General features: G+C 34.0%; 1 protein-coding gene across 5 annotated transcripts; it reads right to left on the bottom strand.

The window, feature by feature from the left end:
• Positions 1-17,200: 17,200 nt before the first annotated feature.
• LOC131030883 (uncharacterized) lies at positions 17,201-30,714 on the bottom strand. Of its 5 annotated transcripts, XM_057961836.2 has the most exons (6): positions 29,365-29,489; positions 29,087-29,167; positions 27,194-27,626; positions 21,241-21,321; positions 20,161-21,014; positions 17,201-17,842 (listed from the first exon to the last, which is right to left on the bottom strand). In XM_057961836.2, exons 3-5 carry the CDS (start codon positions 27,489-27,491, stop codon positions 20,221-20,223), a joined length of 1,173 nt encoding a protein of 390 aa, XP_057817819.2. In that variant the 5' UTR covers positions 27,492-27,626; positions 29,087-29,167; positions 29,365-29,489; the 3' UTR covers positions 17,201-17,842; positions 20,161-20,220. The 5 variants fall into 5 exon arrangements, with proteins under 5 accessions (XP_057817819.2, XP_057817816.2, XP_057817817.2 ...); XM_057961833.2 differs by lacking the exons at positions 29,087-29,167; positions 29,365-29,489 and adding an exon at positions 30,493-30,713; XM_057961834.2 differs by lacking the exons at positions 29,087-29,167; positions 29,365-29,489 and adding an exon at positions 30,085-30,394.
• Between the last annotated feature and the right edge of the window lie 41,375 nt (positions 30,715-72,089).

The following is a 72,089-nucleotide window of genomic DNA, read 5'->3' on the forward strand; positions in this document are numbered from 1 at the left end:
AAAATTTGAAACTTTTTATGGATTCCTTTCAAGACCATTCTTCTCACATTGAACAAAAGGCACAACAAGAGGCATTGAAAAATATAAATGATAGAGAATGGTATAATTTGCTAACAGTTGTGCTAATGTAGACAAAAAGTTGCAAGAGAATATGAAGATCTTTCAGGAATGTATAGATGAAGTTACTGCATTATATCATTTACGTCTAAGATGGCAAAATTGCAGCAAAAGCATAAAGGATCATATTGACTATATTGAGTTAAAGATCACACAAATGACTGACATATAGGATCTATCAAAAGATAAGGATGTACCAATAAGATTTAAAATTAAAAATTTGCACTCATAGTTATCACTACTTCAAGACCAAAGAGAAAGAATCAAGAAATTGTTGAATCAACTAAGGGAAGCAGTTAAACTAGGCATTACATCATTATTTGGATTGCTAGATGAAGTAGAGAAGATTGATTAGAAGAAGACATCTAGTAGTGTGGTTGAAGGACTAGACCTATACATTCAATTTGAATATCAGAACCACATCCTATCATTAGCAAAAGCACATTGGGATATAAATCTAGCTCAACTTAAGACAATCGACAAAAGCATCTTATCCTCTAAGTGAGTTGCAAACAATTTTTGATAAGACAATTTTGTGATTATGTATATATGTGGAGGATGAGTGTGGATTTAACAAAATTTTGTTGTGTTTTTGGTCAATATGTAAATCAAAGGATCAAGTTTTTTCTTGATTAAATTACTGCTACATCTCAAGGGAAGTGTTGTAATTTTTTCATATAGTTAAAGGGAGTGCATGCATAATTTTGGTTGTCATAAGTAGGAGACATTATGCCCTTTTCCACTGATGTCAAAGGGGGGGAGAAGACTTGTAGATAAGTGTGTATTGCCATCAATGACAAAGGGGGAGATTGTTGGCAATATGTGGAATATGTTGTCATTGATGTTAACTTGCCATTGATGTTAACCTATCATATTTGTATAGAGATGGATTGATGTAGTTGAAGAAGCACAAAAACGGTTTAGGACCAACATGTTTGAGAGATTTGTTTTAAAACTAAAGAAGATATGGGATCAAAATGTTTTAGAACAAGCAAGATAGTCCACAAGACCAAGTAGAGATGACAGTACATGGTTAAGCTAGTTGCACATTGTTTATGTTTTGTATGAGGGGTGCAATCACATTGATTGGTTCCCGCATGTTTTAAGTAGTTAGATGAATATTATCTAGGTCACTATTTATACTTGTATTTAGGAAAATTTGTCTAAGGCATAAATAGTACATATCCTTATGTCAAAGTCTTTGTATTTTGGTTCACATTATAGTATTTGGCCTTGTGTTTCTAGAGTTAAGTTTTTTAGTAACCATGGAAATTATTCCTAGATTTTCATGTCGTAAGATCTTCTACAATACAAGTTAGGATTGATTACTCTCCAAATTGCACTAAAATAGAGTTAAGTATCTCAAAAGTTTAGCAGAATGCTCAGCATTCCACCAAAGTGATAGATATGGTTATGTGGATTTGGGGATTTGATAAGATATGTAAAAGGGTTCACCTATTCAAGTGTCAAATGATTAGGTATACCACAATGCAATATACCAAGTATTCAAATGTTTTAGTTATTGTTTTCATCAGTTCAATATCTTTCTCTACTCATGCCAACACATAATGATTAGATCCTTTAGCATAAGGTTGTAGGGATATTGTGCATTAACTACAATGTTCATATCTTGATTTGCATGGTGTTCATGGTCTCTCCCTGATGGCACATAGGTGTACAACTGGTAATTTTGGTGAAGTTGTTAGATTGACAATCCGGTTTCCTTCATTTGTGATTTGATCCTAACCTATTCAATTTTCTTTGGAGGATGCGTTGTAATGTTTTTGGGCTCAATTATGCTTTGGGTTGATCTACAAATCACTATATTAAGTGATGCATGTGTTTGAAACTGACTTCTGTGGTATCACATGTTTCATCTAAAGGTCATCTTGGAGTTGACCTAATTTTTTCTTTGAGATGTTATAGAGGATATATATAAAATAAAAAATCATTTTGTGAGGTGTGACAATTCAATCAAATGGAGTAAGAGTGTGAAAAAGGGACTACAACATTCACATATGACATATGCATTTTTATAGTGTTTCGAGTTTATGTTTTTCATTGCAATCTATATGTATCCCGCTCTAAGATAATGAGTCTCTTCGACAGGTCTTTGTATCATGCTCAATAAGTCCATCAGGGAGAAAAATGCTTCCTTAAGTAGACAACCTAAACAATATTGTAATATTTGTTCATATATTGTGAGATATCTTTCACTGTGGTTTTCCCTCATTAGGTTTTCCATGTAAACACATCGGTATCCTTGTGTGGAATGATGTGGTGTATACTTTTTCTTTCAGATTGTTCAGGCAAGTCCCATTTGATGTTTGATTTGCAAATGAAATTGTTTATGTTTTAAGTAAATACCAATTCAACCCCCTCCTAGTATTCTAGTGTGTTAAACAAAATGCCCTGATGTCTAGAGTGTGTGATTCTAGTGTGTTAAACAAAATGCCCTGATGTCTAGAGTGTGTGATGTATCAAACAATCTTGTAATATTTGGCAAGTACTCATCCCACACTATGGAAACTAGAGGGGAACAATCAACTTGTTGGATTAATTGATCTCTAAAGAAATAGGAGGTGGAGGAGAGGTGCATTAGATGTCTCACGAACCAGGATGGATGATAGAAGCACACATAGGTTCGAGTGTAATCTACTCTAGATGCATGAGAGGTAGGACTAGTAATGGAACAACATGCTTGATGGGATAAAAAAGAGAGAACTCATATAACGATGATGCATGATCAACACTACCAACTATATTAATCTATCTACTATATAGATCTCTACTGAACACTAAATCTAGGGTGAACTCAACTATCTCGCCTACCCCACTATGGATAAACTAATATATAGAAAGGAGGTTTAAAGATAATGAAAGGATGTAAATGGCATTTGCAGATGAGGAAAAATGTTTGAGATCTCATTGAATTAAGATTCAGATTTATTCCAGCATCCTCAATAGAGTACCTGCAAGAACAAACACATGCAACACTAAAACAAACCAAACATGCAAAAGAACAAGAATTTCAACTCTATTGCACTCCTATCAATCAAGACTTCATGCTCAAATTTTAGATGCTCTCAATAAAAGCATTTGCACAAAGAGCTATGATTGAATGAAGATTCAAAGAATGATTTGAAGCTATGAAAGATGAATGCAAGATAAGAAAAGATGCAAGAATGATTAAGAAAAACAATAATGTGGGAAAGAGAGATGCAAAATTCAAGATATTGATTAACTTGCCAGCTTGGAAATGAGGAGGAGCAAAGTATTTATAAATGTCCTCAGTTGGGATCCATGTTGTAAGATGAATGTGGGATAAAAGGTTTGTTGTGGGAATGTAAATGTTTATCCCATATTGATTAGGTGGATGTAATAGATGGATATGAAGAATGATGAATAGGGAATGGAATGGGTATGCAAGAGATTTAGAAAATGGTTTAATAATATAATATATTAATGGATTAAATGAATTAGTGGAGAATAATTCAATATATTGATTTTAATGAATAATGAGGAAATATAATAATATGGATATTATAATGGTAAATAAGATTATTAAACAATGGATCCACTTCATGATGTAGGAAAAATTAAGTTTAATTAAGAGGACATTTTAATGAATTTTTTTTATGTGTCTACATTGCCTATCCCACTATGGATAAACTAATATATAGAAAGGAGGTTTAAAGATAATGAAAGGATGTAAATGGAATCATATAATGTGCCATCATCGACCTCTATGGAATCACTCCTGGTGACATTGATGTAAGTGTTATTACCCATCGAAATGTGTGGTAAAGTGCAAGTCTCATATGAAGAGAACATACCCATGGATGATGCCATATGATGAGAGGCTCCTGAATCAAGAAGCCACTTGCTGGGCTATAATTGTGTTGATGTAAATAGAGCACTAAATTTCATATTGTCTTCAGTACATGCCATGTAAGCTGGCTCGAAATATGTAAGTTCTAAAGTAGTGGAAGAGGATGCATTAGATGAAGGTGACTAAATATGATTCTTCTAAAGAAGATTTGTCAGCTCATCTATCTACTTGGCATAACAATGATGCTCATCATGTCTTTTCTTGGTCGAATAAGTACACTTAGCATTGTTCTTCCTAGATGAAGACCTCTTGGAAGAGGGGGAAAAATATGAATTCAATACATGGTTTTTGTAGTTGACCGATTGGATTATGAATCTTTGTGCTTTCACTTCTTTTGTTTTCCTGTAGATGATCGAGCAACCAAAGCATTTAATTTGGAATTAGAAAGTGAATCAAGGTGTGTCAACTTGGTTTGTTTCCATGTTAGGCATTCACAAAACAACATCCATGGTGGAGTAAAATGTGGAAGCAAAGACCTAAAAGGGATCTTGAAGCTTTAACAAAAGTAGAAAGATGCACTCGTTGTCAATCTTGTCCTTGCCACAACCCTATAAAAGTGATATGATGTATTTGAATTTCTCCAAAAAGTCCTAAATGAAGGAGAAGGAATCAAGAACCAAAAATTTCAATATGATTCAAGTTCAAGTGCACGGAACTCATTAATACCCCCAAAAAGCTCCTAAAATTTGAGCCACAGAGCAAAAGGAATGGTGTAGGAATCAAGATGAAACAAGAAACTGTCTTAAATATGCACGCCAATCAAACCCATTTTCGATCCATATGGTCCCTACATTGAAGCGTCTCAAATGGATTAGTCAAGTTTGGTCGGTTCTCATCTATATGGGATGATAAACCTTATGACTGAAGCAATTCAGTCATCTTGGTCTTCCATCTATGATAGTTATGGACCTATAAATTTCACAATAGAGAGTTACTCCACTGGAATTAGTGTTCAGATAAGGTAAGGGCTAAGGAAATATATGGTAGATCTATATAGAGCTAAAAACTAGCTTTCCAACACCTACTTGTTTGCAAAAGATGAAGCCTAGAACATGTGCAAGATATGGCCCTAAAGGAGAAAAAATAAAGATCTAATGTCAAAGACTTGTAGAAAAAGTTGAAGCAAGATCTGGAAAAGGAATAACACTACTAGATCATGCTCAGAAGGATCTCTTCAATGTTATCTCATTTGTCCAATTTTGAAATTGTATGTAAAAATTATGACAAAAGGTAAAATGGGCTAAATTTAGCTAGCAGACATGACCCTTTTGATTTGATTTCTAGAAAATATACTCATTGTAGACACCTAAAAAATGTCTCATTAATTCTACACTAATTATTTGTCTATTTAATTAAGTAATTCTTTAATTATTTGATTAAATTAAATATTTCTTCTGATCGCCACATTCAACATTTCTAATTATCGAATTCCTATCATTTCATCATTTAATCCTATCTCAATTATTAATTAAATATCAATTATTTAATTAATTGCGACATTTTCTTTAGTTAAATAATCTTTAATATTTAATTAATTAATTTTTCTATGATTAAATAATTTCATTTAAATTATTTAATTAATTAATTTAATTCTTCCAAATCCCCAAACTAAAATTCCAAATAATTCCATCTAATTTCATTTCATTTTCCCCAAATTCGAATTCCACTTAATTCCAATTAATTTCATTTCTTCCAAATTCATATTTCACCAAATTTGAATTTCAGTATTCAAAAGTCCAAATTCAAATCCAAATTGAAAATGAAAATCAAATTCAATTTCAAAATCCTACAACACATGCTAAAATCAAAAGTGATTGATCAAATCAATTATCTAATTAGTTAACTCAGTTAACTCCTCAATCTCCCATTTTCACTCAAAATCAACTTTTTATGACTAATCAATCATTTCAGTCTTCTAACCCATCTAATCAATCATTTCAATCTTCTAATCCATCAATTCAGTCATCTAATCAATCAATTTAGTCAACTGACTAGTCTATTCAGTTCACTAGCCAATCTATTGAGTTCACTCTCCAATCTATTGAGTTCACTCTCCAATCAATTCAGTTGACTCCTCAATCTAATGAGTTCACTCTCCAATCAATTCAGTTGACTCCTCAATCTAATGAGTTAACGGATCAATCAATTTTAGTTGTCTATCAATCAACACTTGAGTTCAAATTCACACCCCTTCTGTGTTGAAAATCTATAAATTCAACCTCGTCTCATCATTTTCAATCTAGCATCTAGCATTCAACATTTAGAATCCAGAATAGAGAATCACAATCTTCAAAGTTATTGTCCATCTTATGTAGGAAATCAAGTGCAATACCTAAGAGCCACCAATCAACCAACAATAATGGAGAAGAACAATGGAAGCTCAAGTGGAGAATAGGGAGTTTTAATTTGGTTTAGTCTTTCTATTTCTATCATTTATTTCATTGCACTGTGTTTAAAATTAGCTTAATTAGTTAAGGATTTTTTGTGATTCGTCCTTTCAGTCTAATTAGCGTAGATTTGATGATTTCAAACATGAGAACACTCATTACATGCGAAATTCGATAAATACCTAGATGGTATTTTGGGGCTATTGTAGTGTCATAAATTGCACTCGTTTAATTATTGAGTCCAATTTCACACTCTTCTAACACTCATTTTGGTTTTCCCATTCCTCTATGTATCTAGGAACCTTTTCTTGTATTGAATTAATCCTCAATTCAAGAATATGAGTCCTATCTTACTTTAATACATCAACACTTTCCTATTTGGGCCCTTATTTTAATTGTCCTTTATCTTATATTATTTTAAGCTTATATGGGTTCTATCTCATTTTAAAGCTCAATGCACCTTTTCCCCCACTGAAATATTTTCATTTTTCATGTATAAATTACAAATTTGATATCAGGGCCCTAATATCTCACAATGCATAAAATTCAAGATTATTTTGTCGAGACACTGGGGTACTCCAATGTCTAACGATTTTTGGCTAAAATTTTGGGAGGATAATATGACAACTTTGAAATTTCCAAATCTATCCTCAAAGTTGAAAAATGACTATTTTAAGTCAGCCAAAAGGTGAATTTACCTTGAGAACCCTTTATAAGACATCACTCCTCATTTGATTTCTTCATCTCATTATCATCTACAAGTTTCATTCCAAGAGCAATTATTATTCTTCAAGAGCAATCTAACTCTATGGAACAACAAGCTACAACAAGGCATCTTCAATTACGTTTTCATGATTGATTTTGTAGACACCTAAAAATGGTCAACACTTGCGGAATCATACTTTAACATTTGCGCATTGCCTCATTTTAGGTTTTTGCGTCGCATTAACATTTCTCCTATGGCACGCACTTGGTTTTTATCATTTGTGAACATCGAGTCATTCTTCTACATTCTGCATTTGTCTCGCTCTCAAATTTGGTCTTGTCGACAACACTATCCAATCATGATTTTGATCAATTTTATCCTATCACATCAATATGCGTGCTAATTTGTCATCATTTTGGACATTGTCAATCCTAATTAGGGTTTTGTCCTCTTATCAATCTTGTCGATTTATCATCAATCCTTCAATCTTGTCGTTTAACGATCGATTTGTCATCGGTCGTTGTCATGTTCGATCTTGTCATGTTTGCGATCGATTTGTCATTGATCATGGTCATTTTTAATCTTGTCGTCTTGCAATCTATTTTTGTCATCGATCCTTGTCTGCTTGTCAATTATTGTCATTTCGCGATCGATTTGTCATCGATCATTGTCTATCCCAATTATGTCAATTTGGATCAATTTGTCATTGTTCCTCATCAATTGGCATATTTATCAATCAAATCATTTAATCAGAATCATGATCGATATCAATTATCTTCAATCAAGACCTAATTGTCATTCTCGCATTACTAATTCATCTTCTAGGGTTTTGTGATTTAATCATTTAACCTTGTGTGTCATTTCTTCCTCTAGGATTAAATAATTTATTTATTTATCCTAAGTCTTCTTGTCACAATTAAATGTTCATTTAATTGGCTAATTATTCCTCTTTGTGAATTAATTAATAAATGAAAGATTATTAATTAATTTACCTAATTTCTAATTTTCATCAATTTCCTAATTCCTAATTTCTTATTTCCTATTTTTCTAATTTTCTAATTCTTAAGTTCAATTTCCTCCTATTTCTCTCCTAAATTCATGGGAATGACATAGAAATTTGTCATAATTTGTCATAATTGACAATTAATCAATTCTTGACATAGAAATTTGTCATAAATTGTCATAAATTCTTGACATAGAAATTGTCATAAATTGTCATAAATCCTTGCATAGCAATTTGTCATAGACATGTCATAATTTTGCTATTCTTGATTTGAATTTCCATTCAAATCACTATCATGCTAATTTGTTCATCTCTCCAATTCTTCTATAAATTGGATGAATTTCTTCAATCAATCCCCTAATAATTGATAATCAGACTATCGAATTTATGCTTCTAGTACTCTTGATCAATAATCAATGTCAATCTTGCTTTCAATTGTGTATGTGCACTTGTAGGTGAGATCCACAACCAAACCATTTGAAGAGGAAAGAAGAACAATGGAGCCGCATGAAGGGAACATCTGGTTTGCATAATCTTTTTACATGTTTTGTCTTCATGTCTCTATTGAGTGTGCTTAGGATAGATTGTTGCAATGAATGCTTTTGTGATTGAGCTAATGATTAGTATGTTTTTATATGTTTGTGATGATTTCCTATTTCCTATGCTACAAATTTTATGATGATTTATCATGTTATTGCATCACACATGGAGGACTTATCCTAAGAGAATTGCATGATCAATTAAAATCATTTCAATTAAGCATTTCCATTCAAGAATTTTAATTCATATTTCCATTTCTTTCCTAATCATCATTGTCATAGGGTTGAGCCCAACCTAGTATATAGCCCAGCACCATTTTTTTCTCTCTCATTTTGTGAAAATCTAGGTTCATAAATAAGTTTTAGGTTTAGGCTAAGGATATATAAGCATACTACAGATAGAAACAGAGACAACAAGACCGAATTTAGCATAAAAGAGGAGAACTAGGACACCTAGCACCATAGTTCAAGTGTTTTGACCCATAGATTGATTAGAGTGGAGTTTGGGAGCTCCTAAGTTCAATTGGATTGCTATTTTGCACTTGGACAATTGTCTAGACTAAGGCACCTAGCTATAGTGTTCAGTCAATTTTAGCCTAGATTTTTGTCTTAGGTTCCTCTCTACATTCCCTTTCTAATTTTGTACATGTTAGTTGATTTCCAAATCTGCATTTGTCTATTTATGCTATTTATTATTAATTTTACACTATTTAGCCTAGTTCTTTGCATTTAACATTTCCAATCAATCAAAACACAAAAGAGAACAATTAATTATAGTGCCTAACTCACCCAAGGGTTTGTGTTGAGCCTTTTGGTTGTTCTCCAATGTAATTGATCGAATTGGATTTAATTCCTAGTTTGCAAGTTAGACTAGGGAGTCTCATTTTCCCTACATTATAGCTATGAACAAAACTGAGAAATATTTTTTCTTAAAAATTCGTAGAATTTTTTTTATGGCCAAACCTTTTTTTGGATTTTTTATATTTCTCACAAAAATTGATGAGTTTTGGCAAGTTGAAAGTTATCCAGATGGTTTTTCATGCCTGTGAAGAAAACCCAAATATTGTTTTTTCTCCAAGATTAGCTAATTTTTATCCTCAAGGTTGGATCTCTCAAATTTTAGATAGAAACTTAGGATATTTGGAGATCTAATACCAAGTTTAGTTAATTGTTCAATTCCAAAAGCCCATAAATCATTTGCAAACACAACACTTATCACAAATGGTGATCAAGAAAGAATTAATTTGTTCAACAACCTGAGAATTATTTATTAATGTACAAAATATTATTATACAATTAAATAAATGGATTAATCCTTACAAAAAGGATGAATGAAACCCTAGATGCAAACCCTAAAGAAAGATTAAATTAGCTAGTGCCAAGTATCACAATCATAATGAATGAGACAACTTGAGCTATTATTAACCTAATCTAATAAAAGGAAAAAAAACCTAAGTGTAGCTTAAGTAAATAAAGTAATAAGGACCTGATTATAGAATTAATTAGGTAATATCATAATTACTCAAGCTAGATGTACACAAAAAAGTTATAATTAGTCAGATTAAATGGTTTTTCTAAAACAAGGGCTAAAGTAAACATAAATGAATATGGACCTTTTGTTTCTACAAACATGTTAACGCCACATAGAAAATCATGTGAAAATAGTTGCCTCCATGAAATTTTGTTTTGTTCGGAGTTTCATGTTATATAAGGAGGGAATATGTCAAAACCCCATTATATCCATCACAAAGGTAAAGGGTTATAAGATAATCTTTATTAAGGCAGAATTAATTCCATATGTGCAAGCATAATATAATTATAATGTTTAGAATTATGACTTTATTTAGTTTTACTAATTATGTCATTTAGTCTTGACATAAAATCTTTTAAATCATTTCAATCCCTTAAGGTTTGTTAGGGTTTGAGTGACAAATCTAGGTTTCCTTCCTTGCTATGCTCTTTTGATATAATATTATGATTGGATTAAGGGTTTTCCAATCCAAATATTTCAAGAGTTATTGTGATGCATTGCAAGTCATATGGAGTTGTTTCCTGGGCTAGGGCTTAATGGTCCTAACTGTCTAACTCAGTTTGATTTGCAAAGGAGATATGTGTTTAGGGGGCTTGTGTGTTGGTTGTGGTTAGGTTAAGGGAGTGGGATTGCCTATTTCTTTTTTGTTTGTGGTTTTGCCTAGATTGTTCAGTTTTTTGTTCTTCGAAATTTTCTCAATAAGGAGTGTGGAGTTTCTTTTGCCATGAGAAGATCTAAGCTTGTTCCAATTTAGATTTGGGGGAGGGGTGCCTCCATTAGATGGTTTTTGTGTAGGTTTTTTAGGGATTTTTGCTTTGCATGTGGTAGGTTTGGACCTTTTTTCCAGCATGTTGTATTGTGAAGCTATAGGAAAATCATATTTGATGTCTTCCTATCAAGTTATGGCTATGAATCACATGAATAATATTAGGAATAGTGAGGGATTTTCAATGAATGGAGGCTTCAAAGTTCAAAAAGTGAATAGCTTCTTAGAGAGGAGTCAAGATTGATTAGTCTTGGTTATGCAGGTAGACTAAGTAGTTGAATATGTGAACTACTTCAACAGTCATGCATTATATGCAAATTTATGGGGATCCGAGTTTCTCTCTTGTTTTCAGAGTCATAGGCTTGTCAAGCGTGGAACCCTAAGGATGATATGAAGATTATGGTGGCAGCTAACAACTACTTCATGGTTGTATTTTATTGCCTAATAGATAGAAATAAGGCTTTTGAGGGAGGGCCCTACTTTTACAACCAGGTTGGCCTTGCCATGTGGGTTTCAACTTAAGGGAGGAGCTTCCTTCTAGTTTTCTTGTCTAGGTGTGGCTCTTGCATCTCGTACTAGAGTTTTGGAGGAATGACATTTTACACATGATCTCTCTTTTACATGGGAAGCCAGTCGATACATCACAACAAACTTTGGACAAGAAGGTAATTTCTTTTCCTCGAGTTTGTGTTGAAAATGATTTAAATAAACCGTTGCCAAAGACTGTAGAAATTTGTGTTGGGTCCTCCTTTTAGAATCAACAGTTGGATCATGAATATCTCCCTTTTTGTTGCCAAATACTACAACAAAAATGCCCTAACGTCAACCATGCTTTGGATTTGAGTAATGCCCCTTCTCATCCTCTTTGTAAGGGTGATAAAGGGAAAGCTCCTATGACAAAGGAGGTTCTAGACAAGGAGGGTTTTATTCCAATTAAGGCTCAAAATAAGGGTAGGGGTCAGAAGAGAACCATCAACGACAAACAAGGCAAAGGGATCTTTAACAAATTTGATGGTTTAGATGATTTGGCCCAAGAGAAATGGATTTGAATATAAATGCAGTTGGTTCATGACCCCCTAGAAGATGTTCCTTCAAATTCCCCGGTGCTTAATAACTCCATACTTTCTTAGATTGGAGGCCAAGATGTTCAAATGGACACAATATTGCCACATCCAACTCCAAGGGAGTTGGTGGTTAGTGAGGGTGTAGAAGAGAAAGATGTTCCAATTTTGGTTGGTCTTAGATCTATTATGGAAAAGGGTGTTGCAATCACTAGTAAAAGTAGAGGATCTTCACTGATTTTGGATTTGCAATAGAAGGCCCTCAAAAAGGGTGCTCTAGAGAAGCCTTCAAAAGTAGGTCATAAGAAAGATCAAGAAAAGTTAAAATTGATTGGTGAGACATTAGTGGAATTTGGGTTGGTGAAGATCATTGACTCCCACCTCTCTCCCAAAAATGATTGTTCTATCGTAGAATGTAAGGGGTTTAAATAACAAACCTAGACAAAAGGCTTTTGAGAGTTGATTCGTGTTCTCTCTCCTATTGTGGTTTTAATCAAAGAGACTAAGTTGTCAGTGGAAAGTATGTCAAACATAGCCTTTGAGATTTGGGCTAGAGGTCAATGTCAGTGTGTGGGGGCTCAAGGTGGTTTTGGTGGAATTGCTTGCTTCTGGGATTCTAGATTGGTGAGGTTTAAATCATTGGTCGATCAAATTCTCTACAAAATTATTCAGTTTCACTAAAAAGCCCTCTTTTAATTTAAATTTTAACTCATGCGGCTTAGAGACTCTTTTGTTCAAGTTCTTATGTCAGAATAATAGCACAAGGGGAAGCCTACTTTTGGTACGACAATGTACTCCCTTGCTAAGAGATTGCAATTTGTCAAATTTATGCTAAAAAGATGGACTATGTAGTGTTTTGGAGTTGTTTTCTTGGCAAAAAAAAATTCTCAGGATTGCTTAGATTGCATATCTCACCAAATTAGAAATCATGGTTTACCTAAGGACTACTTGAAATTGGAAACTAAATCTGTTAATGAATTGGAAGAGTGGGAGTTATGTGAGGACATATTCTGGAAGCAAAATTCATGTATTGATTGACTCCAGGAAGGGGAACGGCACTGCTTTTTCCACAACTCTATTAAATATAGACAACACAAGAATCTCATTTTCGTTCTCAAGTCTTGTGAAGTGAATCAATTTCTTCTTTTCATGAGATTTCATATGAGATAGTTTGGTTCTACTCCTCCCTATTTGTTGAGGACTCCCCCCTTGTCTAGTGTAGAGGAAAATCTCATATTGGATAGTATTTATTTGCTGGTGTCAAATGAGAAGAATGACTAGTTGCTCAGATGTATTTCTATTGCCAAATTGGAAGAGATTGCATTTAAGATGAAGAAGGAGAAATCCCCAGGTATTGATGGGTTTCCTTATGAATTTTATCAAAAAATTTGGGAGATAATTAGGTTTGATCTTCTAAAAGTTGTGCAAGAATCTCAAAGGAACAAACAAATGTTAATAGCCATTAATGCTACTTTTCTTGCTCTCATTTTGAAAAGAGGGGCTAATGTTTTGAATCTCTTTAGACCAATAAATCTCTTTAGACCAATAGCCTTGTAAAATGTGGTCTAGAAAATTATCACTAAGTTGATTGTTGAATGCCTCAAGTTGTGGCTTAGTAATTTAATTTCTAAAGAGAAAAGTGACTTTATTTTTGGTAGACAAATTTTGGATGGAATTGTTGTGGTGGCTGAAGCTATTCATTCCATGGCTACCTCTAAAGATAAGGCAATGTTCATCAAGCTTGATATAGCCAAAGCCTATGATCAGGTTATTCTGGGTGCTTTTGGGTTTGGCGATGATTGGATCGAGTGGGTCATGAGTTGTGTTACTTCTTCTTCCTTCTTGGTTCTTATCAATAACATGCACTTTAAAAATTTTGGTGCTTCTACAAGCCTCCAACAGAAAGACCCACTCTCCCCCTACATGCTTATCCTAATGGTTGAAGGTCTAGGGAGACTTATCAAATCTCGAGTAAGGAAAACCTTGATTTAGGGATGAAGTTGGGATAACAACATATCTCCTCACTCTCACTCACAACTTCTTGATGATACAACTTTGATGGGGTTAGCTAGAGTTGAAGAGGTAGTTGACATTAGAAAGGCTCTAGATATTTATTTGACAACTTTGGGGCAAAAGATCAATGAAGACTAGTCCTCTATTTTTTTCTTTAATATTACAGAGCTTATCTAGGACAAAATTGCTAGAATTTTAATATTTCAAATTGGCTCTCTTCCTTTTGTATACCTTGGTATTCCCCTTATTGTGGGTTCAGTGCCTAGAAGATTCTGGCATGATGTTTTAGAAATTTTTTGCAAGAAGTTTAATGATTGGACTTGTAGGTGGTTATTGATTGTTGGGAGAGTGACTCATTTGTAGTCAATGGTTCATATTTTCCCCATTTATGTATGTTTTGTGCTGACAGCTCCTTCAAGCTTCATTATAGAACTTGAGACCCTCTCTTGACAATTTTTATGGACTGGTAACTTGCATTCAAAGAAGTGGAGTTTGGTTAGATGGACTTCAGTCGGTAGGCCAAATTAGGAAGGTGTTCTTGGTCTTCAGCAGGCAAGTCTTATTGGGCAAGCTTTGGTAGTCAAGCTTTATTGGAGGTGGTGCACTAACTAGAGTTAGGATTGGGCCATGATCCTTCTATTTATTTGAGAGGGGTAGAGAGTTTTGATGTCCCTCATTCCAACCTCTTAGGTAAGGGTTTTGTTATCTGGGGAACTCTTAAAAGGGGAGCAAAGTTAATTAAACAAGACTTATTTTGGATTTGTAATAGAAGCTCAGAGGCTCTATTTTGGTTCGAAGCTTGGGATGGGCATCCTCCTATTATGTCTATGATCCCTCACTTGTAATCTCTATGTAATAGTTTTGTTGAGGCTGGTTGGTGTAGGTTGGAGGATTTCAAATCTTCCCAAGATCTTGGTTTAGTGAAGGTGTTCAAATGGAAAGATCCCATTGAGTGGTCGCTTTGGGGGCTTGACATAGGATTGTCAAGAGCTTGCTAATATTTTGGCAAGTAAAGTCTGCAATTCTTTATTGGGGGAGATGTTCTTGCCTAGGGTCCAAACCTAAGAGAAAATTCTTAGTTGCCTCAAGATATCAAGAATTGGATAGATATATCACAGGATTGGTGCTCCTTGGTGGAACAAGGTTTGGAACACGTTTACTTAGCCTAAATACAATTTTTTTTATGGCTGGTTGTGCAAAATAAATGTCTCACTTGGGAGAACTTAAGAAGAGAGGGTTTCAGGGTCTTTCAATTTGTGTTATGTGCAATAACATTAAGGAATGTTCTTCACATTTATTCTTTCAGTGTTCCTTTGCTAGGAAAATTTGGCATTTTTGGTGGGGGACTTGGAATCAAACCTATATCCATGCATCCTCTTTAGTTGAATTCCAGAGTCTTCTAGGGAACCCTCTAGCTAGGACTTCTTTTCTTCATAATGCTTGGACTATTGGGCCCATTTTGATCATTTGGCAAATATGGTTGGAAAGAAACTGTAAGATATTTCTAGATAAGAAGATGTAGGCTCGTCAACTTTGGTTAAGGTTTATTAGTGCCCTCCAAGAAACCTTAGTGGCAAAATGTGATTTGTCTATTTTTGTGGATCCAAGAGATGTGGGTATAGTTTAGTCTTTGGGTTGGGTTGATTATGAAATAAGTGTCTCCTTGCCTAGATGGGTAAGGCATGCTAAAAGGAAGATTCAACGGGATGGTTGTTGGTCACCCCCTCCTCATGTAGTTTTAAAAAATTAATACATACGAGTCTTCTAGAGGAATCCTAGACACACTGAGATTGGGGGTGTTGGTAGGGATAGTTCAGGGAGTGTTTTGTTGTTTTCTTCTTATAAAGGCCATCAAACTAATAACAATATGGAATTTTTTTCTATTCTTAGTGCTCTAAAAATGGGTTGTTCCCTCAATTGGAGAAAGTTCATTTGTAAATCCGATTCACAGGTAGTGTTTAATATGTTGAATAAGCGGCAGTAGGATGGCCTGAGTTGGCAACTAGCTCTGGTGGGGATTTAGATCTGTAGTCTTTGTGTTCTTTAGACTGCCACCTTTTGTTACATTCCCCGGGAGTGGAACAAGGTAAATGATTGCTTCGCAAAATGGGCTTTTGAGCAGATGGGGATATGGAGTGTTGAGGATTGGGGAAATTTATCCATTGAGTATTTTTGGGTGTTAGATCTTGTTATGGAAGACATGAGATGCTATTTGGAAATTTCAGGAGAACTTTGAATGGTTGGGTGTAATCTTCTTATGCTTGTGGCATTGGGTGGGTGTGTTGTTCTTTTCTTCCTTGTTCTGATTTCCTTTGATTAATAAACATTTACCCCTCTTTCAAAGAAAATAAAAGGGTTTTCCAATCCATTTGTTCAATTCTACTATTGAGTATACTAAAAAACAACTTTGTACAAAAGACATTTTTGAGAGAAAGAATGCAGACTAATCCAAAGGGTTGTGAATAATGTTAACATGTCAAATTCATTATAGAGTAAACCGGGTTAGAATACCTCCAAAGTAGGTATAGCAGAGATGTAGCTAGGTTGAGTATCATGTTCCAATGACTCCTATTTTACGAAAATCAAGAAAAAGGTATATACATTCATGTCTCTCTAATAATAGAAATTCATCATTAATCACATCCATATTTGCATTCCATCTAAACAATATTTATAAATTTTAAGAACATTTCCCAAGCTTACACCTCAGATTGGTTCTCTACAATTAATTGTTTCAGCTAGGACAAATATTCACTATATGTCTCTTATTCTTTTCTAGAAATTCCTATTAAAATAAAGGGGTTCCATTAGGAAATTGGCCATTGCATTCTAATGCAGCAGGATTTCCGGCAATGGTGTGCAAACAATTGCATCTTTACAAAACTAAGTTGTGACAGCGAATAAGCCATTTAAATAAAACCATCTCAACATAGCAAAGCACAATAGAAGCATGGAAAATCTTGTAGCCAAGCATAACCAAATCTAGTGAAGTGTGAATTAGAAAAACAATTTACTGGTCATCTCCTGGATTAGACTTCTGAACCAAAAGAAAACAAGGAGCTACTGTTTTATGGTACATTAATGCACACTATATTCCTACAAGAATCCACTTACAATGATATTGCCACCAAAAGGCAATACATTGTTTATCAATTCCTATATGTCTATAATGGTTTGCAAGGGAAAAATATAATTCAACTAAGGTATCGGGAGGACAAATTAGATAGAATCTTTCTGGTAAACATAGTTCTTAGTAATTACAATACTATATTTCACACAACACTAAACAAACTGCTAAATCTACTAGTAATTCCAGATAGTTTACATTTCAATTATACTAGTTATCTAAATGCAGTCTAAAAGTGATGTCTGCCAGACATCCTGCACTTTGAGAAGCAGAGCTCCTGTTCGCATTTGGCGATTGCAGTGGATTTTGCAGCTTGCAATGTGATTGCACCAAATAGCATTTTCATCTTGTATGCTTCCATCAACTTATTTCTTTCATGTATCTCTTAGGTTGTTTAGAATGAACCGCCTATAGACAACAAATACTAATTTCCGAATAACAGTGCCCTCATCTCCCTATCTCATAATTTATGCATTGTTTCTACTTCACAATTTTCATTACCTAAAAGTAACAAGTAACTCTACAATAATTGTCTTCCATAGACACTTACACCTAAATTTTTCTATCCAAAAGAAGCCCTTGGTAAGTGCTCTAATGGTGTACAATACAGAACTATTAACAATCTTATTCCTTCTTAAGGAAAGTACTACTCCATCTGGTTTCATATTCTCCATCAGCTGCATCTGACATGCCGAAAATGCTGTGCAAGAAAAAACAAAACTGTAAGTAGATATAAAATGTATGAGGAGAATGAATGATTCGATCTGCACCAATATGGATATGTCAATAAGTAACAGAACCTAACTCATAGTTCCAGTTCTTATCATCAGACCATGTGGCTTGAAAATAAAATACATTCAGGGCTTGGAAATATGTAAACAAGTATATTGTGTGCAAAACAACTAAATGCAGTAAGAATTAATCACTGGAGAAAAGACTACTCATAGCAATAATAGCAAATGCCATGATATCAATCACTTTCCTATAAATCTCAATAGCAAAGAAGTAATGGAATATACTAATTACACTTTCTATGTAGAGCAAGAAAATAATGGTGTTCAAACTTTAACATCTGAAACAACCACGAAAGCCCTTCTCAAAGGCTCTAACCCAGATAATTCAGACTTAGCTTCTATTTATTACAAATTATTATGATCAAGCCTTAAACTCCAATTTGGTCAAGGCAAGTTAAGGAGGCTTTATAATGGAAAAATAGATCAATCATTCAAGCCGGAACCAGAGGATATTGCCAACAATGAAGCTGATTCTGTAACTTCTATAGAAGGACCTGAATAGAGACGCATACAATTAAGGATCCAAGTCAAGAGGGATTTTCTTCTAGTAACTGGCACTATCTTGAATAGGTTAGCAAGAAACAATTTCTCAAAAAATTATATTTTCACAATTAATTGTCTTTCTCAAAACTCCAACTACAAATTTATAATACAAAAGACTGGAAAGAGTTGGTGGAGGCTAAAAATGTCTAATTTTATATGGCAAAAAAATAAGAGATAAAAATCAGTAAATTTGCATTTTTTTGCTGCTTCAACAAACTGGCCTTTGTAATTTAAACTCCTCTTCTCCATGTCTGATCTGCAACTGTTCCATATCTGTTTGTTCAAGCTGCAGACCAAAAGCAACTGTTTAGGTTCATCTTGGGATACATTTTTCGTATCTGGATTCAACCAAGAAACAGATCATGGGCAAGCTGTTAGCAGTACCTCATATTTTAAGAAGATTAGTGCAACTATGATATATGAGGCCAACATAAATTGAGCTAAAGAAAACCTGATAATAATAAAATGAAGAGATTTTCAAAATTGGGAATAGATGGAAGTAGTGTTGGATCCAGTCAAAATGCATGAGAGGCAGATTAATAGCACACAGTGGAAGGAAGGACACATAGGATGGTAATCAGACGGAGAAAAGGGGAAAGGAACAATACTAAGTGTTTGTGAGAAGAGGAAGGATGTCTCCATTCCGGTCTTTGAGATGAGAGAGGAAGGTTTCCTTTCCTTGTTTATTGCAAAAAAAGATTACCTGGAGGTTCGGGCACTGCAAATTGTGAATATCAAATGCAATTCTGAATAAGAATGAACATGTCAAAATTGAGGGCTGAGAGATTGGTGGACTCCAGTAGCGTTGCTACCCTACAGCTGGATCTGTCCTTTGTGACAATCAATCTTTCATGTGCATTTCTTACAGAAATAAAGTACTTGCTAGAGGTTGGTGCACCAAGGAGGAAGTAATGAATTAAAATACATAAAGATGACACAAGAGGTCATGGAATAGGACATGTTAACCTTTCTGTCTGAATAGTTTGCCTTTTATATATATATATATATATATATATAAACCTTTTTAAGCTGCAGGCTGAAAAGTAAACAATGTATGGTTTATAAATTTATAATTAACTTTATTTATATGCACTGAAGCACATTTACTGTATTGCTTATCTCACTTACTTCCACTATCATATTTGACATGTTAACAATCAGAGCTTGGCCTAACTTGAACTAAATTGTTTGTTTCCCAAAGGAGTTAGAAGAAAACGAAGTTGGGAGTACAATAGAAGTATTGGGCCAAATGAGATATAAATGAAGATCTTAATGTAAGGATGAATGTGTATAGAAGACATCTGAGTGACTTGGATAAGGCCAGGTAAAAATTGGAAAACACTGAATATTCACTTTCCTGTCTGCCTCATGAAGCACATACAAGAAAATAGTTCCAATCCCTAGATATTCTAAAAACTATATATGATAATTGGTTGGTTTCTGCCTAGTGGGTTAAATTATCTGCTTTGATTTTGTAAGAAAAGATCAAGTAGAGCTCATGAAACATTGAGCTACTTTCAAGAGTAGGTGAATTATCTTTTCTAGACTTTCGCACTAATCACGAAATCACATTAAATGCTTTTTTATTTTTTATCCAAAGTCTGACCATGATCCATTCTATAAGAACACCACTTCCCAAAGCTTGGATTTGTATGGAAATCAACAAAAAATGAATACTCACAGGGAATCAGCATGTAGCTTCTAGCTGTGGTTCACTGCTTGGAAGTGAGGTAGAAAACTGCTATTTATTTTCTTTGGAGATGTGATTTGGGCTTGGGGATCTTCTTTTTCCATTAACAGAACCGTTTGGTGTCATAAGTGGTAGACAGCACTTCATCATCTGCTTCTCATCCAGATCATGTTCATTAGCTTCCTCACTATTTACATCTTTTACAGTATCAGGGTACCCTCCTGGACCCTTTGAACCTTCATATTTTACAACAGTTGCTCCAATGCCATTATCCTCTGCTGTAGCACCCCAATTCAGTTGTGGCTCTTTCGATCTAACAAGATCCATGCCTGCAATATTATCTTCACTTGATAATGTCTCCATAAATAACTCTTTCAATTTTTTTTTCTTCTCAATTGGCATGTTCCTATCTTTGCTCTCATCAGGGATGATTCCATCTTTGATTTCAACAGGGACCATTCCATCTTCTTTCTCAAAAGAGACCAGTCTATCGCCATTCTCAACAGGGATCATTTTATCTTCATTTTCAAGAGAAACCATTCTATTGTCATTCTCCCCATGGACCATTTTATTGTCATTCTCAAAAGGGACCATTTTATCTTCATTCTCAAAAGGGACCATTTTATTGTCATTCTCAAAAGGGACCATTTTATCTTCATTCTCAAAAGGGACCATTTTATCTTCATTCTCAAGAGAGATCATTCTATCGTAACTCTCATCAGAGACTATTCTATCTTTGTTTTCAACCGGCATCATTCTATCCTTGAGAGATGCAATACTGGGACGAGGTGTCCCTTGGACACTATTTGGAAGGCTCATGGTGTTGCCTGCTGAAGGCAAAAAGTCTGCATTGGACAAAATAAAGAATCAAATAAACACTGAATTAATATGCCATCATTTTCACCTGATTTAAGAGACAAAGAACCGAAAGACATAAATGTCACAAAACTATTTTTGCAATGTGTCTTAATGAAATTTAAATATCACTCAATAAGGACCATATTCATAAAATATTCAAGTGAATCAATTTGCCACATCAAACAAGGGCCATGGCAATAAACCCCATCTTACCTCCATTGATGCTAAAAAAGTCTTCGTCACAGTCAGATTCCCAGACTGCTACAGAATCAAAATATGCCTCATCCTTGCTTCCTATTGTTCATGAAAACCAATATTGCAGAATCAGTGGTATTGTTTAAGCATGTCAATCAATTTCCCTGTTTGTAGATTACCCACATAAAAAGTGCAGGAAGTAGAGAGAAAATGCTATAGAATGATTTGAACAAGCTTTAAAAATACATTTCAATGTTTATCATATGAATTTTATCCCTAAATAATGAAGATAAAATGTGAAGTCCATGATATATATGAAAGAGATCAAATTTAAAAGAAACCCATGACTACAAATGTTCACCAAAAAGTAAAAAATGTAGCCTGTTAACTATAATTGATGATCCCCACCACATTAAGCTATAGGAGTCTGTTTGTTAAACTATTCACATTTTTTTCAAAAACTATTAGGATTTCCACTTTGGGATCTTAGAAGTGTGTTTTGTACCTCTCAACTAAGATTTTATGGAACCTCGGTCCTCTAGCAGATCGTGGGAATTTTTCCTGGTTTTTATTCTCAATCTATACAGATAAAAGAATTTTTTTTATTATTAAATGTATGATCTACAGATGGAATGGGACAAAGGTCATGTTTGCTAATTGCAATTATGAATTGTAAATTATATTCATCAAAGAAGCCAAGATCTGAGGAGTTCTGGCTATTTATTTCCAAATTTTCAGGGTCAACCATTTGGGTATAAGGCACATTAGAGACTCACCATGAAATTATCTCATGCTACCACTGGACACAAGCCAAAGGACTTAAAAAGCAAATAAATCAGCGCCAGAATAGATTGCATTAAGATTGAGATCCCACAGCTTTACATGAACAATCTACTTATGGAAATGACCTAATCTACAGCTAGAAGGGTCAAAACTTAAAATTCATGCATGCAGGTAATTTTGAAGCAAAAGTCTAGAAGTAGTTGGGGAAACATTTGAAGACAAATAGTGAAGGTAATATTGTGGAAGGATGGCAACTTTGGAATCGTAATAACAAACTATCAACATATTAAAATATTTTCAAAATGTGTTCATGCAGTTTTGCCACGCTGCTTTTTATGAGACTTCTAAAATTTCTCAATCCTTGCTGCTGGAAATTAAGTAGTTTGGCAGGCAGCATTATATTATAATCATTTTGAAAAAGTCATAGGCTCCTCCCTGCAGATACGAAAAAACACTCAACTTTAAGAAAGAAGCTAGAACTAATAAATCAGCTGTTTGTTACAAGCAAAGAAATGGGTTTTAAATCTTAGTCATCAATCATAATCAGTTTGAAGAGATGACAGATTGTCTTCTTCCCTAGGAAAGTTATGATGAGCATCTGGGAAGGAACTCCCCGTTGTGTCTTAGAGAAATATTGTACATTATCCCATGGAACTGGTTATGCATCACATATGGGATCGTATCATTTATGCATTAACAAACTAAGAACCCCCTTACCCACCTTTAAGAAGCCTGATGAGACCCTTAACTAACTAAACTGTTATTATTGTGCATATGCGTTGAGCGAAAACAACGAAAAAATTCTTGAAAAGAGCATTGCATAGATCAGGGCATGATTTGGAAAATAAAAGCAATATATCAACTTCCTAAGTTCATGACATGAGTGGGTTCTTGAGGAAACAAAACTTCCAAGTTGAATGGTGTTTTTACTTGAAATTTTGCCCTGATTAAATAGCATGGATATAGATGGGCAAAGGCTAAGAAGGCAAGAAACTGGGGCACACCTTTTATTTGAAAAAGAATGATTAAAACTGCCAAACTGGATGTAGGAGTAACCAACAAAAAGTAATAAGAAAATGATTTGCAGATTGGATAGAATTATGATCCCAAATGAACAAGTAAGAACAGTGATAGACAGTAGAGTTCTGAACTCACTTCCTTGCTAGTACTTCCCAGCTACAATCTCAATCCTCTCTGATTGCAGTCAGAGTCAAGGAAGGAATTAGACGATACAAAAGTAGAGGAAGAAAACATTTGGAATGTACAAGGAAGACATAGAGAATTCAATAAAACAAAGACATGAAGTTCAAACATATGTGTGCACCCACAATTGAAAGTGACCACAATTTCCTATAGCTTGGTGTCCAAAGTTCCATTACATTTATTGGAAGGTAATAAGGTAGTATTTTTTTGGGTGAATGGGATTGAATATGAAATACTGAAAAACTGTGAAAAGTAGAAAAAAGACCTAAGATGAGAAGTTTTGTATCGAAATGAATAGTACAACTACAACTCACAAAACTCAAAATGTTAAGGAAAATGAATATTGCAAGTCAACTGTTTATGCATGTTGTGGATGTACTACATTTCTGTTATCAAGCTATTATTTTAAAGGTTCGGATTTAGTGTATCTTGGCTAGAGGTACTTTATAGCAAGAAATACAACTTTCTATGATAAGTAAATTTTATTGCATTTGAATGGTATAATTGAACATAGAAGTCAAACCACCTATTTGTAGCCAATCTAAGTCTAAATATGAGTTCATATAAAAAATTGATGCATGGAAAGCCTGTAAGAGTAGACGTAAGGGTACTACTAGCACCCGTTAATACTATAGAGTACCATGACATTTTTTCCTGTCATGGAACAAGGAGTACCCAACTAAAACTCAGAAAGCTATAGAAATCAGTCTGATGGGTCCATTATATCTTATGTCGCAGAATCATCTTTCAACATCAATGGAATATTAAAAGAAGGCAAATCCTTCTTGATGATCAGGTAATAAATTATTGTTTTATTTATAACTTATAGGCCTAAGGAGAAATTCTATCTCACTTCTTCCCATTTTCTACTATAGCCATCAGGAGTAATAGAAGTCAAACTGTGATTTGGAGGGCCCATCTGCCTCGTCTAGGAGGAAGGAGAAGGGAAAGCAAGTGTAAGTCCCCTAAGGCTAATCTATCATTTTTAAACTTTGAGGCCATTCAAACTCTGATTTTGCATCCTTATATGGTACTATTTTCAGTCACATGGCACATCATATCTAGAAGGACAAATACTCTTGCAATTATTTTGTTGACAATGAAAGCTTCTGGAAAAAAACTGTATATGTTTCGTTACATCAACATTTTGGATCACATTATATGATCCATCATCGGGACAAAATAAAATGATAACAGGACAACAAAAAAATCACATATAGAGAACCAAGAGATGCTAGAGACAAAACAAAAATGGATGGAGAATGATGGGGGTGGGAAGAGCCAAGAGATGCCACGGAGGACATGGAAACCAAGGGAAAAAGATGAGGGTGAGAATCCTATTATCATTTGCTTTCATCTTGGTGATCAATTACAAAGTGTGATCCAAAACATCATTATAAAAGAAACATAAGCAATTTCTTCCAGAAGCTCTTTCTATCATTCTAATAGACGGTGAAAACCTCATGCTCACTAATTATTTTGCTGTTTTTTACTTTTGAATTTTTATATTCTATTTGTGTTTGTCATTTTCTTGAACTTTCATTTCTACAAAATTGCATCTAGAAGAAAGATGGGATGATTAGAAGTATTTCAAATATTAACAATGATGCAAGAAAATATGCAGCAAATTAGGGAATCCAACCTGTGTTATGACTTGCTTCTAAGAATAAGTTTGAACTTTAAAATCCTAATTGTAAATGGGCACATAACATCCACCATTAAAGTACAATGTTGCCAAGATAATAACATATGCAGGCAATGGTTAGTATGGATATGAATCTGGGTTAAGTTTGACAGTTTCTAGTTTTTGCAATGCATTTATAGAAGTGCTGAAAAAGCCACAGTGAGAACTGCAAGATAATAACATCATAGAAGAGGACAGGAGCCTTGAGGCAGAGTTAGAGGCCATGTTAGAAAAGACGATGCGATTGTTAAATTACTGGATAGGATGATATAATATGTAATGTCCCCTTTTTGAAATAGGATTTAATAATAAACAATAATAATAATATTAAAATGTAAAAGAAGTAAAAAAATAAAATTTAAATTATAAATATAAAATAATTGAATTAAACATAACCATAACTAAAATTTAGTTAAGTTTAATGAATGGTCAAAAGGCATGAGATGAAAAGTTGTGACTCCCTCAAACATGAGATATAAAAGGGAGAAGAGAACTTCATTTGAAAGGGGGAGAAGAATAGAGGAAGAAAGAAAGAATGGAAGATGCGTAAGAGGAAGGAGAAGAAAACAAGAAATCGGTTCCTTCAATAAGCAGAAATGATGAAGGATTGTGTCTCTTTCAAAGACTGGTAATTATGAAAGGTTGTGACCCTTGCAAAGGGGCAGACATGGTGAAGGGGTGTGACTCCCTCACATTGGAGGATATAAAAAGGAGAAAGTCTAATTTGAGGAGGACATCCAAAGGAGATCAATTTGGAGAATAATTTATAATTCTCAAAGGGCAGCAATGAAGAGTGATGACTCATTTCTTATGAAGAGGTGTGACTTCCCACACATGAAGATATAAAGAAGAGATTAACTCAATTAAGGGAGGAGAATTGGAGGAATCATCCTAAGATCAAAGAAGACAAGAAAGTCAATGGATCAATATCTAATATCAGAATTAATAAGGGTGAAAATTAGCAGACTTTGATGTCTACAAGGGCAAGATTTAGGGCAATCCCAAAAGGGGACATTACATACTAGAACTGCAAGATCCTCAAACGCAGTAGGTGACATGGCAAATTACTGGATGAAGGTGGCCTTCTTGCACTTCAAGATGCTGGGATTATGGATAAACAGGTTATGAAGCCTTCAATAGTGAGGATAAGGACTACATTTGAAGCTGTTGGAATTTAGATAATGGGCTACATTAATTCAAATGACTACATCCAGGCTGAGGATAAAGTTCATTATAGATACCTTTCAAGCTGATTAGTATGAAAATGCAAAGTTAACGTGAAGCTGACCAGTATCAATATCGATTTACTGCCTATCATAAATTGCAGATGATGTAGTTGAGGTCAGGACAAATGTAGCACTTGGAAAATCCGCCTTAACTCAATGCACTACTTCTTAATCAGTGACACAGGAAACTTAATAAGAACTAGATAGTGGCTAAATCGTGAGACTAATGTTCTACGTGCATTACCTATTATTGGGTCTGATTTGGTGCCTACTAAAGTTATTGATAATATAGATTGGATTTCAGCTTGTTCTCTGCTTTGACCTTTGACAAAGACAAATGGTTGGCACTATGGCTGAATGATTCGTTTCTTTCTGTTAGGAGCAAACCACCTTTAAGTAGAAACACTATTGAAATCTGTATGATAGAAAGTACAGGATGTCCAATGTGTAGTAAGATATAGACGGTTGAAGTTTTGTAAAGTTTACCAGTGAAAATCTGGTTCCCAAATCATGATGTAATTCCATCACAAAATTCTTTGATGCAGCTTGAGTTTCTGCTGCTTGTATACTGTATTACATATTTCTTGAACTTAAAAGTAATTTTAATATCCAAAATGGAAAATCAGAATCCTAGAAATTGGTGTTTTCTATAAGGGAAAAAAAAGGCAATAGAAACTCTGAAAGAAGTTGGTTTCTTTCAAGTTTAATGATTCACCAATTGATCTTCTGTTCAATATGTGCTTCTTAAAGGTTGAATATTCATAATGGGGAGCTCACAAGTCAGACCTGTCCAAATTCCAACATCTAAAATACTAAATGGATAAGGGTTAAACTCTAGCATATCTCATCTACAATTGGTGGCAATCAACACTATATTTTTGTTCAGGCAGACAGAAAATTAAGATGAAAATGCAATTTTTAGTAATTTAATAAATTAAAAGTGAAATGCAAAGAAATATATCTATATCTCATAAACAATTATCCATGTCAATCTGAAGATACAAAAGCCATTATATTGGAAAATAAACACAAATTACAAATTTCATGAAGACAATTAAGGAAACATGTGCATTACCGTAAGATTCTGATTGAGTACGAGCCCTTTGAACCCCAGTGACATTGAAATTGACACTTGCAATTTCAGGTTTGCCATTTGTAGTCGTAGACATTTCTGAACCCAGGTGCACAAGATTATTTATGGTGGTTTGTGCTGAAGAATACCTGAATCCATTGATTTGTTCTTTGTTTATGGTGGTATGAGAGGCACCTGGAACGGGAGAAACAGTTTTCCCCCGCCCCTTTCTTGATTTTGAAGACTGATTTTTATCCTTTATTTTTTGTTTCCTTTTGTGAGGTGAAATACAATTTCCCATCCCGTGTAAACTTTTATCTTTTTTCTAGTACAAAAGTCGAAGCTAATTGAAATGCCAAAAACAACTAATTTTCTCCAATAAATTTGCCAAGATCTGAAGCATGTTTTCCAGTCAAAACTACGCTTTGACCAATACCTGCATTTCATTTAATACACATGTTCAGATACTGCAAATTTAACAATGCCTTAAGCTTACAGCTGAAATAAAAAACCTAGTTCATTAATTCTATAAAATCAAATCTTTAGTTGTAAAGCCACCAAAAAATTGAAGGCACAAAGACTATTATACTTAGAGCCTCAGCATTCTACCTTCTCTTGCCAACAATAACAAGAAAATATATGAAAAACAACACATAATTGAAGCATAACATACAAAGAAAGCGAATTGAGTACCATCATTAGTTCTTAAATAAGAGTTCTATAACCTATATGATGGGAACATTTCAAACCAAGCTGTGAGATGCATATATTTTAAATCAATAGTAAATTTGGCAATGAGAACGATTATTTAATCAAGCATAATAATTGATAGGTACTAAAAAGCCTAAAATACGAGAGGAATATGATTTCCTTTACATAATCCCATCCACAATCTCATTAACGAAGCACAATGCAATCCGGAATGTTAGAAACTTCCAATCACTAAGTGTCAGGAAAATCAAATCCTGTATAAAAGGAAAATGCACGTGCCTCTTTTACTGCTGTTGTGTTTTAGAACTTGTGCAGCAGAACATCATTCAGCTAAAATTTAGAAATATAGCATTGCACAATGAAGATTTGTAACCTGTAATCGAATAATGATATCCTTATATTTTGTGTGTACCACTTATATACGGTACCCAAGCAGCAGCTTTCGCAAGGGGCCAATAATATTTCACTGGAATCATCGAAGCCTTTCATGCTTTCCCACAAGGCAATACGCATAGAAAGTTTGCCGCTAATAAGTCTCAGGAAACGCAAAGAAACCATAACATTTTAATCATTCATGACAAGCAAGAAACATCATATTTGGGTTTGTATACATGTGAAAATCAGGCCAACTAAGAATTGTCGTTATTTAACTGAGTGCTTTACAACGAATCCAAAAATATTGGGAATTTATTGACATGGAAACAATAAAGGGTCCAAACACAATGCAAATTTACTAAATCAAGAGAAATGAAAAAAAATTAGATGTAAGTTAAAGAAAAAATTAAAAAAGTTAAAAACTAAAGCATGCTCGGAACGTATTCGAGAAATAACACAAGAAATAGTAGAAACCCTCAGAAGTCGTTAACATTTTTTTTAGGACAGACAGTAGAGTAATTACTATGCTTCATTGATACCCCAATGCAAATATATGATAGAGGCACTAGCACAACGCTCCATTACCAAAGGGCTGCTCTAAAGCTTACGAAGACCTAAAAGCCCTGCCTTGCAGAAGAAATGGTGTCGAGGTGGTCTAGCACAAGGCTCATTAAAGCTTTCTGTTGCAGTTAATATGTCACAAAGTTTACAAAATACTTCTGATCAGTGAAGGTCAAAGATTTCACCACGCTATAAGTAATCACTTTCACACTCAGAGAAAATTTGGAATCGCTTAAGCTTTTCTCGTACCAGAATTATTGCAGTTTCGACTAGGCACTAATTGAACAGCTAGACACTTTGATCTGCTGCAGCGACAACGTTACAATGACCCTGAAAAGATTCAAGCTTTTCAATTGCATTATGAAGAAAGAAAATGGTGAAATCAATCTAGAATCGTTCAGCTGGCAACATCTCTGCAATAAAAATCTTTAAACGACAATGAAATTAGCATGATCGTATGCAGAAAGATTCGGCATACAGAGGCCAAGCTGCCGATAAACATGTTCTAGACATTTAGAGCGAATTACCTTGAAAGAGAAAGAAAAGTACTAAGACCATTTCGTGGCAGAGTTTTTAGAATAAAAATCCTCTTAAATGAAAAACAAGGAAAAGTAGAGCTCTTTATTCTTGCAAGTCTGCACTCGTAACGATTCTGTTAAAAAAATTCAAAAGAACAACACTCTTGTAAAGGAAAAACAAAACAAGATAAAATTTCTTTAATCTAGTTACCTGTCCTACAAAATAGGCGACAATTTCAAAAGACAATTTTAAAGAATAACATGCTTTTGCAAGGAAAATTAAAGAGAAGCAGAGTTCTTTATTCTTACAAGCGAGCACTCAAATAGGCAATGACTCGGCATAAGGACTTAAAAAGAATAACAATCTTTTAAAGGTAAAAATCTAAAGAATACATTCATTTACTCCGATTAGACCATAATCAAGATATAGGCGATCGTCCCCCAAGAGAATTTAAACAACCTCCTTTTAATAGGAAAAGTCTACAGAATACAATTGCTGAATCGAATTACACTGTATCAGTAAATAGGTAACCATTCACTGAAGAATTTACTTAAAAAACGAACAATCTTTCGAAAGGAAAAACAAAGAAAAACGCAGCTCTTTCATGATATTGCCCTGCACTCATAACAATCCCAATTATTCGCTATCTTCGCACTTCAACTAAAGAATCTAAATAGCAAAACATTTACAGCACTCAATCAGGAAGAAAAGAAGCAAATGATTCTCACTCTTTTTACAATCCCTGGGCAAAACAAAAGCTTGAATCAATCAAGTTTATGACAAGTATCTGCAAATATTTCATCCACTCATATCCGGCCACAGATTTTCTGTCTTCCACAAACTGACTCGTAAAGCCCCGGCTACACACCGCAATTAGTTCAAACAGTAGTTTGACCAAACCGTACAATTCAAGGTAGTTTCAAATTCCAGTAGCTCATAATGAAAACTAAAAACGAGATTGTTAATGGTTTTGGAGGTCTCTCTGCGAATTTATTACGATTTCGTACAAATTTAGTTAGTTTTTTTCACAACACGCCTGATGATAGGACTGACAGCCTGCAATGAACGCTATGACAGACGGAAAAATTCAAGTACACTCCAAAAACGACAGGGAAGCGGAAAAAAGGTGAAAATACCGTCATCCGAAGCCAAATTTTGCAAGGAAACCACCGCTGGGATCATATTGTCCTGTTTCGCAAGGAATCGAGGCTTATTTGAACTGAAAGCAAAGCAATTCAGGCGGATTTGTTTTAAAAATTCTTGCGACCGCTTTATTCTGTGCTGATTATGCTGTCTTGCTCTTTTCTGGTGACTGGCGGTTTCCAATGGCTTTCACCGGGAAAACAGGTTCTCACGTGCCGACCATATTGTCTGCAACATTCTATGGATGAGGATAATTAGCTTTTCTACTGTACACGTGGCTGTCTATTATTGGTTTGACTTGTTTAGAGATTTGTACAGCGATTAGGTGATTAAACAAGGTAATTAGTTAAGAATTTCATAATTCGTTAAAACTGACGATAATTTTAAATATGCTATAACGACATGATAATTTCCCACGAATTTCATTTCTTTTATGGATTATTTTAATATGTCAAATTCATTGGGAGTCACTATATATCTTAATTATAAGAATGTTTAAAAAATTCAATGGAAGATTTTAGAGGAATGTTTATATGCATGTTTGTTTATTTCGATTAAGAAAAATAGAAAACTAATTAAAATGTTTAAGGGAGATGATTTAGTGGTTGAGCTTGTTTTAATAATTGTGATAGTATTTGTTGATGTAAGCGGCTAAACTCTACATAAAACAGTATGTGGTACAGTTTTCAAATATCGCAAAACACAACGGATTTATGCGAAATTTTCAAGAGTGAAATCTTCATGTTATGCATCCCCATTACTCTAACGAAAAAATGTTGTGTTTTGCAAATTTGAGAGGTTTTTTGGAGTGCCATTTTGTGTGGAGATTAGCATGTACCTTTGTTGATTCAATGTATAATATCTTTGACCATATAGTACTATTAGTTGTGGCTTTAAAGGTATTAATTTTGAGCATGAGTACTCATAATTGAATGAAATCCATAACTCTTATCTAAAAAGTAACAAATCATGTGATGTTACATCAATGCACCAAGAAAATATGATTTAATATACAACTACTAGTATAACTTTTTCGGGGGCCTTTATGGACACTTCAACAAAAAACATGCTGATGTGGCATCATATTTGATGATGTGGACCTAAAAGCTTAGGTATCTAAGTAGGGGACTTGCCTGTTCGCGTAAACAAGGGTGTTTCGTACTTAGTTTCCCCCTTTCCAACATGAACAAGGTACATTTTCTAAGTAGACATTAGTTATGCCCTTTTCACACTTGTTCACATGTTAAATTTACCTAGGGATCTAGGAGCCTTAAAAAAAGGTCTTAGTTGCCACCTAATCTTATCTTATATTTAGTTGTCTCATTACATAGGATTAAGACACATATCACAATCTTGTCTAATCTTATTATCTCGCTCCTTGCCTATACAAGCAAGACATCATATGTACAATCTATGTCCAATTCAATCTTGCATCCATAATTAAGCAAGTTATTATTGTCATTGTAGAAGCATAATTTTGTTTTATGGGTGATTTTGAGCTAGAGGGAGTTCGCTATCAACCTCTATATTGCCAAGTTGTTGTGAAGTTAGGGTGCTCAATTACTACAGGTCATTTACCCTATTTATAATCTCTTCCAATAAAAATGCTTAATTCATCTGAATTTTTCATATTAAATGTGTGGACATGCTCCTTGTCTAATTTTATGTTGAATAAAAAGTCTCAAAATTTAAAATATAAAAGAATATTTATGTGTACATTAATTTCTTAGTAAAAAATTTAAAAAATAATTTATATGTATATTTATTTTGATAAGAAAGGTGGGAATTTTTTTAAATGGGAAGACTATAGATTTAAATCAAGAGTTGAAACATATAGCCTCAACATCAAACCAACAAAATAGATAAAGATGTTTATATAAATGCTTTAATTTCTTAAATATTTATATATTTTTTATTTTTTTAAGAAGATTCATAAGAAAGTTTTATATATTATGTCCACAACATTCAAAAGTTGATTTTCCAATTCTAATGCCTGCATTTTTCACTCCAATTGCATCTTGAAAGGGAACCGAGTATGCGAAAGAAAATTCCTACACCAATCTTACATGAGAGAGGGTTGCAAAGTTCTTTCAAACCCTTATTCAATAACAAAAGAAAATAAATGCACATTTAAATTTTATGTTTAAACAATTAAAATCAACAAACCATAACACAATGATTTTACGTGGGAAAACCCTTTTGGGAAAAAACCCACACTCCAAAACACCCAACTCAATTGTATTATTCAATAAAATGGATAATTATTTTGAGCGATAACATAACAGTAGCATAAATATTCTTTAACCTGTCATCTAATAATGAATTACATATCAAGCATATAATGTTATACAAGCTAGGCACCCAGAAAATCATTCTCCAACTTCACCAAGACAAAAAGCTAAAAAAAGCTCAATATTTATGGCTCTAGCAGAAGGGCACACAATATACTAAGAGGGGAGGTGAATCAGTATATCCAATTTCAACTTAATTAAATATTTTCATTAATAACTTCTCTAAGCATTATCCTTAAAACATCAATGCAACTCATTCAAATGAGATAACAATTAAACAACACAAAAAAAAACACATCCACTCAATGAACACTAGATATACTTGGAAACCCATGATGGGAAAAACCATGGCGAAAATAGTTGCTTGGATCTAATGCCCAAATCCATCCTCACAAAATAATGAATTAGTTGTAATCATGAAGTAGGAACTGGCCTGCCAAAGACATGAATCCCCTAATGTGTTTGTAGGCACCAACCCATTGGAGATGCCAATTTTGCACACAAAGGTTTGAGCACCAACTCAATAGGTAAGACACTAGTCCTACCAAACTACAAAAATAGAATTGTGAACCTTCAAGATTGATAAATCATCTTGCACTTTATCTAATAAACCTTTAAAGACTCTCTCGCACTACATGTGATCTTCTAATGATGACGTACAATGATTGGAATGCAAATCAAATTACATCAAATCTGATTGCACATCAATCAATCTAATATTCACATTGAAGCCCTAATTACTAAGCAATTTAACAATGACACCCTAAGATAGATCCTAGACCACTATAAATATGAATTGCATTCATGTGTTAGCCCAAAACATAGAAATAATATCTAAGTTAAGTTGGCCACACAAAAGCTTCTTAAGCAAATGTGTCCAAATGTGCAATAGGTCAAGTCCAAAAGGCCACACACAACTCCAAAAGATAGAACATGCCACACGGTTCCCAATGAAGCTATATTTGGTTCTAACAAGCATTCACATACTACCTTTAGTGAGAACACACTATAAGCCTCTGTCATATCAAACCAAAACAACAAATTGGTTAACCAACATAGTGACCCTTCTATCACTTCAAAATTTCTACTTGATAAACATCAAATTTGGAAACTCTAGAAATATGATAAAAAAATGTGTAGACATACTCTCCTTTCAAACCACAAGACATAACTCACAACCATGAAGAAATGCAGATCATAACAAATTACCAAAACAAGCTCATTGTTTGGGTAACTTACCTCAAACATTTCAGATTACAATTCTTGATCACTTCCACCAACATGAATAGATGCAATACGATACTATAAAAATTCCTTGACTAAATCCATCACCATATCTAGCCACAATACTTCTGCAACTCAAAATGTACTAATATGACATGATAGTATTATGCATTCTCCAAACTTTTGGATGTTATTACAACAATGACAAAACTTGTTGGGGTAAAACTCCAAAGCCAAGATCAACAACCTACAATATAACCTTCATGAATGAGAGAAGCAATAAACTATTTCACCAATAATGTGAATTGTATTGAGATGCAAAATATGTGCAAATGCCTTGATTATAAAGCAAAGGTGTGATGAGGTAGGTACAACAACCTTTCAACTACCATCAATAATTATTAAATGCATTATGAACATTATTAAATAATGTTCAACCAATAAGTGCTATGCTGACCCTAAGTAAACTTAGCCTAAGTAAATAAGTAAAACCATATTTACTCCAACACAACTATCTAGCACACTTGATACTCCTTTGACATCAAATAAAACACTTCTTTGACATCAATGACAACATTTGTTCAACAATCTCCATGTTCTTGGCACATCAAAACAAATCTAATATGTCAAGATTAGGAACCCCCCATTTCAAAAAATTGAAGATCTCTCCCTCTGAGCATTTTTATTTCTACTTCTCTCTTTAGCAGTATTTAGAATTTTGAGTTCATTTCTTCCCCTTTGACATCAATGGTAAAGGTCAACTGCTCACTGCAAAATTCAACACCTTTCTCTTGAATAGACTCCCCCTAAGTCCATACTTCAACAATCCTTTTGATCACTTTATTTCTACTTGACCATATTTTGAAACATTTTGCAAGACCACCAAGTTTTCTTGGGCTAGGGAGTCAACACTCCCCCTCAGCTTGTACTTCCTCTTAATTCAAGAGGAGGGATAAACCACTCCCAACTTCATCCAGAGATACTCAAGAGTTTCCTTAGAAAGGGGTTTTGCAAAGGTATTTGCAATATGTTCCTTAATCTCAACATACTCCAACTTCACCTCTTTGTCTACAACCTTCTCTCTCATAAAATGATAATTACAATATGCTTCATCCTTGAACGCATGACCAGATTCTTTAAAATATTTATAACACCCGTGTATCACAGATAATTGAAATAGGCTCATCAAATTCTACCTTCATCTCCTTCAAGTTCTTCATTATCATTTTAAATTTCTAAGTGTAACTAGAAACTATTGCAATGTATTCTACTTCTATGGTAGATAGGGACACCAAGTCCTACTTTTTACCCAACCATGGCAATAGATTGTCACCAAGAAAGAATTTTCCTCCACTTGTACTCTTCTGGTCATCTATACATTTGGCCTAATCTATATCAGTGTACACAATCAAACTAAATTGTTTACCTTTAGGATACCACAAATCAAAGTCAATTGTTCCTTCTAGGTATCAAAAAATCCTCTTTACTATCTTGACATGAGTTTCCTTAGGTGTTGCTTAAAACCTAGCAACCATTCCAATTGATTGTACAATATCTAGTCTAGGTGTAGTCACATACAACAAACTACCAATTATTAACTTGTATAAAGTCTAATTTGTTGGAGCAGAATCATTATCCTTGATAAAATTACATGTAGTAACCATATGTGTACTTATCAATTCACTCTTTTCATCTTAAACTTGCTCAACATTTAAGGTTTATATACTTGGTCTAAGAAATGAATATACCTTTTTGTGAGTGAGAAATTGTAGTGTCATAAATTGTACTCCTTTAATTATGAGTCCAATTTTACACTCTCCTAGAACTCATATTAATTTTCTCATTCCCCTAAGTATCTTGGGACCTATTCTTACCTTAAATTAATCACCAATTAAAGAATATGAGTTCTATTTTGCATTAATACATCAACCTCTTTCTTATTTGGGCCCTTATTTTAAGTGTGCAAGCTCTATCTTATTTCATTTTAAGCTTCTATGGGTCTTATCTCATTTTAAAGTTCAATGCACCTTTTTCCTCTTAAATATTTTTATTTTTTCATTTAAATTATATTTCCTGCATCATGACCCTTAAAATTCAGACCTATTTTCTCAAGACATTGTAGCTTAGCTACATCGTTCAATGTTTTTTGGCTAGAATTTCAGGAGGATAATGTGTCGGCCTTGACATTTCTAAATCTATCCTTGATATGTGAAAATGATTATTCTAAAGTGGCCAAAAAGTGAATTTACCTTGAGAACCCTATATATGACATTACTCCTAATTCATCTCATCATTATCACATTCTCTCATTTCAAGAGCAACTATTATTCTTCAAGAGTATATCTGAGTATAAGGAGAAACAAGCTACAACAAGGCATCTTCAATTATGCTTTCACGATGGATTTTATGATTATTTATCATGTTAGTACATCAACACATGGAGGACTTATCCTAAGAGCATTATATCATCAACACGGGGGCTTCACTGTCTTGACAATATTATATCGCATGCATTCATATTGGGGGGTTTAATATCCCAAAAATGAGGGTACAATATATTGCCTATCGGTGAAAATAGGGGGGTTTTTCAATTCAGGCTATGAAAAATGCAATATTTGGCAAAAATAGGGAGCTTTTAATTTAGCTTGTGTTTTGGGAGGGGGTGACAAAAAAGGAGTTTAGGGCAATATTTCTTGAAAATTGGGGGATTCCTTAGTATGCCATGAAGGCACGTGCTATAAACCAGGTTCACTAAGTGAAGCCCCCATGATCATCAATTGAAGGTACAATCATTTCAATCAAGCATTTCTATTCAAACATTTCTTTTTAGATTTCTATTTCTTTATCATCATTATTGTAGGGTTAATTTTAGCTTGGGGTTTGATTGAGGCAAGCCCCTATATAGAAAAACCATTTTTCTTTCCTTTTGTGCAGTTCCAGGCTTAGAAATAGGTTTCAGGTTCAAACTAGGGACACAAGAGCATTGTGTAGACAAACACAGTACCAGTGAAGAAAATTTCATCAAAAAGGAGGAGGACTAGGGGGCCTAGCACCCTAGTCCACCTAGACTAGAGCACTTAGCACCATAGTCCATGTATTTCAACCTAATATTTGACCAGAAGGAATATTGGAATCCCTTGAGATCAGTTTGCCCCCTGTTATACATTTGGACACCTATCTGGACTAGGTTGCCTAGCTACAATGTCCACCAATTTTCAGTTCATATTTTTGTCACATGTTCCTCTTTGCATCCCCTATATAGTTTTGTACATCTCAGTCTATTTCCAGATCTACATTTGTTTGTTTATGTTATTTCTTAGTAAATCTTCATTATAGCATCTTGAGAATATGAATAAATTATAATAACTTATAAACATAAAAGAATGTTGAAATGATTTTATATTTTCTGGTTTTGGTGGTAGACCTTGGACCAAATGTATGTCTAATTAGTGCCTAATTTTGGGGTATAGAGTCAAGTTGTTCCATATAAGTGTCTCCTTTCAACATCTAAACTTTAAGCTTAAAGGATTTTAAAGTATCGTTGTCATACAATGACACATCCAAGAGTGGGTAATCTCAACAACTCTTCTTAAGAATCTCTCTCTGCAATTCACAACACTGCAAATCTCATTTTAATCACTTTAATCTATTACATGAATAAAAGAAGAAAACAAGATACACAATGCAACAAATGTGCATAGTTAAACTCAGAAAAAACTTGATTTTTTAATCTAAAAAGAAAGTACATACATTCAAGGAGACAATTGTAGAGAACACACATTGAAAGTGTTTTTCATATTATTTGACCTAAATTGAAAAATATGTCATACAAAGATTTTTTCACTTACATGCAAAATATTATCTGAAATTCAAAAGTATTTACTTCTTAATAGAAACACCACCCAAAATTGGAATTTCCTTAGGATGTAGAATTTAGAATTAGAATCTTTTTACAATATTGCAACTCCTATATATAGAAAAGAAAAAACAAGTCAACCTAGAAACCTAATTAAAACTTTTTGTTATATTTTTGAATTTTTATTTAATAAAAGTCAATTGGGGATTTGTGTGGATTACAACATAAGATACATATTTGAAATAGTCTTTATAATTTACATGTTTCTGTTTAGGATAGCAAATCTTGATGCTTGAACTACCTGCTAGAACCAAAATTGTTGCATTGCCGCAAAACTGTTAAAATTAGGTCACCTACTAATCTGGATTCCCACTAACATGGCTTGATGATCGATTGAAATGAAAATATGATCTAAGTCATTGTATTTCTCTTCCCAAGATACACATATCTTCATTGAAGGTCATTGGAAAGAGAACCCCTTAGACACTTTATCATTATAAGTCACATATTTTGCATCCAAAATCATTATAGTTTCCTTACTAAAACTATCAAAAATCGCCTCTAATAAAAAAAATCCATCCAGTATGGTATTTAGAAATCTCATGTTCAATTAATCATTGGCACACACTGAGGATGAGAGATTAGATCCCGTTATGTGCACACCAAATTCACCCTTCCACAAATCTAGGGATTTGACTTCTCCTTAATCATCTAGAATATCTAACATGATTATCTTCTCTACTAATTTAATCAATCCCATTTTATCTTTGATATGATTGTCAAGTTTCAACATGTAGGAAACAACCTCTTCAAGTAGCCTCTAGATCAAACCTGACACATTTAAAAACTTGCCTCATGATTGCGATATTAGGAATTCACATGTTTGTTATTGATTTTAGGCTAACCTTATGTTGTTCATGCTTGGAAAAAGTTGATTTCAAATCTAAATATGTTTTCCATGTATTATTTAATTTTTTATTATTATTTTAATTAACCTATAACCAATCAAATTTACTATCAGTTTGCCAATTATTTTTATCTTGCCCTCCTTGGCTCCTTTCATCTATTCCTTCAATTATTTGATTATTGCAAGCTTCTCTATAAGATGGGAAAGGTTCTGATGAACTTAATGGAGTAGAGATAACTAGCACTAGTGTACTTGAGGATTCTAATTGAAGAGATCTCAACTGATTTAATTCTACCAAAACCTTCATATATTGATCCTGCAACTTGTCAAAATCATCTTGCAACTTCTTAGCTATGGCTTCACTAAATAGAGTTGTGTTCATTTTAAATGATAAACCTTGGGGGTATGAATATATGTTACTCTCTTGATTATCAAATTTCCCTTCAATTGATGAATGTTTTCAATCACCTTTGGCTTATTTGTATTTGGAACCATAGCCTATATTGCCAAGGTCTCAAATTTAGGGATAAACCTTGATCTTGAAAAAAATTGTTGTGATTTCTATTCTATAGCAAGTACTTTTTCATCTTGCCTTCTTATTGTATCCAAAGTAAGTGTAGAGGCTATGTCCCAATTTGGAAGCAACAACAACCCTTCTGATAACTCAATGATGAACAGATAGTACCAAACTGGTACTGAGAGGGGGGGTGAATCAGTACAAACAAAAACACAATCTTAAACCGGTTTGTCAGCAGACACTGTGCATTGACAGACAAACAGTAACACTGGTCTTTAAACAGAGTACAACCGGCAAAACCCAGAATAACTGAAACAAGCATAAACTGGTTGACACTTATCTTCTCATACAATCTAACACTTCATTTCCATTTCACCCTAGTGCATGAACAGGTAATCTACCATCAAAGATATACATATAACAACTAGATCAACATGATTCACCGCTTGACAGAAAACACAATAGCATCACATGAAGAAGACATCACATATGACACTCATATTTTTCATGTGGAAACCCAACTGGGAAAAACCACGGTGGGGATGAATACCCACAAGCTTGTTTTTGAACTCTTTAGAAGTCCACTCTGTTAGGAGCCTTGTCCGATTAAAGACTGATACAATAGGTTTTGTTAGGAACTGATCCTGTTAGGGATCACCCGGTTAAGGGATGGCTAGAATACTTGGTTAAGGGTTAAACCCTATTAAATGTTACCTTGTTAGAGGATTTCAAGAACTCAATGGTTTTGAGTCACCCTGTTAAAGGATTTACAACAAGCCGGTTAAAGCTACCCCGTTAAGGGATTTTCCAACTGTTGAGGTGGTTAGAGATCAACAGTTATTACAATGATCTGGTAACAACACTCAATGCCAATGCAGATCCACTTTAGCTCCTCTTCACCTTCTGCACTTACACTCTGCAGGTATCACTTCTCTCCTCTGGTCTAGCAAGAATCACGTATCTCTTCTCTTGGATACACACAAACAACTTTTGCCAACAACCTCAGAAAGAAACACAACATCGACCTTATAGGAAAATAGATAGGTCTGTAGCATAAACCCTAAACCCTAAACTTGTTAGGTTGAGGAATTCAAATGGTTCAATCCTGACTATTGAGCATACTACATTAAATGCAACAATCTTGATCCAATCTCAATACATTCTCCATCGTTCGTTTTCCACCGATTTCATGGCGGCTGATAACCCATCACACGTTATCACCGTTTACAGACTTCGCACATTCCCGAGGTAGATAGGAACAATCTCCTTCATGCAAGATCCTACACACACACAAGGCTTACGTGGCAACATGATCTGTTCTCCGTTACCATACTAACTCATCACGCAAAGTCACCGGTTGAGCCACACAGGCTTGAAGCACTTCAACTGGAAACCCTGAAGTTGAGACTACGAACCGGTAGTCATACAATGCTTCCATGTGTCAGTTCCCATAACCATATGTCAGTTCACCTTGAACAAACACACCGCTTCACTTTGGCACAAATGTTGGTTCATAGTGTTATACCGATTCTCTTCTCTTCATCATATTGACATCAATGACAACACACAATGTCATTATGTCCTCATACCGGTTCACATAATGCCAACAATCTCCCCCTTTGGCATTGATGGCAATATACAAAGATATCTCTCTGCTTCACATCTTCTCACCCAATTTCTATAGATATCTTCTCCGCTTCTCTTTTTCTCCCCCTTTGACAACAATGCCAAAGTGGAGGCACAAGCTTCCCTATTCCATTATGTTTCCCCCCCTGAGGAGTAGCATCCTTCAACACATCAATCCAAAAAAAAATTGACTATGCAATACCTGACTGATGTGGAGCATATGCCTTTAGTTTATCTCCTGAAGGGGCAACACCCCTAATTCACCTCTTAAGTACATAAATGTAGCCTTTGGGAGAGGCTTGGTGAATATGTCTGCTAACTGCTCCTTATTGGAAACATGTTCCAGTGCAATCTCTTTGTTCTAAACCTTTTCCCTCAAGAAATGATACTTAAGCTCAAAGCGCTTGGTTCTAGAATGTGAAACCGGATTCTTGGAGATGTTAATTGCACTAGTATTGTCACAAAATATACTTACCAGTTCAGATATAGGAACTTTGAAGCCATTTAATACATGCTTCATCCAAATTGTCTAAGTGCAGTGCATGAAAGCTGCAACATACTATGCTTCCGTTGTAGACTGAGAGATACAACTCTGCTTCTTACTAATTCATGAGACTAGTCTACCACCGAGAAAGAATGCACCACCGGTTGTGCTTTTCCAGTCATCTACATTGCCTTCCCAATTAGCATTTGTGTACACTTTCAGGTTAAAATCATTATTGTATGGATACCATAACCCATAGTTAATAGTTCCTTTCAGATACCTAAGAATCCGCTTGACTGCAACCAAGTGGGATTCTCTTGGGATTTTCTGGAACCTTGCAGTAATGCCAACTGCATGTGCAATATCTGGTATGCTATGCACTACATAATGCAACTTGCCAATCATTGATCGGTATTCCTTCTCATCAACCAATGCTGAGTCATCCTCTTTGGATAGTTTACATCCGGTCACCATTGGTGTACCAACCGGTTTGCTATCTTCCATGCCAAAGGCCCTCAACACCTCTTTGACATACTTGGATTGAGTGATAAAGATTCCATCTTTCATCTGTTGGATCTGCAGTCCAATGAAGAACTTAATCTCCCCTCTGAGTGACATCTCAAACTCTTTCTTCATCTCATCTGCAAACTCATGACTCATCTTGTCATCTCCACCAAAGATAATGTCATCAACAAATACCTCACAAATCAGGATCTGATCTCCTTCAGACTTCAAGTAGATATTGCTATCTTCACTTGTTCTCTCAAATCCAATCTTCACAAGATGGGAATGCAGACATTCATACCATGCTCTAGGTGCCTGCTTTAGACCATATAAGGCTTTATGTAGCCTACATACCATGTCGCTATCTTCAGATAGGGAAAACCCATCTGGTTGCTCTATATACACCTCCTCTTCAAGTACACCATTTAGGAATGCAGATTTTACATCCATTTGATATACTTTGAAACCTTTAAAAGCTGCATATGCAAGAAGCATACAAACTCCTTCCAATCTAGCTATAGGAACAAAGGTTTCTCCATAGTCTTCTCCTTCTTCTTGGGCATATCCTTTGCACACCAATCTGGCTTTGTTCCTAATCACTGTGCCATCCTCATTCAACTTATTTCTAAAAACCCATTTAGTACCAATGACATTTTTATGCTCCGGTCTGGGTACCAAAGACCATGTACCATTTTTCTCTATCTGGTCAAGTTCCTCTTCCATTGCCTTGATCCAGTCTTCATCTTTATGTGCCTCTTTGAATGATTTAGGCTCAAATTCAGAGATCATACATGAGTTTTCTCAGACCTTTCTTGTAAGAATTCCTGCATCCTTATCTCCTATGATCTTCTTAGGATCATGATTTAGCTTGACATACCAAGGAATGGTCTTGATAGATTCCTCTTTCTTTTCTTCTTCATCCTCATCTCCATCAGCCGATTTCCTCAGTTTTCTCAAAGGTTTCATCAACTCTTACATTGATGCTTTCCATAATTCTCTGAGTCCTATTATTGAAACACTTGAGAGCTTTTCTCTTGGTGGAATACCCTAGGAATATTCTCTCATCACATTTCGCATCAAATTTGCTCTGGTGTTCGCTCCTCTTGATGTAACATTTGCTACGAAACACTCTAAAGTAGCTAACCATAGGTGTCTTACCATTCCAATACTCATAAGGAGTTTTATCCTTACCTTTCTTGATGAGTACCCGGTTCATTGTGTAGACTGCAGTGCTCACCGCTTCTCTCCAAAAGGTGTGGGCTACCTTTCCTTGAATCAACATGGTTCTAGCTGCTTCAACCATAGTCCAGTTATTCCTCTCTGCTAGGCCATTCTGTTGCGGAGTCTGGGGGGTAGACAGTTGTCTTTTGATGCCATGTTCTTCACAGTACTTGTTGAATTCACCGGAAGTGAATTCCCCTCCTTGATCAGTTCTCAGGCACTTGATTCTTTTACCGCTTTCCTTCTCTACTAATGCTCTGAAAGCTTTGAACTTTACAAAAGCTTCAGACTTATCTTTCAAGAATGTGACCCACATCATTCTTGACCAGTCATCAGTGAGAATCATGAAGTACCTATCACCCTGCACACTCCTAGTTTTCATAGGACCACACAAATCAGTATGCACAAGATCAAGCAAATTGTCAGCAGTGAAAGGTTTACCTTTAAAGGTTGAGGAAGACATTTTCCCCAGTTGACACTCTTTGCACAAGGTATTATTCGGTTTGCTTAGCACCGACAACCCTCTAACTGCTTTGATCTTACTGGCCTTCACAATGTTATCAAAGTTTACATGGCAGAGTCTCCTATGCCATATCCAACTGTCATCAAATTTAGCCATAAGACATGTACTTACATTTGCATTCAACTGAAATAGGTTACCTTTGGTCTGCATGCCAGTGGCCACCAATTCACCATTCTTTCCTTTGATTCTGCACACTCCATTCTTGAATTCCAGAGTGAGACCACTGTCATTCAGCTGGGCAACACTCAGAAGGTTGTGTCTGAGACCATCAACCCAATACACATTGTCAGCACTACTCTTTCCATTTAGAGAGATGGACCCTCTGCCTTTGACCATACAAGGTGCATCATTACCAAAGCGAACCACACTACCATCATACTCTTTCAAGGATAGAAACTTGCTCCGGTCACCAGTCATATGGTGAGAATAGCCACTGTCAATGATCCACTCATTGGAATTATAAAACTGGGAGACAAGAGCCTTCTTGTCTGACACATCTTCCTTGACAACAACAAACACAATATCTTCATTTTCTTCATCTTCTGATTCTTCATCTGTGACACCTTCATCAACTACCACAAAATAGTTTCTCTAGTTTCCTCCTTTGAATTTCTTGAACCTTTCTTGTTTGTCCTTGTTGTCACCATTAGGACAGTTTACAGCAATATGTCCTATCCGGTTACAAGAAAACCATTTCAAAGAGAGCTTACCTCTATATTTGTTAGTTCCCTTAGGAAGTTTCCTGGTAAGAAGAGCTTCAAATGCCATCAGAATCTCCTCATCATCCATTTCTCTGCTCTGTCTTGGTTCACCACTAGTGCTAGCTTCTTTTCCTTTTCTGGATGGTACAACAAAAGCTTTAAAAGTTGATTCAGTCTTTTGAACACTGCCATCAAAACTATTTAGCTCATAGGCTGTCAAATTTGCAATGATGGAGTCTAGGGATACCTTAGTCTTGTCTATTGATCTCAGCCCCTAAATAGCAGCAACCCTTATTGCATAGACCGGTAATAAGGATCTCAGGACTTTGCTTACCACAGTGGAATCTTCCATTTTACCACCTGCAGTCTTGATATCTCTAACAATGGTTTTGATTCTTATTCCATACTGTTGAATGGTCTCACCTTCAACCATCCGCATGTCTTCAAACTTCCCTCTAAGGCTTTCTTCCTTAGCTTGTTTTACATGCTCATCACCACCATAGATATTTTCAAGAGTATCCCATACCTCTTTGGGATTTACCTTATCTTGGACATCAATAAACTCAATGTCAGATAAACAACTAATTAGGGCTTCCATGACTTGCCCATTCTCCTACATTTCTCTCTTTTGGTCATCGGTGAGAGTACCAGTAGGGGCAACATAGGCATTCTCAACATAGCTCCAGTGTTGAGCACCCATGCTTCTGATGTATATCTTCATTCTATCTTTCCATATGCTGAAAATTTCTCTGTTAAACTTTGGACCTTCTGTCTTCATCATTAGATTGGGATCTTTACCTCAAGCGGTTAAGCTTATAACACAGAGGACCTGGAGGATGCTCTGATACCAATTGATAACTCAATGATGAACGGATAGTACCAAACCGGTACTGAGAGGGGGGGGGTGAATCAGTACAGACAAAAACACAATCTTAAATCGGTTTGTCAGTAGACACTATGCGTTAACAGACAAACAATAACACCATTCTTTAAACAGAGTACAACCGGCAAAACCCAAAATAACTGAGACAAGCATAAACCGGTTGACACTTATCTTCTTATACAATCTAACACTTCATTTCCATTTCACCCTAGTGCATGAACATGTAATCTACCATCAAAGATATACATATAACAGCTAGATCAACATGATTCACCGCTTGACAGAAAACAACATAGCATCACATGAAGAAGACATCACATATGACACACATATTTTTCACGTGGAAAACCAACTGGTAAAAACCACGGTGGGGATGAATACCCACAAGCTTGTTTTTGAACTCTTTAGAAGTCCGCTCTGTTAGGAGCCTTGTCCGGTTCAAGACTGATACAATAGGTTCTGTTAAGAACCGATCCTGTTAGGGATCACCTGGTTAAGGGATGGCTAGAATACCCAGTTAAGGGTTAAACCCTGTTAAAGGTTACCTTGTTAGAGGATTTCAAGAACTCAATGGTTTTGAGTCACCCTGTTAAAGGATTTACAGGCAAGCCAGTTAAAGCTACCCTGTTAAGGGACTTTCCAATTGTTGAGGTGGTTAGAGATCAATAGGTATTATAATGATCTGGTAACAACACTCAATGCCAATGCAGATCCGCTTTAGCTCCTCTTCACCTTCTGCACTTACACTCTGCAGGTATCACTTCTCTTCCTCTGGTCTGGCAAGAATCACGTATCTCTTCTCTTGGATACACACACACAACTTTTGCCAACAACCTCAAAAATAAACACAACATCGACCTTATAGGAAAATAGATAGGTCGGTAGCATAAACCCTAAACCCTAAACCCGTTAGGTTGAGGAATTCAAACGGTTCAATCCTGACCGTTGACCATATTGCATTAAATGCAATAGTCTTGATCCAATCTCAAGACATTCTCCATCGTTCATTTTCCACCAATTTCATGGCAGTTGATAACCCATCACACATTATCACTGTTTACAGACTTCACACATTCTCGAGGTAGATATGAACAATCTCCTTCATGCAAGATCCTTCACGCACACAAGGCTTACATGGCAACATGATCTCTTCTTTGTTACCATGATAACTCATCACGCAAAGTCACCGGTTGAGCCACACAGGCTTGAAACACTTCAACTGGAAACCTTGAAGTTGAGACTACCAACCGGTAGTCATACAACGCTTCCATGTGCTGGTTCACCTTGAACAAACACACCGCTTCACTTTGGCACAAATGTTGGTTCACAGTGTTATACCGGTTCTCTTCTCTTCATCATATTGACATCAATGACAACACACAATGTCATTATGTCCTCATACCGGTTCACATAATGCCAACACCTTCGTTCTTCACTATTTGCTTTCCTTCCTCAAGATTGATCTTACTAGCATCAAAGCCTACCTCTACAATACTTTTCTAGTGATCTCCTCCCATTATGAGGGATTCACATTATTCTTTAGTTCATGAACCTTTTTATTATATTTATATATTCTTATTCTTGTGAAAAAATCTTTAAATTCTTGACTCTTGACAAATTCATTATCTGTCATGAATTTTTGACAAGATAGGTTCTTATGCAATTTGTATTATCACTGGAATATTTTAAATTCACGTCCATTCTACTCATTAGAATTATCGGAATTAAAACCCCTGGAGATGAAGACATTGGTTGATTAACTTCTTTCTCTATAAATTTTCTTACAATTTCTTCAATCTCTACTACTTCTCCACCACCTTCCAAATCAATGATATTTTTTTTATTTTCACATTTTACTCCTAACGAGAAACAATAGATTGATATTGTTCCTGAGCTATGGATTCACTTTCTATATTAACATAAGGCTTAATTGGAGTAGTAGGATCCCTTCGATAAATAGGCCTATCTTCCGTTATAGGGGCCTTTCCAATTAATTCTCTACATTTGCAAGCATATTTTGTATTCTAAGGAATGGGTCTTTCTCTTTTGCATAGGAACTAGGGGAATATGCATTCATCTTTATTATCTACTCTTCTCCCCTCATGATACTTATCCATTTCCTCCTTTTCTCTTGATCACATATTCTTCGTATAACACTTCATGTATAAATGTAAGTCTTCTAATTCTTACTCTAACATAGTTTATGAATCCTTCAAGATTAAAGATCCTTATGCCTTCCAAGCCCATTCTACAAGATTTCAGGATTAGATAAATTTGATCTAACCCATCTGTATTTGTTGCCAAAAAGTATTTTTTTGGGTAGAAGTTGGGAAGACAAGTCTCTTCTTTTGTCCTCACAAATGAGCTTTATCTAACTCATTCAATTGCCAGATAACTTCAAGGTATGTCAATCTCCAGGGAACATTTTTTTTGCAGGATGTGTGGACTAACCCTACGCCCATATACTCTAATGATAGTGTTGTTGGTATGCAAAAGCCAATCACCCCAATTATGTAAAATTACCACGTCATTTATTCTTTCTATTAGTATAAAAAATCCATTATCTCCTTTGGAAACCTGACTTAGTCCTCTCTAAATAAATTTAACAATGTTATTACAAAACATTCCTCAAAACAACATAATTGGCATTTTCACAATCCCTATCCCAAATGTAGGTACATCACTGGTCTAGGAGAGGGACATGATTATCATCATCATCTCTTATCTCCAAACTCTTATGCCATAGTCATCTCCCTACATGTAGAAACATGTAGCATATCAAATAATACCACTTGAATTTAAGTTTTTTCTCATTGGCCTTGATGGCCACCACTTTGCAATGAATGTGGCATAATCAAACTCGTTGTTAACCATTGGGTATTAAATATTTGTTGTCATGAACATGAAGTGGATAAGTATTTTCAATTTTGCATCCTCACCTATAACTTGACATAAAGTATGATATATTTTGATAAAATAATCTTCAAAAGGTGTCAAGGCTCAAAGGCGCCTCATTTGGTGGCAACTTGATTGGCCTTTTGTCCAATCCCTTCACTTATTTGTGCCTAGGGCTAGGCACTATTTTGTAAGAGATTGTGTGGCATTTACACTTCTCTTTTAAGGTTCCAAAATTTATGACTTTACTATTGACCAAGCTTAAACCAAAAACATTAGAGATGCACTCCTTTGTGAAATTTATCATCTAAACACCATTTCATGTTAGTACCTTCCTACTTTGTGCATCGAATCTCTTTGCCACAACTTTGATGAAGTCAACATTAACAAATATGTTTCGAACCATGAGCTTGGCCAAGTCCAAGTACCAAGAATTTGTTAGAGGAAAAGAAGCTTGCCTCTTTCTATACCAATATTCAAATAGAGACCACTTAGTTATTGAAATGTCAACATCCCTACACCCTCATACACTATTGAGAAAAATCTATGTGTAATACCACCTAGGCCACATATGTTCACATTATTTTTTGATGACCAACGAAATTCAATAAGAAATTTTTCATACAATCCTCACTTTGAAGTAGAGGGTTGGCTAAATGATTGACTCATTTTTCTCAATTGCAGAAGTTAGGGTTTCTTTTAATGTTTAGGGTTTATCAATTCTAGACAATAAAACCTCCCATTTACATGATTTTAACTCATACTATCATGCATTAGATCGAAGATAAGAAATGCATAAAATTTGAGCAAATTTGAACATGAAATGACCACTTAATTTTCTCTTACAAACCCTAGCTTGATGAAAACACAACAATGCGTTAAAATTCTAACCACTTAATCTTCTTGATCACATTTCCCATGATCAATCTTAGCCATTAGATCTTCAGACTTGACCAGGTTCAATGCATCCTTCGATCTGAAAATGTTTTACCTTTCCTTGGGACTTGCATTCCTTTCTTGGAACTTGCACAAGGTTATTGCGGTTCAATTTGAGTTGTAGATCTTCCTGCTGATCTTCCATTTCTATAGATCCTTAATAAACTTCATGCACGACATACCAATCATTTAATCAACTCTAGCTCATCATTGTCCTCCATTAAATAATGCTTGTATTCATCCAATGTGATTTGTTATAACTCAGTTGTTACTCGATTAACACTGAACTTCACTCGGTAGACATTCTGCCTTCTTTAACCGATATCGATAACCTTAGGGTTTACCGACTAGGTTCTTTGCTCGGCAACATAGTACAGTATTAAACATCATATTTAGGATATCAAAACAATCAAAACAACATGATCTCATCATTGTCTAACTCGGTAATAGTTGCCCATTGAATAACTCATTTCTCCCCTTTATTATCACATTCTTTCTGTGTCACTTTACCGACTTCTTAATTTTCATCAAAACATACTTCTTAAGATATGGCAACATCATACTGAATCAAAAAATCAATTTATTGACATCAATGACAAAATAATATTATTAAGATAGTAATCATCCTTCTTCAGTTATATCAATAATCTTCAACAACCTTCTCAATATCCTTATTGAAATGCTAACAATCTTTCTTTCTACTAAAATGCCAACACTCAACATTAACAAATATGTTTTGAACCATGAGCTTGGCCAAGTCCAAGTACCAAGAATTTGTTAGAGGAAAACAAGCTTGCCTCTTTCTATACCAATATTCAAATAGAGACCACTTAGTTATTGAAATGTCAACATCCCTACACCCTCATACACTATTGAGAAAAATCTATGTGTAATACCACCTAGGCCACATATGTTCACATTATTTTTTGATGACCAATGAAATTCTATAAGAAAGTTTTCATACAATCCTCACTTTGAAGTAGAGGGCTGGCTAAACGATTGACTCACTTTTCTCAATTGTAGAAGTTAGGGTTTCTTTTATTGTTTAGGGTTTATCAATTCTACACAATAAAACCTCCCATTTACATGATTTTAACTCATACTATCATGCATTAGATCGAAGACAAGAAATGCATAAAATTTGAGCAAATATGAACATGAAATGACCACTTAATTTTCTCTTGCAAACCCTAGCTTGATGAAAACACAACAATGCGCTAAAATTGTTTGAAAATTTTATGGAATAAAAGTATTCATTACTACAACCTAGATAGACTATTTATTTCACCCCAATGGCCTATAATTTGACCAATAATAGTCACTTCCACCATTACTACTTGTGTGTTCAAACAAAGTATATGCAACTAACCCTTTTGGAGTTTGAACGTAGACTGTCATTCTCAACTTGGCTCAACAAGATCTATGGCTTTGATTGTTCGAAAAAGATTTAAAAAATACATTGTGTGTGTTGAAAGGTCTTAACCAATTAGAATATGCCAATTGGGTCTACATTTCCCATCTTCACATATAGATTGCATATGTTGGCTCCACATGTCAACATTTTGCAATCTTGCACTTGCAACAAGGTCCTACAATTCTGATTTTGTAGGCCTACACTAATTCCTATTTGCTTTGAATAACTATGGGTTGGCCCAAGATAAATGGTGCTAGACCACAACAACACAATGTCAAGTAAGCTCTAATACTTTAGTGTTTGTGCTAGCGTGCATGACCAATGAGAAGTTGATTCATTAGACTATTTGTTCAATCAATATTGTAAAGAATTAAGGCCCACTAGACAAATGGCAACATGACTCTAATAGAGAATGAGCTTTGAATCCCATGGGTGCACACTAGTGTGCCACATTTCATCATTGCACTAGCCTTTTCATTGATCATGAAATTAGGAAAAAATATATTCAACAAGATAGGTCAGTAGCTAAGGGATGGGGCTAGTAACAAACATTGTAAAGAGGCTCAAGTTTGTAACTTAAAATTGAATACTAGTTATTGCAAGTGACCAACAAAACATAATAGAAAAGGAACTAGGATTTAAGTTGATTACTACGACTTTTGCATTTAGACAAAAATGCAAAGCTAAGAAAGATTGGAGGACCTAGAAAATTAGCAAGGTTCTACCAAGATACATTGTCGCCTTGGCCTTATGTACTCTAGTGCATATCATCCATTACTATATTAAATTAAAGTTTCTAAACTAAAAGTCGACATAACACATCATCATCATTTTGTCCATAGTCATGTTTGTCGCATCCATCTTTTAATATTTGTATTCTATCATTTTCTAGCTTTCGTCTAACACTCTCTTCACATCTCTTCTTTTCAGAGCTTAGCCATTTAGTTCTCACATGGATAACCTCTCGAGGGGGCATCAATCATATAAGTTTTCTATATTTTCATTTCTTACCCAACTAGGACACATCATCATCAACTTCATCTTTTCTAATTTTTCTTATCAAATACTTTTCTTTTCTTTGAAATAATGTCACTTACAACATCACTTCAAAGAAGGGGAAAATGTGGACACTATAAATATTCATGTTAGTATTGATAAAATTCATTACAATTTATTAAATATTCATCACATCACATGTTATCATAAATTTTTATTCATTTGTCTATGTAAGTAAATAATATTTTATTATTTAATTACATAGGATATAATTATCTATTTTCATCTCTTCAGTTAAGTCCCCTTTCCTTCAATCAAATCCCCTAATCAATTAACTCTATCTCATTTTAGAATCCCAATCTTCACAACTGAACCTGATATTCATTTAGAAACTTCTTCTTCACCTATTAGTCAACTTAGTCTTTGAATGAAAACTCATTCCTCACAATTATCGATTAATTGAATTAAATAATTTATTATTATCTCATCAATTTGAAATGATAATTTTCCATTTTCTAGTTGATTTGACTACTCAATGAATTCAATTAATTGAATTCATCATTCTTATCCTCATCTTTTAGTTGATTTTTCCTCAATAATTCTATATATAGTATCATTCCTTCATAATTACACTGAGAGGAATAACTCTACAATGGCATTGGGGTGTATAGGAGGTTAGCATTAAAAAAAATGCCAACTATGGGATAATATTCATCTTCAGATTTTGAATGAAAAAAATAAAAGCAACAAATAGTGAATTTAGATGTAAAATATAGGATAAAATGAAAGTTTCCATTTTGAAAAAATTCTTTCTAAGATAGAATTTCAAATGGAAGTTTCTATTTTACATGGTTTCTAATTTCTAAAGTCTTTTAATGTTTTAAATCTATCATATGATATGCAAATTTCTAACTTGGAAAAAATCATTGAAATCTGTAATTCAAAATGAAATTTATATTTTATCATTTCAACAATTTAGATAAAAATAATGCTTTTTTAAATCTGTGTGTCTTACAATCAAGTTTCTATATCCATCCCAGTTTTACTAGATTTTTAAAACTATCGGCATGTATAATTCTATATATAAGATCAATACATTGCATTCAATATTTTGTTATTGATTTTAGTGGAAGCAAATTTAGTTTCTATCACTTAAACATATAGCAATAAGAGAACTTCACTACCATGCCTATGTGACTACGACTAGCATATCTATCTTAATGTATCTAGATAAATTACATTGATAAATATCTTCGTGTCTACTTTTTCTGTGTGTGTCTTTTTTAATAGGTGTTTGAGAATGATATATCTCATCATAATTTATCTAGATATATTAAGATATATATTTTCATATCAATCATGCTTATGCGATTATATTTTGTCCAATTTCATTTTAAATCTTGTGTTATGTTGCTAATTCACATTTACATTCAAACATGCTACTTAACATGTATTTGAGGTTTACAATGGAACCCTTAAAATAAGAATTAGATTAAATTTCTTATTTTTCAATTTAATTGGTTACACAAGTTTTGGGTGGATGTTGGATCAATTAATGGAGTACTTCATACTATAAAAAACAAAGTCTATTATCAAAGAACTCAACCACTATAATTGTCATTATATATGATTATAAAATCCAATAATCATTGGCTATACCATGGGACTTTTTTTTGTTTGGTAATAATTTATATTTTATTAATATTCAAAGATAGTCATACAAAAACATAATAGTATCTTCCATAAAAGTTCACCGTTTACCCAAAAAAGACAACCCCCGCCCCTAAGATGAGTCATTACAAAAAGATCCCATATGAAAATGATAGCTAAACTTTCAAAAAACAAACTACCCCATTCCACCTCTAGCCCGCCAATCTAAGAAGTAAACAGAAAAGTGGATAACCACTACAAACAAAATTCACCCAATTAATTTTAGGTTCATCAACTCACTATCTTTTGTTGCGTCGCAGGCCAAAATCTTCATCAGATTTTCTCTCCTCTACCTCCATTCGCTTTCTCGGACGTAGCACTCACCTCGTTGTACCCTCCGCTTCAGCTTTAGCAATTTCTATAACTGCATCCAATTCTTTGATTTCCACCATGAGTTTTAAGGCTTCCTAGCCACGCTTCGCCTCTGCTTGATGATGTACTTGACACAAACCTCTCGATCACCTTAGAAATGGAATTAGACCTGTCTGGTTACCGCGTACATCCGCCTCCATGCCTTCTCTCACATCAAATCACACACCCGACACAGACCACTCTAGAAACGATTCCATCCCTACCAAAAAATCCTACCTCACTGTGCTTGTGTTCTCCCGCACTTCCAATCCCCATGCCATTATCAACGAGTAAATGTCCATTCTCATCTTATATCTATTCTTAACTAGGTTAAAGGAACCACCCATAATGATAGCCACACATTGTGGCAGCAGTTCATCTAAGAACATGAAAATTCCCCTGAGCCTTTTAATTGCTAAGTCCCCATAGAAAGCACATAACAACTTCTTGCTTCTTAATGTAAAATTAGCCTCCATTTCAACTCCCTGCACCGCTCCACCATCGCATACTACTTTGCTCAAAGTTACCTCTGCAAAAAGCTCAGCTTTCTTCAGAATAAAGCCTTGATGGATGACAAGATATTAACTTAATTGCATATTCTATCCACTCGACAATGAACATTAATACTCCTCCAAGTTTTAAATGCTCGCTGCCTCTTACCACCTCAACTTCGCTCTTCATACTTATCCCATGTACTATAATCATTATATTTCTGAATTCTTACTCCTCTTTAAGTAAAATCTGCCAAAAATCTTCAAGTTTTAAATCTCTAATCGTATTAAAGGATAGAGCCCATTTACAAAGGATATCAGCTTCCACATTTCCTGCTCTCGCCATGGGACATTATTAACCCAAGGTTTTTCCTTATTTTTTTAATATTAAATCAAATAAAAATTACAAAGAATAGTAGCTGCAACAAGTAGCTGAAAGAGAAATACATAGAACTAGACCGTACCAAGTAGTAAAGAAGAAAAATTCTAGCAAACTAAAAACAATTACTATGGGCTAGCAAGCGGCATTACAATGAAGAGACATGATGAAACACTTTGCATAGGTCTATATGGTAGTTGTTCTAAAGTTGATTCACATACTTTTGAATTTGTTGAATTTGTGTCATGGTTGAGGCATTTCTTTTGGATAAATATGGAAGTTGTGACAACAAAAAAGTAACCTGAAGAACTATGTCAGAGTAAAGCATTAAAATACCAGTTTCTTCAAAAATATTTGTTTAAGAACATAATAGTGCACTTGGCCTTCCAAATATATCTCAAAAAACTTGTCTAATAGAATCAACTATGATATCATGATGCAAACCAAAGCCAAAGAGAGGTTCTTTCCAATTCCACTTGTGATGAAAAATAACTTCTTCTTTTTTTAAGATTACATTCATTATTTTTTAATGAAGGGATAATCCCAAAATATATGCTTCATATTTTTAATACACCTGTAGTAGGGTTAACTGGTTGAACTGTAATACATATTAGTTTATCTCCCACGAGAAGCTTAAGAAGTAATAATTTCTAGGCCAACAATTGAGTCTCTGCATTAGTTTTAGGTTTTCGTATTTATGCACTAATGTCAGTCCATCTTTTAGCACTAAATATGCACTTCCATTTATGATTGAGGTGAGGAAGGATCTTCCAATGAGGTAGGGAATGAAGATGATTCTCTTAAGAAGAGGATGGTTGAAATGAGATGAAGAAAACCACTTCCAGTTAGCTCAAGTGGAACTAATGATTGCACAAATATAATAAATGCTTTATCCTTTTCATTCAACTAATATTGATTTTTGATATTTGACCATAAACCCCATTCAAAAGAATTAAATTCCCAAATATCTTTAAAATATCAAACACCTTTCTTATCCAACTAAAAAGCATACATGTGGGAAAATAAATAGCAAGCTATTGGTTATGGTACTTAACAAGTTTATTCTACCAAATCGATGAAGATGCAAAAATGAAACCATGGTGCATGGAGGAATCATTCCACTAAAGAAATTGACAAACATGTTGCCATACCTTCCAAAAGAGTTGTAAGGGAAAATAGGCCTTAGTCATAAAAAAGGAAGTGTGTAGGATGAAAATGAAATCAAGTGAATTAGGACCTAATCCCAAGGTCTCATTCACACATTAGAATATGAATGCTCCTAAGGAGATGATTTACTTTGACTTCTTCTTATGACAAAGAGTCAAGGAATATCTTTAGGGTTCCTATTCCTTTGCTGCTATGAAGAGGAGATGAGATAAATGCAAGAAAATGACAAACTATGCTAAGGAGATGAACAATATTGATAACATAAAGTGAAATAACAGAAAATGCAGAATTAAGACCAAAACACAAGCTCTAGAATAGGGAATAAAATTCATATGTGCACCTGTCATCAAAAATTAAGTTGAGTTGAGCCAGACCAAGGTGTTGGGCGCTCTGGTCTCTGAAATTGTACTGAGCTAATCTTCTGGAATCTGCAACCTAAAGTCTTGAGACACTGAATTACCACAAAAGGCACACAAATGCAGAGGACTAGGGTGTTGAGCGCTTTGGTCCTAGACCAGAGTGCTAGGCACTTCGGTCCTAGGGATATGGGACCTCCTTCTAGATCTAGACCTGTACTTGCAATCTCTTGCTTTCCCAAAAATCGCAGCGCCGTCAGATCTCTGTACCTACACCTGCAACTTGAGAAATGGTGTTTGGGTTGCTATGTAGGGTTTTTCCTTAGTCAAACCCCTTGTTTTGGTGATTTCCACCTCCACAAATAGTCAATAATGTATTGAAATGTGTGTGTGCTAGAATCTTTTGTGCTTACAAGATCCTAAATGAAGTAGAATGCAAGAATTAGAGTTCTACCCTATGCTTTGAGTAGAAACCCTAAATGAACAAAATATAAACGAGAATGCTTCAAATCAGAAGTGCAATAATGGATCTAAAGTAATAATGTAGATCTAAAAATGAAGGTTGTGAAACTCATACAAAGATATGAAAATAACATGAAACCATACCAAACCCTAAGGGAGAGGTACAAGCCAATCAATAGTCGGTGATCTCCTATTATTCCTCAATATCTTCAAAGCTTCAATTGATGATGAAAATGGTTGATATAGACTTGATGAATGCTTGATTTTTGCTGATTGAAGACTTCACATAACCTGTACTTTCACTTCATAAGAGGCTCCTTCAATTTCTAGAGAATGGATCCTTCAAATGAGGAAAGGAAAGGCTATATATATGAAACCCTAACTTTGTTTTTTATCAAAGGCTGACCTAGAATTGATATATTTTCACACGAAGTTGGATTTAAACATTATAATACCACCAAAACATGATCCCAAAATTTGGGGAGAAAAAGTTGGGACCAAAATGTCGCACTCTGGTTCGGCCGACTTTTTTCCAAAATTTTAGGGATGCATGGTATCATTATTACAAAGTCAATCCTAGCTCAGTGTGACAATTCAAGGTGTTTAGATATGTGAAATCAGGCCTTGAAGGTCGAAATAGGACTTAATCATGGTTTTGATTAATTGATTAAAAGGATACAATAAAAAGGGACACATTTAGGGTTAAGGGCCTAATTTTATGATGTGCAGAGTGATAAAAAAGGACATTAGATTTAAATAAATAAATTAATTAAATGCTTAAAGGGAAATTAAAAATGCAGAATGCAACACACTAAGGCGGGTGCTAACCTAAGTGTGAAATTGTATCACCCAATTAAGGGTGCACAATTTATGATGCTACAGGGAGCCATAATAATTTTATCAAGCCAATTAACAAATTGCCATTTTGTATTTGCTACAACTTGCAAAATCTGGTTATGAACAAGTATTTTCCATGGCTCATCCGCTTTGGCTACTTTGATAACCCATTTCACAGCAAGGCATAATCCTTGAGATTTGGGATTGGTGATTCCCAACCCACCTGTATACCTCAATTGAATGCAATGAGACTAAGAAGCAACAATAAAACCAGTATTTCCATCCCATTTGGACTAGAGATTTTTTTTTGATTAATTTGTTCAAATCTTCATATTTACACTTAGATGACATCAAATAGGAAGAATAATAAATATGGGAAGCAATAAAATTTTTGTTTGTAACTTGAATTTTTCTAGCCAATGATAAAAAGGTATTACTCATGTTAAATAACTTATCTTCAAGCCTAATAATAAACCAATCACACATGTCAGCAAAAGAGACCTCTACACCAAAGGGAATGCCAAGATACCTAGTAATCTCCTCATACCTAATTTGCCTCTAGTCCTTAAGAATCTGTTTAGGAATAGGCTTAGATTGAGACATCATAAATTCGGTCTTGTTGTGAGGTAACTGAGAACCAGAGATGGTGCTATATAGATCCAAGATATACAAGGTGTTATGTAGCTCTTCTTTAGAATTTTGCAAAAAAAAGCATAATATCATCTGCAAAGTGAGAGTTAATCACAACCTTACCTTGATGAATATTAATCCCTTTACTAAGTTTCTTGTGATTAGCTACTTGAAGAAGATAACCCAGAGCATCAGTTGTAAACACATGTAAGAATGAGGATAATAGACATCCCACTAGATGAGGAAGTTGTATATGATTTCCCCTAAAATAACATGGCATATAACCAATCACGAGTTATAGGAATCAATTTTGAAAAAGGCCACAATATATATTGGTTATGTAGAAAGGGGTAGTTTGACATTTACTAGTATCACTTGAGTTAAATCTACGAAAGCTTGATAATGTCACCACCATTCTTATTTCAATGTTTAACACAAATTATGTTAATAACAAGAAAAATGAAGAGCATCAATTGTGGCCCTTGTCGTTAAGTTGACCATTAAGCGATAATCCAATAAATGTTTGATTTACTTGGGTCTAATTGTGATAAATCACCACAATGTTGGTAAAGTAATGTGGTGGATTTGTATTTGCAACAAAAAATATTATGGTTTCTTTTATATGATCTCTTATAGAGTATGTTCATAACATTCATGTTGTTATAATACATGATTTATTTTATTTGAATAGCTTGGCCAATCTTTGTTCTATTAAAAAAATTTTATTATATATCACACATTTCAATTGTATAAAATTGAATAGTGATAATAAATAATCATTAAAAATTCATATGCATTCATTAGTAATATTAATATAATTATAGCACAAAAAATAAAAAAAAGTTATTGATTTATTTTAATTTTTAAGAATAATGCATTTTTAACCTTCATTATTATTGTTAATAAATTATATCTATTTTCTTATAAAATTATAAAAATCTCTTAAACTGTAGAGGTATAAAACTCTTAAAAATCAATAACAAAATCTAACAATACTATGAATGATTGATATGTGAACAAAATACTATAAAACTAATTCTAGAAAAAAATAAAGATATAATATTTGACAAATAAAATAATTAATATTTATATCTAACAATCATTTAATAATACCTTTAAAAAATATTACTAATTAATACTAATAATATAAATGAAAAATACAATACCACATGTTCCATCCTATTAAATAATGGAAGCAGATAATGGCCAACTACTTCCATTACCGTTTTATGGGCCCTCCATTCTCCTACTATATTTAATATAGTAAAGATTTGATATTAATATTAATTTAAGATTTTTTAGCATACTCATCAACTCACTCCAAACTTAGTACTATACTTTAGATTTGTTACTATTTTTTAATTAAATTAGTTTTCAAACATGTTTTAGTCATAACTTTTTGTTAAAAGAATGCAGATTTTAGATTCCGTAAAGAGAAAATAATTAGTTTGGTTTGTCTTGTACTATTACTTTAAAGTAGGTTGTATCCAACTTAGGAAAAGCATTTTGTCTTATGAGACAACTTTATTAATAGATAAATAAATATAAATTAACATTACAAGAGATGTGATTTAAAAAAAAAAAATTTTGAAATAAAGAGTTTATTAAAAAAATAGTCAACTCATATAAATAGACCTTTACTATTTAAATATAAATTTTGTATTGTTTCTAAATATCTCATTTCAATTTAATACCCATATCATGACATATAAAAGGGAAAGTAAAGTTCAAGTGTATTTGGGCTACTTAGTGGGGGCTTTTATGCTCTAATAATTTGTGTAAAGTAAAAGTTGACTAGGTGTTATTTCTCTTCTAAAATCAATCATCTATCAATGGAGGTTTGTCTTCTGTTGTAAGTAGGCCCCTCATCTCTGTTGCAAAATCAACCCTAGGACAAACCTTTTAACATCTTGTGTCCAATGATATTATTTTGAAGACATTTATTTTTTAATGAAGTAGTCTAGAATGATTTCAATATCTTTTACATAGATTTGTATATAGATAGATATATTAATTTTATTTATTAGGTAATTAATTAATTAATTTTAGTTGGCATTACTTTTGTTATTGTTTATTTATTTTTTGATGTAAATAACTTATAACAAAACATTCACTATTATTAATAGAAAAGAACAACACAAGAAACTTTAACATATAGATTAAATCTTTTTCATTATTTTGTTTTTAGTTGTTTATACATTGAAAAATAAGCCCATTTTAACTACAATATGAAAATTTCATTTTGATAGATTTTTATTAGATTCAAAATTTGTCATTTTTGGTAATATTCATATTTATATGAATGACTACAAAACTTACTAATTATTGAAAGCTAACTTGAGTGACACTATTTGTCAATTCGTTACACTAATTGCATGCATGAAATAAAAAATAATTAATGAATTACAATTTAGAAAAACCTTGAAAAAACACTAAAAGCTCAATTTGAGGTCTCATATGAAGGAATCTGGCCTAAAAAATGTGACAAGATTTGTTTCACTCCAGTGTATTTTCCAAGACGCTTCTCCACGTAGAGTTTCAGCTCAAATGGACAACCGAGTCAAAAGTTATGATCTTTGGAAGTCCGAATTTATTTATTTTATTTTAAAATTATTTTATATTATTTATTTGAATAATTTTTTTTATCAATAACAACAAAATGTTTAGTTTAACTCAAGTCAAGTGAGGTCACAAAGGGGGATCTCATCATCATGAATGCATTAAATTAACCCAAATAGTCCAAACCTGTGAGCTTAGTAGCTCAAAAGGAGCACAAAGTTCATGAGCACATTGATCTAGTGAGGGTTTGGTGCACAGAGTCATCGATGTGAATGCCAATAACTTCATCATGAAGATTCAATCTTGCAAGCATAATGGATTAGAGAGGGCACTAGACCTTGGTGACTACAACAACAATGCCACGATCAACCATCACACTATGACATGAATGACTACCAAACGGTTATTTTATTTACTTAAAGATTATTTTATTTATTTAAGAGTTCTTTTACTTTAGTTTAGATATTTTTAATTTTTCTTTGTTTATTATTTACTTAAGAGTTATGCTATTTACTTAAAAAATTAAATTTTTAAATATATGTCAACACTTTAATATTTTTATTAACATACTTACCTAATAGTATTCCATCTATTGTTATCATTATAGTTACACCTCTTAACACATCAAATGGTTAATGAATGCCATTTATATATAAGGATGTTAATTAGATTAGTCATATTCATAAAAAAAAAATTCTTATGAAATATCAAATACTTAAATCCTATTAATATCACATAAGTATTTAATATTTTTTAATTTTAAAAATTGATATAAAATAAAGTCATTTTCACTATATTTTAATCAAACAATTAATACATAATTAAACAAACAATTTAAAACATATTAAAATAAAAAAAAACTAACCACTACATAAAATTTATTATACAAATTTTGATATACTAGTTATGTACACCATTTTTCCATATTTTCTAGTATTATTGATAATACCAACACTATTAAATTATAATCCAACAAAATAAATTATGGAGTCAGTGTTCCTACCATCCACCCAAACAAGGAGAGAATTTATTATTTTTAATTTTCAAATAGCTAATCCCTAATAAGGAAATTAAGAAAAGGATTAAAGCATTTTTAATGGATATGTTTTGGTGGTCACACCTTAAAGGTAAATATAGCACGTTAACTTAATATATTTACTATTATTTATTTATTTATTATTATTATTGATAAAACCTTCATCTTTTACATATTTAAATTATTTTATTTTATTTAATTATTATTTTTAAAACCTATATGTTTTTCATATTTTGTTTTTAAATATTGTATTATAGCTTACAAGGAGATAAAGTCAAATTTATAATATTTATGAGTTTAAATAAATGATAAATTAGATAATATAGTTAAATTATAAATTGTTAAGTTCAGATTAATACTTAATAAAGTAATTGAGAATTCTATAGGTGATTAATTATATTTTTCAATTATAATAGTGGATGATAGATATTATATGTTATAATTGATATTAGATAGTTAAAACTTGTTTTTAATTATTGAAGTGTTATTGCAAGTATTATCATAAGCATACTTGGGCAATAGTAAATTAGATTCAATCAACACTTGTAAGGGGCCTCTTCATCTAAAGCTTTGTAGTAAGACATATTCCTGAGTATATGGGTTGATAATTACCAAACCAACTCTCTTCTTTGGTGAGATAACATCTTGTTGCCACTGTCTAATTGTTGTTGTTTCATTTATAATTGAACTCTTCTTTTTCAAATAAAAAGAACATGTCGTGGATGTTATTTTTATTTCAATGGATTTTCATGTGGTTCAATCCTTAGTGGCATAATTTTTCCTCATGATCATGTTTTTTCTATCTATTGATTTGTAGTCCTAAAAACATCTTACCTAGAGAGATCACTCGAGCATGCTAAGAAGCACCTTTAGGAACTTGCTATGTTTAATGAAAATCATTTTAATTTAATTAATGTCATCCAAATCTCCTTTGTCAATTGTACAAGTTTGAAGACATGAAAAATATACTATGCAGTTTTTTTTATGATAATAGTATAGTATATGTAATGCAAGAATATGATATAATTAACTAACAAATTTGCAAATGATTTATAATGTGATAAATACAATGATCTTTCAATGCGATGACTAGTTTTGTATTGACTCTCCTTAAATATGGCATCTTGGATGGTCAATTCAAAATATTTGACACACAAGTCATTTGATAATAGTAAAATTAGGTAAACGGTCAACTTGAAAAACTAGAAAAATAATTTAAATTAAGACAACGTTGAAAGTTTCATCCATTCAAAGAGAAAGGTCCACAACCATATATTTCTGTAGGTTAAATGATAATAAGGAATGGGTCTAGACCACTTCAAATTGGGAAAGAATGAGGACTAATAATTTTTTTTTTAGTAAAATTGTATGCTAAATTATCCAAATTGAGCATCTAAATAGTACATCAACAAAAAGGGAAAGGTGTGCACTTTTTATCTCCACATGTTTCCCTCACTTTGGATAGTAATTAAAAAAGTAGGAAGGTTCAAAATAAATACTTGAACATGAAATTTCACACTTTTTCCATGTTGTTAGTAAAGCCACATCTCCAAACTTGCATGCACAAAAAAAATCTATAATATATAATAATTACTTTCATGTATGAAAATCGTTCATCAATAACTACATTTATTTCATTAAATCGTGTTTTGATAATTTTTGGAATCAAAGAGGACCTTTAGAACTTAAAAAATATATTTTTAGTGCTCAACATTATGACACAAGGTTAAGACACCTTTCTTAATATTTTTTATATTATAATGCAAAGTATACCCCTAACAAATGTTTTTGCTAATGATTTTTTTTAATAATTTTAATTTTCACACCCATATTGCTTATATCTTTGTTATTTCTTTACCACATTACTTGCTATGTGTTTCATTTCAATTCTATCCTTTGGTATTATAGGTGATTTATTGGTTGTTTCATTGGTATATTTATGATTTACTACATATCCTTGATACTTTCTTAAGTGCAATGGAATGAAAGCTTTAAAAAAAATCCAAATGTAGTTCAATATTTCTCATCTTTTATAACAAAACACCATTTGATCTTTTTTTGTTTTATTTATTTTTTCTTTGTATGAGAGATTCATTTTCTCATGTGAAGACTCTTTTGGAGTATGTATGAATGAATATATAGCAAAAAATAAAAGTGTTTTAAAAGATTTTGATAAGGATCTCTTTGTTGCTTGACCACCCTTCCTTGGTGAATACATTTTATACTAAGGTAGAAAGGATAGCTTGATACTACTCTATACATGGGATACCAAGAATGATACTAAACCTATTTAAAAATAGAATGATACAAAAAAGTATCAATTTCACTCTTTGTGAAATAGTCAAATATGAATGAAGCATCATATAGTATATTGCATTTTTCCATTAGACCACTTATGATAATCCTTATAGTATGCATATTATTATTTTTTAAATAATTCATACTTTTCTTGGTACAAATGTTTAAATGTAAACCAGGGTCATCCATAATTCATTGAGTTTAATTAATATAATACTCTCAATATACAGAAGTCAATGATTTTCATTTGTAATAATTTCACGATTAGATGATGAAATGGATGTAGAAGGAGAAGATACCTTAGTTTCTCATCAATAAATCCAAAAAATCTTTTATGAAATGATAAATATACATCTATTATATTTTTTCTATTGATTTATATTCTTTAATAATATCCTCATAATTGTATTAATCATGTTGATTTGAGAAAAAAATAGTCTATATTTACATATTTTAATTTGTAGGAATAACAAAATGGTTTTCCCCATTATTTATTTGATCCACATGAATTAATTTATTAACAACAAAACTTTGAATCTATGCTTTAGTCCCACATTTTTTTGTATATCATGCCCATTGACCCTGTGGTGCTCACTAACATCTTTTGAACCATAGCCTTTAGGCACATAATTAAAAGTATCTTATAGTAAAATGGGAGGAAGAGTAATCCCATTATCCCCCAATAAATTGTTGTGTTATAATAATAATATGTCATTAAATCCTTTTGAACTTTATTTGAAATTGAGACCACTTATCTATGCTAGAAAATTATTTATGGGATGAACTATCATTACCATTTTTATGTAATTTTTTAATTGGAAATTTGAAGTGTAAGATGTAGAAAGTGGATGAGCATTGGAAAGGCCATAATTTAACACAATATATTAAAAAAAGGATAGTTCAAAATCTAATTCTTACACATAAATCAATAAAATTATATAATATGATGATTAAATGTCATTTTGTCCTTAATTACAAGAAATACATTATTAATAATAATTGTTAAATATCATATAGTAATCAATAATGTACCATTGAAAGTAAGGATTGAAATAAAGAAAATAAAAATATCATGAATAAGTTTACTATTTCTTTGCCTACTTTGAACCAAATAAGTAATTTTAATTTTTAAACTAATGTTCACATGAAATTGTTGTACAAATGAATTGGTTAGTTTTACATATGAATGGATATAACCATCTGTTAATGAATAAAATGAATCTAGTACATATTCCATTGATATTCACATAAAATTGTTGTACAAATAAATTGGTTAGTTTTACATGTGAATGGATCTAACCATGTGTTAATGAATAAAATGAATCTAGTACATATTTCTTTAATGTGCATGTAAACAATTTGTCAAGCAATATATCATTACATATGTTGCATTGAATCTTGATCTAATGAGTTATTAGGTCACCCTTAGAAAATTTTGAATTTTGGGAAATGAATATGCCAAAATATAATAGGTATCGTGGGGCTTGAGCTAATTCACGGGTTATATCCTTCTTTTATCATACATAAATTAACTCTATTTTGAACTTATCAACTCATTTCATGATTCTCTCAAGAATATATTAGGTTATATTGTGCAAGAGTGAGTAGGAATATGAGTGGTTTAATGATTTTAGTATAAATGGGTTAAAATGGAATGGTGGAGATAGGAGAGAAAGGACAAGGTTGAGAAGGACACTATGAAGGAACAATGGGAGTATGATGTATATGGGATGTATGCATGATGAGGGGATTGGGAATGGTAGGAATGAAATAAAATTGAGTTTGGTGGGGTATGGGTGGGAAATGAATAGGATTAAAAATGGAAGGATTTGGAATATGAAACAAGAAAAGTGGGGAATAAGGTTTTTGAGGGGAGAAATGAAGAAGAAGATTGAAAATGGGAGTGGAGAGAAACACCATGAAGAGAATTAGGTATATTTGGCATTTTTTTTTTTATCAATTCAATGCTATGATATTTTGATATGAGTATAACATGAAGAGAATCATTGAAAATGATGGATTAGATCCATCATCACTTTGAGTAACATCCATTTTTCTAAAAAAAATCTTGACATTTTTTAATTCTATGCATGTAGAACAAAGAACTTGTGAGATTTTGCCAAGATCAAGAGCTCAATGAAAAGTACAAAATAGAGAGACAAAGTAGGGACAAGAATAAACTGTATTCTCATCAACAGATAAATGATCAATTGTTTTTCAATAGTTACATACAATGAATAAGAGCCTTCTTATATAGGCAAGGCTATATGGATATGTGAGCACACAAACATGACATGTGGCTCAATAAGAAACAAGGGTAGGTAGGAAATAGGTGTGGTAGGTAGGAGAAACAATAAAATATTCCAAATGAGGTGGATCACCCACAAAATGTGGAATGTAAAAACAAGATAAGACCACAAAAGGTGAAAATTCTCCTACACACATTGTCCCAATGTGGCACAAACACCCAAGTGTCTCATACCCAAACTATTATGAAATGCATTATCCTAAGTAAACTTAAGTAAGGTGTAATAATATCCAACATGAATAAATATTTACACCAACACCCCCCCTTAAGTGCAACTTAGGGGAATGCACTTAAGTCTACAATGCAACTAAGTAATGCAAGATGGGTCCCGACTACATGGCCATGTTAGGTACCCATGTACAAATGCAAATGCACACAAACCAATGCAATCTCTCATAAAGAAAGGAAAGAGAGAAAAACCCAATGGGAAAAAACCCTCCCCAAAAGAGAGATGAAAACTATACAAGAGAACTCTCATAGAAGTGTGAGAGGAACAAAACACCATGTGAGGAAAAAGTCCCCCCCATATGAGAGAAGAAGAGAAGCTAGGTAGTTCCCCCTCAATGTAGAATTTGCACCAATGGTAGAAGCTCGAAACCAAATGAAGAAATTGCTCCATGACCATCGAACAACATTCCTCCCCTTAGGAAGAAACAAAACCAAAGGTGTATCCATGAAGTCTCCCTAATCAAGAAGGGAAGATGTAGGAAAAAAACTCATGATGAAAGGAATCTCTGAAAACTGCTCAAGTGTCCCCATGTCGATATTGAAGGTTACCCCCTCCAAAGGTGGTGAACTGCTCCACACTGCTGGAAAAGGCACTCTAAGATCTAGCGGAGATGAATGTAGAAAAAGTCCCAAAGACTCACATGTCTCCTCTAAGGATAAAGAGACATCCTCCACTTGTTGTACATAAGAATCCACAATCATGTCAACCTCGAAAGAATGACCATGTAAAGAATGAACAAGAGGGTCAGAGTGTTCCCTCGCAACAATCGAAGAAGGATCATCTTCATCAAAGAGAAGATGAATATCATCAATGATATCTCCCAAATCTGCAATGTAGGATTCCACAAACAAACCTGCAATGTCTGTCAAGTAGTCATCCCATGAAACTGAAGCTGGAAGACAAGATATATCCTACTGCAGTGAATCACAAGAAGGCAAAATTGTCGCACTATCTGTATCATCAAGTGCAATAGGTGATGTGATATCAATAGGAGGAGATGAAATGCAAGGCTCAAGAACAGGGTCACATGTGAGAATCCCCAAGTTCAAGTAGCCAAAGTTCTCCTCAAAATCTGAATCATCATGTGTAGAATCATCATGTGAAGAATCATCATATGTGAAATCATCCTCATCACTAGGAACAAAATCTGAAAAAAGACTATAACCGAGATGCATGATCCACCACCCCAGTCGCAATGATAGCTCTAGTCTCCAAGTCTCTAATGAAAACTGACTCAGGTGTGAACTCCACAATTCTCTTTGTTGCCCCATGTGTGATTTGATAGATGGAAAGGAGATTGTTTGTCAAGTGGGGTACACACAACACATCATTGAAGGAGTTATCCCCAATGGCAATAGTTCCTTTCCCAATCACATCCATGTATGTATGATTGCCCATCAAAATCTGCGGCATGGTGCAAGGCTCAAATGTATAAAACATAGACTACGAAGATGCCATATGATGAGAAGCCCCTGAATCTAGAAGCCATCTCCCTGAATTATGACTTGTATTAGTACAAAGAGCTTTTCCTTTCCTTGTCCCAAAAGAGTGAGTCTTCCCACTTGTTGAGGCCATGAATGCTTGCCCTTTCCCCTTTGATTGTGAGGAAGTGGAAGTTGATGAATCCTCCTTGTAGGCATGAGGCAAATCAATGTTGTTCTTTTTGAGGATGTTTGTGAGCTCATCAATCTTCTTATAATGGTAACGACGCTCGTCATGACCAACCTTTTCACAATAGGCACAAGTAGGTCTCTCCCTCTTTGGTGAATTGTCCTTCTTGGAAGAGGATGATTCTCCTTGGTGTGGAGAAGGTGGTGCTTTGTCCTCAGGCTTTGATTGCCATTTATTCTTGTTTGAGTTGTCCTTTCCTTGATTTCCTTTGTTCCCTTGATTTTCCACTAATGCTTGAGACTTAGAAGTCTTAAGAATGACCATGCTTATCAACTTAGTTTGTTCCATCATCAACATTTCGGTGAAAGAATCAAATGTAGGCATTATGTAGCTTGAACCCATTGTCATCCTATGGGTTTGGAAACTAGAAACAAATGTTGCATATTCTTGTGGAAGCTTTCCCATCAAATTGAAGATCAATTGAGTATCCTTCTTATCAATGCTACAATCCTTGAGTTGTGCCCTCAACTCTTTTGCCTTAGTGACATAGTCTTGTATAGTATCAAAGTTCTTGGGATCTAACATGGTGAGATCACTATCAATCTGATATCCCCTAATCTCATCAAGTTGACCATACAAGTCTTGAAACTTTTGCCAAGCATCCTTACTTAAGGTACATTTCTCAATATGAAAAATGAGATCCTTTGATACATACTTTCTTAAGGTACCAATTGCCATGATATTTTTAGTGAGCCAATCCAAGTGAGCAACAAGATCAACGAGAGCAACAATAGTTCCATCAATGTAATGAGTTAGTCCTTTTTCCATTAGTTTACTTCATACATCAATTTTCCAAGTAGTATAATTATGAGGAGTTAAGAGAGGAAACTTAGGAGAACCCATAGCAGAAAAATGGAAAGAACACAAGAGCACAAAAGCACAAGAGACACCCCCCAATTTCACTCAATCAAAGTACCCCCCCCCACAAAAAAAAATGATGATTTTGGCACTTTATATGTAGTGCGTGTACAATAGGCCACTTGCAAACAATGGTAAGGTGGACTTCTGATTTTGTTTTACAACTACCCCAATAGAATAAGAACTACAATGCAAAAGACCAAAAAGATAGATCTATGCAACACAAGTGCCAAATTGGCCAAAAAAGACCATATGATGAAAGTACAATTTCTACTAAAAAACACTGCAAACTGATAGCAGATTATGAAAGTAGACGAAAAATTATGCACTTTAAAAAAAAAATGGCACTTGAAAAGGAGTTCGTATGAGCCCAAACAGAGTCCCAAAAGTTGCAAAAATGGGGATTGGATAGGTACAGTCACCAAAAATTGAGATTTTTGAAATATCTGTCCATCCAAATCAGAAAATAATGCCACCAAGAGAAATTACATGAAAAATTAGCCCATTTCAAAAATATTGCACCAAAAAAGGAGCAAAAATGAGCAAGATATGGCCATTTGAAGTTGAACTCTAAAATCAAAAAGCTCAATGGGAGGGGCCTACCCAAATTTCAAAAAAAATGATGATGTCAGCAATCTGCGAGGTTAAATTTGACGGTTGTATGGCCGTCGTGAAAACTTTGCCAGTCTGCCTCGCAGGATGTTTGCACTATACGAACAATCTGGCGTGTCAAAAATAGAGTGGTTTTGTACAATGACGTGTCAATACGCAGAGTTGATGTGGTAGATTATGTGGCAGGTGACGTGTCGGAGTGACGAGTAGTCTATGTGCTGACGTGGTTGACTGTTCATCACATGGACTGTGCTGCTGAGTCAGAGGTCACGTGGCAGCGGGCAAACGATCCACGTGGCACCGAGAAGGTCGGTGGTTGACATGAGAAGGAAGCACAACTAGCGGGGGAGGACGCCAACTAGGACACGACTACCGGGATAAACAGACGATGATCAGAAGAAGCCTGACATGGTTGTCGGGTATGTCATTGGAGAGACCTGTGGGTGGAGAACGCGTAGCGGCGGGTGGCAAACGGGTTCCGAAAAGTGAAGGTCACCGACAGTCGGTTACTGACACGACAGGGAAGTCAATGCCAGAAAGACTCGGCTGGAGCAGGGTGGCGATAGTTGGCGGTCGACAGGTGGGGAAGCAGCGCCGGGAACAGGTTGGGCAAGGTAGCTGGAGCACGAGCGATGGCTAGGGTGGCTCGCAGGACTGGAGGAAGAGGTATGGCTGCCGACGGGTGACGGGTCTACAACAAGTACGACCTTGCAACTCTACGACACAGTACGAAGTACGGGGGGGTGGTCATGGGACCTCCCCTCACTACAAAACATTTTTTTTATTTGATTTTTTTTTTAAATTAACTTTTCAGTATAAAAAACTGCAGAATTTTAAAAAAATATTGAAATAAAATATTTCGCAAAAAAAATTTAATTTAATTTAATTTTTAAATAAATCCGTACCGTACAACCTAATAGGCTGAATTTTTCCTCCAAGATCCCAAATCGCACTTTCACGCAATATAGGCAAATTTATAGTCAAAATTCATGGAAATGCCCACCCGGACTCAATGGCGAGGTTGGATCTAGTCTAGTACGCCTCCAAAAGATGCTTCTCCTCAGATCTACCTCTTGATGCCGCAATAAAATCTCTCCAAGACAAATCAACGACGCTCTAATGGCTCTGATACCATGTGAGATTTTGCTAAGATCAAGAACTCAATGAAAAGTACAAAATAGAGAGACAAAATAGGGACAAGAATAAACTGCATTCTCATCAATAGATAAATGATCAATTGTTGTTCAATAGTTACATACAATGAATAAGAGCCTACTTATATAGGCAAGGCTCTATGGATGTGTGAGAACACAAACATGACATGTGGCTCAATAAAAAACAAGGGTAGGTAGGAAATAGGTGTGGTAGGTAGGAGAAACAATAAAATATTCCACATGAGGTGGATCACCCACCGAATGTGGAATGTAACAACATGATAAGACCACAAAAAAGTGAAAATTCTCCTACACACAATATCCCAATGTGGCACAAACACCCAAGTGTCTCATACCCAAACTATTATGAAATGCATTATACTAAGTAAACTTAAGTAAGGTGTAATAATATCCAACATGAATAAATATTTACACCAACAAAACTCTATGTTTGTTTAACAATATATGTTCATTAGAAAATAGAAAATAAATATAATAATTAAGAAAAATATATTACAAATTATACTTATTGAAAACCTTATTATGAGGGCTACAATTTTGCAAAATATCATGTCACATTGACTTTGTTTTATTGTAGTAAATGTGGCAAAATAAAAAAATGTTGAATAGAGGGTGACCAAAACAATTATAGTACAAAAAAGCTTTAATCAAAGGTCTTTCATTCAAAGGTGTTTCCAATTTATTTGTTGGCTTAAAACATTAAAAAAACTTTGAAAAAGACTTTTGATCAAAGTTACCTTTAATTGAACTCGGTCCTTCATGTGAAAGCATTCAATGGTTTTTTTTCTCTTAAACTCATTTTTTTGTGAAATGGCCCACAAGTGGCACATGCTTTATGCTTCAACCCCACATTTTTTGTCCTTATTTCCATGGACAAACTACAACCAAGATTTATTAACATTCTTGTTTATTCTCTTTTTCATTTTTACAATGTGCTTTTTGTGTCACATACCATGATTTTCTTCCATACCTTGTAATCAAAATGTCATTGCAAAGCCACCTATCAATCTCATCTTGTATTGAACTCAACTTACATCATACTAGGCTAACATCAATAAATTGACATTCATTGCAATCACATATCCCTTTTCACTATTACTAAATAAACATAGTGGCCTAACTATGAATTAATGAAGTTTCACTCTTAACACTCATAATAGGCTCTCAAATATGCTTCTTCATACCGACACTAATATTGACACAATTGAAGAGGACCTATTCTTCTCAAGATGGACAATATTTATTAATGAAAAGGTAAGTGGAACAATGTTAAAAGATCATGTGACAACAACTAACACTTATTGGGTGATATGGATTAAGATAGATTATGAAGTAAATAAAGTGGTTGGTGGAGTAGTGAACTAACTCATAATGGATAAGGTGGATGTGGGAATCGGGAAAGGCTATGTAATAATTGGGGGTGAATATGGGAGCTATACATGTTGTTAAGCAAATATTTTAAGCAAGTACCAAAGACTATATT

The sequence above is a fragment of the Cryptomeria japonica genome, chromosome 10 (genome assembly GCF_030272615.1).
Source record: "Cryptomeria japonica chromosome 10, Sugi_1.0, whole genome shotgun sequence".
NCBI lineage: Eukaryota > Viridiplantae > Streptophyta > Pinopsida > Cupressales > Cupressaceae > Cryptomeria > Cryptomeria japonica.

Bases quoted from the DNA above. Each gene is read 5' to 3' on its own strand.
- LOC131030883 (XM_057961833.2), bottom strand. From the start codon at position 27,491: ATGGGAAATTGTATTTCACCTCACAAAAGGAAACAAAAAATAAAGGAT. The intron at 21,322-27,193 runs GTAATGCACATG...CATGAACAATAG, and splicing joins TACTCAATCAGAATCTTACG to GAAGCAAGGATGAGGCATAT. The intron at 21,015-21,240 runs GTAAGATGGGGT...TGTCCAATGCAG, and splicing joins CTTTTTTAGCATCAATGGAG to ACTTTTTGCCTTCAGCAGGC.